This window comes from Empidonax traillii, unplaced genomic scaffold (assembly GCF_003031625.1).
Source record: "Empidonax traillii isolate 1590-97213 ecotype Southwest subspecies unplaced genomic scaffold, ASM303162v1 scaffold666:size787383, whole genome shotgun sequence".
In the NCBI taxonomy this organism is placed as follows: Eukaryota; Metazoa; Chordata; class Aves; order Passeriformes; family Tyrannidae; genus Empidonax; species Empidonax traillii.
In genome coordinates, this window is record NW_020955859.1 from 177578 (window position 1) to 249666 (window position 72089).

The 72089-nt window shown below is 38.9% G+C and overlaps 1 protein-coding gene across 1 annotated transcript; it reads right to left on the reverse strand.

Moving 5' to 3' along the window:
* Window positions 1–25593: 25593 nt before the first annotated feature.
* Window positions 25594–43454, reverse strand: MAP9 (microtubule associated protein 9). The gene is made up of 11 exons (XM_027899426.1): window positions 43346–43454; window positions 42341–42437; window positions 39867–40286; window positions 37816–38072; window positions 36915–36970; window positions 36251–36416; window positions 35067–35156; window positions 34206–34367; window positions 33620–33765; window positions 32757–32889; window positions 25594–26913 (listed from the first exon to the last, which is right to left on the reverse strand). The coding sequence occupies exons 1-11, from the start codon at window positions 43379–43381 to the stop codon at window positions 26791–26793; spliced, it is 1686 nt and encodes a 561-aa protein (XP_027755227.1). The 5' UTR covers window positions 43382–43454; the 3' UTR covers window positions 25594–26790.
* Between the last annotated feature and the right edge of the window lie 28635 nt (window positions 43455–72089).

Below are 72089 nucleotides of genomic sequence, written 5' to 3' on the forward strand. Positions count from 1 at the left end.
AGAAGAAAGCTGCAGCACTTCCCCCTCCTAAAGCTTCAGAGTCATAGTAGTGTTTGTGATTATGTATTTTACTAACATTAGCAATACTGAGAGGAGGCATAGGACAATTTGTTAGTATGATTGGATATCTAAGAATTTTAGAAATACACCTCTACTGGGAAACAAAATTCTTCTGTTAATTTTTAATGCATAGTCAATAAGCCTGCCAACTCCAATGCAATCCGTGAAGATATTTAAATTCAGAGCATCTACTTACATGCTCTTAGTGGCTCTGGAAGATAGCATGGCCATGCCACAATGATCTAACAACCACAGACGTGCCACGTTGCCAACAGTTCAACTGCCCATGCATTTTGATTTTGTAATTCAATCATGTTTCCTAAAAAGAGTCTGTGGCCCAATTTTCCAGCTTTTGGCACCAATAAAATGTTTGAATCATCACTAGATACTGCAATTATCTACACAGAAACAAGGGTTTAAGATTTGGCAGGAAGATACTCAGATTTTAAACCTGTGCTTTTCAGCTGAAGTCCAGCACAGCATTACACTTAGTTACATCAGGTAGGAATCTAACCAGCTCTAGTCTCTAGAAAGCAAATTCCACAGAAATAGTTTTTCCATTCTATCTGCCTGTTTGCTACATGGTTGAAAATATTTTCATCGGCATTCCCTAACAAATGTCTCATTCCTACAGAACTTGCTCATGACAGAACAAGGGTTTGCTTTCTATTGTTTTACACAAGGAATTCAGTACAAACATGTGGGAAAGCATGACAAATAGCACTGAACAGCTAAAACCAATGTTCAAAGAGCAAGAGCAGACAGACCACTGACTCTTAGTGCCCATATAAATACAGTGAGAATACAAAAAGGGTCAGCTACAAATCAAAAGGTTAATATAGCTGCTCATATTTTACTGCATATGCCCATTAAACTGAAGGTTACTCTCAGATTACCTGAGAACAAGTAAACTGTAAATTGATGGAAAAGTGATTGCTCCCAATTTTGTTCTATTCACTCATATATGGAAATCTCAGGCTAGCATGATTGCTTTGATTCCCTACATAGTGCTTTGCCTTGACCTTTATGGTTACCGCTTTTTTTAATGCAAATTTGCATAAAACAGTTGTCTGTGTGGAAAGGTAAAAACTGACACCTTTAAATATATGCATTGAAAAATCTGAGAAGCAATATGGTTCTTGCTCTTCCCCACACTATGTTAAGGGAAAGGGAAATTTTAGCAGCTTGGGATATAATTTAGAGACCATATTCCTAATATTCTCCTGAAGGACTTTATTAGCAGCCTTCAGCACCAGTCAGCTATTAAGTGAATATATGCTATACCACTTGAATGCATGACTGGTGTCGAAGGCTGCCAATGAAGTCCTTCAGTAGAATATTAGGAATATTATCTCTAAATATAATTACTGGTGTCACACTTCACTCAGTAGAAACCTTCCTACAGTTTTGGGCTGTCTGATTTAGGCCTTCCTTACACTCCTTAGAATTTTTTTTCAGTTCCCCTAAAGTGAAAGGCTTAGTATTTGATACAGACAATGATAACTGCAATGAAAACATTAGTAAGTCATGAACTACCTGACCCTCTCTCTCCAAAAGAGCACACCTCTGTGTTTTTGAAGGACTATTTATTACTTTAAAAGTGAGCTGTTACATATTTCTCTGCATTAGACATTGGACACAATGTAGGATGCATGAATGTGTCACCTCTGGGTGAGAATGTATTTAGTTACCTAAAGGGATTTCTTCAGTTTTGCAGAATGACCCAGTTTTTCTACAAAAGTAGAACATACAGATTTAGTATTAGTGAGGACTGAGCAACACAAAGTATTTTATACAATACGTGCATATTTTGAAAGAAAAAGTTTGCTTAAATATTCCAAATGATTCATGTATAACTGCTGGAATTTAAGCTTTCAAGCAGGTATTGCCAGAAACAAGGTGCCACAATTATACCCATTTCCAGCACTAAGTCCCACTTAGTTCTTACAACATTTTACCTACACTTAGGTCCACTGTTTTCAATCTGCTTCAGGTTTGTTTCCATTTTCCCAGGGAACAAATTAGTGTACCTAGTACACAAGCTGTAATCGTAATTAGGTAACATTCCTACATATTTTAGCATGGAAAAAGACTCATGGAAGTGGAAGCTGTAAGAGCAGAAATGGACACCACAATATTAGCAAACCTATCTTCTGGCCCAGAGGAAGAACTGTCATCATCAGTATTTATCACAGAATAATCTGGGTTGGAAAGGACCCACTAGGATCATCAAGGTCCAACTCCCGGCACTGCCAGGACAGTCCCAAGAATCACACAATGTGCCTATTCCTTGAGTCTGTTTTTAAACCAACCCCCCCGACTGAAATACCATAATCTCACCAGTGCCCATCCAGTATCAGTGTTAAAGTACCTTTTCTTACTTTTTCTCATGACTTTCCTAAATCTGCTCGCTATCATTTAAGTCCATTACTACTTGCCCTACCTGCAGCACATGGAGGTGAATTGAATTCTGTTTATTATACTCTTTGATGTAACTGAAGTCTTAGATCTCCTTGGTATTCTCATCATTAAATTTGAATTTACTGTTCCCCCACCACTCTGGATCCTGACATTTAAGGTACATCCTTCCTGATCTGCAGAATTCAGCGCTGAAAAGAGTTTGAGAATCCTATTTCAAGACTCTCTTTCTGATGATGCATCCACTTTGGTGTGTGTCACTCCAACAGCATGACACATTGAGTCATATTTAGCTTGCAATCCTCTATAATGTTTAAAATCCTTTCCTGCAGTTTTGCTGTCCAGGCAGTCTTGTCCCTCTGAAGTTGGCATTCATTTCAAATGAACTGATAGATAATTACTCAAGTCTGAGATCCTGATCCTGTTCTTCCAGTGTGTTTACAGCCTTTTCAATAAATATCACCTGCACAGGTAAAACATTATTCCTTCATCAAAATCACGGATGAGAGTATTGAATAGTACTAGACTTCAGCAAGGTCCTTGAAGAATCATGTTTGATTATAGCCTTTTGATTTGACATTAAAGCACCAATTTTCAATTCTAGAGTAGATTTTTCTTACCAATACAGCATTTCTTAATAGTGTCACCTACTGCATATTTTCCTATTTCTTAGGCATAATTAGGGAGCATAAAAATCTGTAAAAGTCAAATTATTTGACTCCCATTGCTTCTCCCTTATTCACCCTGTCAAAGAAGAAAATTAGATCAGTTTGACATGACTTGCTCCTAGTACACCCATGCTGGTTGTTAATCATCTCCTTATCATTTTTCAGGGTTTTTCAGGCACCTACAAACTGATTTTTTTGGAGAACATTCTGGTATTTTTGGGGGACCTAAGTTGCAACAACACTTGTATAATTCTTTGGCTGTTATTTTTTGCTGTCTTAGCACAAGTCCCACCACACCAGTGCTGGCCACTATACTTCCTCATTGTCTGGCTCTAGACCAAGCCAGGCAGGTCCAGCTGAACAGTTCACCTCAATCACCACAGACACACGCTGCAAGTGATGACTGTCATAGGGCAGGTTTGTGTGCAAGGGAATAGTGCTCCAAAATGGGCTGTGGGGAGAGGCCCTTGGGAGAAGTAAGGGAAAGGAACAAGAGACTAGACACCATGAGGCACAGACCATCTAAGGCAAAGCTCAACTACAAAATAGTTGATCCGATGGATGCTAGCCATGGTCTTGAGGGCAGAACCTGTTACGTTCATCCCCCTTTGTGAGAACTAACAGATAGGTTATCAGACTTATGGAACTCAGCATTGCAACCATTAAGGTGTGATGAAGCAGATGAAGCAACAGATCTGAAGAAAATTAATTCTGTATTTCACCTTTCTCTGAGGCAGGTAAACGTCTGTGATAAGAAAGTAATGAATATGCAGGTAATCATGCTCCAGACATCCTCTCAGCCAGACTTTACTATTGCCCTCCTAGTAGTCACATTCACAATATTCATATTTATTAATGTTGTCAACAACTGGTTTACCTGCATTTTGCTTGCAGAAGACAAACATAAGAGTTTAGTTTAGAGAGGTGCTGCAGTAGAAGATTCTATCACAGAGGTAACAGAGGAACTTTACAGATAACAAACATGAGCTTTCACTGACTCTTCCAACTTTGTTATTTCTGCAGCAAGGATTTTGAAATACCAAATCCAAATTACATAACACTCTGCAGTCTTTCCAAGTCTGCAGAAAAAGAAACCAACTTATCTTTAATACATACTACAAACATCTTCTTGTTACCCTCTTGAAGCAACTGGTCTCAAAAACAACAAACTATCTTACTTCACACAAAGTTCAGCCTTTCTTCTGGATTTCACAGATCCAGACATGCTATTTGCATTTTTATTACTACTTCATGCAGTACAGGAATGAGGCAGAAATGCATATCATCTTTGACTTATTTCCTAACTCTGGTTGAGTGTTGAATGAAAAATCTGGACTGTTCCAAACATCTGACAGTTATGCTGAATCTCCATTTGATGGAACAACAGTCACTGTCTATCTCTAGCGATGAATGCAAAATTGGAATTTTAAATATTTTTCATGCATCAAAAGGCAGCATTATGTCATCTGCTCCATCACAGCTTTAAAAACTCTTTTGGACAAATAAGGAATACATTCTATTTAACTTAATAGCTCCTATGATCAGACAGCTGTGTGATATAATACCACCAAAATAACTTCTCAAGTAATGGAAACACTCCGCATGTTAAAACTTGGGAAGCGGCAATAAATCTTAATGATTCAATTTGCTACATATGCTGGTTATTACAGCAACACAGATAATAGCTCTGCACAGTGTAACAAAAATGCATTTTATAATTTTCTAAGCAGTTCCGATAAGCTTTTTTAAAAAGTTGAAAAAGCTGCATCTGACAGCTTTAGACTTGTGTTTTACTGAATCCTAAATTTTTTCCCTGGTAAGATCCCCCTGGATCTTTTTTCAGATCACACTTCAGCCTTCAATAAACTTTATTGCTATTACAAATGAAGCAAATAATTTGTATGTTATGCTTCAATTTAGCTTTTCATCTTTCTCTATGCCATCAGGTACTAGCCTCTAGTGCAAGTGGAGTACAGGTCCTTAGACTCAATCTACCACAAAAGTTCCTAGGTTTTGCTTAGTATTATTCCTCAAAACTGATCTGAGCAACCAGAAAATACAGCTGCATTCTTGTCACACAACATATGCTTACCAACAGCTAGTGATGCCTCCTCTGCATTATCCTTTTGCATTTAGGAGGTTGGTGTTAAATTTGTGTTTAAATGATCTAGGTGTCAGAGAAGTATAAAGAATTAGTGTAAACAAACAATGGATTGATGACTGAATGCCAATTCAACCATCTAAAGGACAATATTTTCCGAACATTAAGGTGATTACTTGTTTATAAGCTATTAAGTATGAAGGCATAAAGAAGCTTGGTTTTCCATCTTGAAAGAATGTGGTTCTTGTGTCAAATAGCATAACATTACCTAAAGCCATTTTATTCACTGTTTCAGGGATAGATTTAAATCAAAGGTTGTTAAATTATGAAAATTCAGGCCACATGGTAAACAAAAAAAAGCAAAGTAAAAAAAAAAAAAAAGAGTTTAAGAGGGCAGATAACTAACTCAATGTTTTTAAAATATGTTAATAGCAAAAGGCAGACCAGAAAAAACATTAGCCTCTTACTTGATAAGGATGGTCACTCACAAAGCAGAGATGTTTTTTCCTTTGTCTCATCAGTACTTGGTGATTGGTTCTGGGGGTCCTAGTGCAGTAGGACCATGACTGCAAGAATGATAAACTCCCAGTCAACCCTGAACCCTCCAGATGGATCTCTGTAAGTCTATGGGGCCTGACTGAACTCATCCCAGGGTACTCAAATAGCTGGCTGATGTCATCATGAGACCTCCCTCAATGATTTTTGAACAATTTGGGTAACCTGGAGAGGTCCCAGTCAATTGGAAGCTGGCAAACATTGTCCCAGTTTTCAAGAAGAGCAAGAAGGAGGACCATGGTAACTACAGACCTGTCAGTCTCACTTCAGTGCCCTGTAAAATTATGGAGAAGATTATTCTGGGAATAGCAGAAAAATACATGAAGGACAATGCAAATTCCACTCAATGAACCTTATTTCCTTTTATGACCATGTTGCCCATTTACTGAGTTGATCAAGGGAAGCCAGTTGATGTAATCTTTTTGGATTTCAGTAAAGATTTCCATACTGTCTCTCACAGGATCCTTCTGGACAAACTGTCCAGCACAGCTGGATAAGCACATCATGTGGTAGGTGAGCAATCGACTCATGGGTCAAGCACAGAGGATAACAGTGAATGGGGGAACATCAGACTGGTGACCTGTCACTACTGAGGTTCCAAAGGGCTTCATGATAGGGCCAGTGCTCTTCAATATCTTCATAAAGGACTTGGATGCAGGACTCAAGGGCATACTAAGCAAGTTTGCTACCAACACTAACTGGAAGGAACTGCTGTCTCCTTCAAAAGCAGAGAGGCCCTGCAGAGAGACCTTTACAAACTAAAGGGCTGCACATCACCAACTGTATGAAGTTTAACAAGGGCAAGTGCCAGATTCTGCACCTGGGATGGGGCAACCCTGGATATACAGACTGACTGGGGAATGAGAGGCTGGAGAGCAGCACCACAGAAAGGGAACTGAAGGTCATGGTTGATGGAGTATGAGTCAGCAGTGCCCTGGCAGGCAGGAGGGCCAACCGTATCCTAGGGGGCATCCACTAAAGCATCACCAGCCGGTCAAGGGAGGGGATTGTCCTGCTCTGTTCTGCACTGGGGCTGCCTCACCTGGGATATTTTGTGCAGTTTGGGGCACTACAATATAAGCAAGATATTAAGCTCTTAGAGAGTATCCAAAAGAGAGCTGGGAAGATGGTGAAGGGCCTAGAGTGCAAGCCATATGAGGAGCAGCTGCGGTCACTTGGCTTGTTCAGCCTGGAAAAGAGGAGACTGAGGGGAGACCTAATAGCGATCTACGGCTTCCTCATGAAGCGAAGGGTAGACATTTCTCTCAGGTGACCCGTGACAAGACCCAAAGGAGTGGTGTGAAGTTATGTCTGAGGAGGTTTAGGTTGGATATCAGGAAAAGGTTCTTCACCCAGAGTGTGCTCGAGCATTGGAGCAGACTTCCCAGGGAAGTGGTCGCACCACTAAGCCTGCAAGAGCTCAAGAATCATTTGGACAGTGCTCTCAAACCACATGGTGTGATTCTTGGGGTTGTCACGTGCAGAATCAGAAGGTGGACTCTATGATCCTTGTGGGCCCTTCCAAATCAGGATATTCCATGATTCTATGCCTCATCAGATAAAGATTACCCAGCATGGGAGTGTTGCCTAAATATCCAATATTCACCATGATCTCTGTATATATCTGGATAAATGAGAAAAGACGTTTTGGGGAACTAATATGAAATATACACAGACTTAGACATGCTGATATTTGTATATCTTCCTGTAAACCTTGGAAATGTGTTGCTCTACTAGGATTGCTGAAATATGCCTCCTCTGCTTTGCTTCTCTTTTTTCCTGTCTTGTATTTTTGCCTCACCCAGTCCAACCATGCACTCTACTCTTGTTCTGCAAGAGGCAGTGATCAGAAAGCTGGGTGGCCACAGGTACATTTAAGAAGATTCAGTTAAGTTTACAGAACATTTCTATTAAATGAAAGAAGATGTATCTACAAGCTGGATATGCAATTATAATAGATTGTTTTAATATAGATTATGCATGTTATGCAATAATATATGATGCATAATATATTATGCATAATATAGAGTATGCCTAATATTAGCATAATAAAGCAGAACTTGCATACTCTATATTATGCATAATATATAATATAATTTATATACTATGGATAATATAGAGTATGCAAGTTCTGCTTTACCACTAAAAGCCAAATGTAGAACACTCTAGTTTACAGCCAATTAAGCAAAAAATCACCTAACAATGTCTCTAAAGGATGCCTATATTTTTCAGTCCTAATTTCTTGGGAATCAATGTTAGTTTTCCATATTCCTATTTAAAACTTTAAAAAATTGGATATTTTACTCATGGATAATTCAATATTTTTACATTCGTTCCTGTGAAATATGCCACATGTGGCATATGACAAACCAATTTTTTGCCTCACTACAGAAAAGACACAGTAGTATGCATTTAAAACCACTGCTTCTGTTTACTCCAGTTCATATCCCAGAAAAAATCACAGCATTAAGTTTTCCATGAACACAGAATTAAGTAACCCATGTCCAACAATGATAGTAGAGAAGAGAATTTTTCAGGAAGGGAAAAGTTCAGTCTCAGTGCACAGTCAGGGTTTGAACCCTTTACCAAAAACACAGTAAAACAATCAAGCCATGACAACAAACACCCCAAGGAGCACCCGGAAAACTCTCTGCAAGATACAAAACTGAGGAAAACAAAACTGACCTTGCACATATGACTGTGTTTTGCCAATATGAGTAAATATAGGCAGAAAGAATCTAGGCACCTAGGAGGTAATCACTATAATGTTGAATGTTCAGGCTCATAATTAATACAGTGGGGTTTGAAAGCTGTATTAGATGCCTAGGTCCACACACGATGCCCAGTGGTAAGCTGGTGTCTCACCCAGGTATTCTATATAGACATCATGCTGAGAAAATTGTCATCTATATACAAGGAAATCTGCAGGTTATAGAAAACAGAAATTTTGCACCCTCTCTAGCACATCCTAATGTCAACAACAGTGCTGGAAGGTTGTGTCCACTTGTTTAAGAGTAAGTAAACACAGCTGCAGTATGGGAGGCTGTTGGGGAAAACCTGGCCGGTATTCAGCCTACTCCCACCATACTCCCAGCACTCTGAGGGTACACTGCTACCTGTGGTTTCACAGAACTAGCAACTTCAGCATCATCCTCCAGAGTTGCAACTGCCAGTTTTGAGCTCAGCATCCTGCATGCATGTATTATTTTTTCTCTAGAGGCATTACTCTGCTTTAACAGAGTAATCTATATTGTTGACTGTGTGCCTTTTTTTTTTTTTTATTTCCCCACTCAGATCTGTGAGGTCCTTCTGGAGCTGCCTGCCGTTAGCACAGCATTTAACTACCCAAAGGAGCCAAGGGACTCATTAACTAGAAAGAAATTTTAAGGCAGCATAACAGAAAAATATTGATGCTTATTAGTTAGGACACGTACTAGGGTAAGACCTGGTTTGTGTCTGGAATTTGTTTAAAGTCTTTCAGTATCTGGTTGAATGCAATCTGTTTCAATTTCAACAGAATTTCTAATAAAAATGTAGTCTCACTATCAGTGCACTGAGCCATTTACTTACTCCCACACATAAGTCAGATGCATGGCAAATCAGTTTGCAGAGATCATTTAATTAGTCACGAGTGCACCTAGGGCAGTGTATCCTAATTTTCATAGATTATCTATAATTTCAGGTGTTTACTCAGAAGAAAATCATTTCAGAGGGTCAGAAGGGATCACTCATCAGAGGCTTAGAAATTGCTCCTCTGTCCGTTTTACATACAGCGAAAGGATACACAGTAATTTTCACACTTGCTTCAGGTTTTATTATTTTCCTGATAACGAGCTATTTTTTTCCACTAGAAGAATAAATTCTCATTTAAAGGATTTCTGAATTAGTATATTCTTTCATATTGAATCTAGTAGTGAACATCATTTTATGCAATCATCCTAGGACTGTGAATAAAAATATTTTTTTCTTTATTTTCCTTACAAGCAGAATTTGATTGCTTTTGTATGGCTACATTTTATTGCAAGGTACATAAGCTCTCTCTCTCCCCTAAACATGAGAAAGAAGACTAAGCAACATTAAGTTCTGGACACTCCTGAAGTATCACACTATTACTCTGAACATAAAAAGAATCTAATTTTCATTATTTTACTACTATTTACAAGGATAGAGATATTTCCATGGGAATGAGAAAAATGAGGTAGAGATCTTTCCCTTATCTCTTCATCCAGGCATGCTGTGAATGATAAAAAGGCATGTTCTCACATGGTATGCTGGGAGCAGGCACATGACTTGGGGTCCACCAACACAGGGCATCAAGTCACTTCAGTAAAGGTAGATGAGGGGCAGCACCACGGCTACAGCGAGACCTTCTGTGACCTCCTCCTCCCACTTCCTTGCCATGGCTCTGCAAAGCCCCAGGGAACACATGAAGTTCCCAGTCTGCCTAACAGAGAAGAAAGAGGGAAAGGGGGAAGCACCATGGCTGCCCCACGCTCCAGCACTGTCTGCAGGAGAAAATTAGACTCTACTACAGCTTACACATTACAGAGGGTGTGATTTGCCCGTGTAACTGATGGGCATTGATTTTCACATCACGACTCATTTATTGCTTCTTTCTCTATAACTAAAAGATGCAATAGTAATGATTGCGGTCTGCTCAGCAGCCAACTTCAGAGAGGCTGTGTCCTGAAAGGCTGATACAAAGACTCTTTGGCTTGGAACGTGTTTCAAATCTTCCCATCTCCCAGGAAACATTTATGACCCGCTTAACACACACTAGTGCAAATGCAAGTATTTGTAAAGTCAAAAGTATAGATATAGATTGGGTATAACTTGCTATACCTTCACTTCCCTACAAACAGATTGAAATCTTCCTTTCTCAATTAAAAAATGTTATTCTGAAGCCAAAGATAAGCATGAATGTAAGCAGTAAATATAAGCAGTAACTATAAGCAGTAAGCAGAGTCCTGTCATTTCAGTGGCTGAAAACTGGGGGGGAAAAATTGTGAAATATGAACTCTGATAATAAAAAAGTATTTGGAAGAGAGACAATGAAGAGAAACAAAAATTGAAACAAGAGTACCAAAACCAGGACAGAAGCCATTGGGGCTCTTCCCTGAACTCGCTGTCACTTTGCAGGACATCTATCATGACAAAGTCCCAAAGAATGAACAGTGATGCCAAGCCAAACTCTACCCTTATCCCACCTGCAGATATATCACAGTTCTCAGTAAAACCTGACTTTGAACAGAGAACAGAATATACATGGACATGGACCAGAATATAAATTGTTTGAAGTGCACTGTCTCTGCTGAAATATTTTGCGGGACTTATGGCTGAGAGAGCAGGACCTCGGCAAATTTAAACAGGTTGTTCATAGCAAACTGCAACACTAACAACTGTGAGGGCTGTCTGAGTATCCACATAGCTCCCATAATTCTGTGCCTTATGCAAAGTCTGTGAAAACTCCGAGAGGCAGCCTGATCTATTGACTGCTTGTCAGTGCTGATCAGTACTGCTGAGTGTAGAACAGCAGGTGCCAGGGACATCAAATGGCCTCAACCTAAGAGCAATGAGCTCCAATCTCCAAATAAATTTAAAGACCCCAATTCCCTACTGACTTAAAAAGGGATTCAAGAGTCTCTCCAGCTCCAGACTAGACTAGTAAGAAACAGCAAGACAGGAAATATATGAAATATTCCTTGCAGTATAAGCACCAGCTCACCATTACCCTCTATCAGTCTGAAGATCCTTAGCAGCTTTAAACACCTTGTAGCAATTAGACAGACAATTTGTGGTAAAATAGGCATCTGCATTGAAACAAAACATACTTAACCAGCTACACTCCAGTATCTCACTTTCTGATTTATTTCTCTCATCTTCAAACAACCCTAATAATGTAGATACTGTTTTCAAGGGTAAAAAATTTAAAGTTGCCCTCAGAATTTGAAGAGCTTTCCCATTTTTTCATATTCTTACTACCTCCCCTAGACTCAGATTTTTCACTGTTTTGAATTCTGCAGTTTGAACAGCTTTCCATAAAATTAATGGCAAGCCTTTAATCTTGCTTTGTGTGACTGATTAGAAACAAATAGAGCATAAGCTACAAAGGAAGAACTTTTCTTCTTCAGATGATGACAGAAGGCAAGTTACTGTCAAACTCCCAAACATGGACCTGCTGGTTTATAAATAATTTCCAGTCAGTCAGTCAATCAGTCAGTCAGTCAATCAGTCAGTCAGATTTAAGCCTTCCTAAAAGAGAACTGAGGGGAATGGACATGTTTGGACAAAATTCCTGTTCTGGATCATTTAACCATTAAATTGAACCACAAGTTCAATTATTTGGTTACATTGCATAGAAAAACTGGGGCAGATATTTCCCATTGGAAAACAGGACACAATTATCTGTCTTGCATTTTTGTAATCACAGAATCATAGAATGATGATGATACAGCATCCCTTTGCCTGCAAGGGCAGGTATATTTAACTGCATGTGTTCCAATATTGTGGTAATTGTTTTAAAAATACCATTTATACTTGGTTCATTTTATATATTTGTTTTATATTTGTATATTTGACTTGCTAAAGATTCATAATTAAACATTCAGAATTGTAACTAATTTGTATTTTATTCAAAAGAATATAACACACATTGCTATATTCTAGCCGCTTGAAATTTCCTCCTGATGTCCATATTTTCCTAAAGCAGCTTTAAAAAGTAGCTGTTTTCCTAGCTTTGTTGCTATTTTCAAGCATCTTTTTAGAGGTTAACTGTTACAGAAGAACACAGAAAAGTCAAGTGCCCTGAGCTCACCTATGACCTTGTATATTAAATGCCTCCAGTTTGCCCAGATTGAAAACAGCTTTAGTATTTTATTTGCACACTCCTGGTGCCTTTAATATCAAACAACAAGCATAACAAGGAGGAACGTGTCATGAACATATCTTTGTGCCCCTGGAGGGTGACATCACGTATCCACCTGTGCTGCATTGAGAATTGATATTCGTATTAATTTAGTTTCCTGCTGCTTTAACATAGATAATGTACAGACTAAGAAGTTGTTATGCATCCATATTCAAATAGGTACTTGTTATTTTATGCTACACAACAGGGCCAGTGACTAGGAAGTAATTGTGTTTGGCAGAAGGGTGACAGGGAGTGAAGATGATGACAAAGCCAAGAACGACACGAACACAGCTGACTGAAGGTGTTGGCAGAGACTGGCGAAAAATTTACTTGTACTCCTCTAAATTAAAAACATGGCTTAAATCAATACATTTAACATCACAAAGGAATGTGCTCAGGTGCCCTGAATCTTAGTGATTTCCACCTGAAAACCAGCCTGCTCACTTTTTTTTGCCACTGAATAATTCCAATATGTGGAGCGGGAGGGAGAGGGGCACCGGAAAAAGTGCAGATTCTCAGTTTGGATACCCATACCTACACAGCATCATGTCTACTCATGCTCCCATACCAAACTGTCTTTTTGTAGCAAGGCCACATGCATGAAACACATATAGAAACACACAGAAGAAAACTACCCATACAATTATGACTGACATGATTACGCATTTAAAATCAGTGCGCAGCTTCCAAGTTTCTTTGAAGATCTAAAGGAAAACAGAGACCGTAGATACTTGATTCCAAAGGGCTATGCTCAGGCCTCTTCACTGATGTGGCCATTATTGTGGCCCATTTTAAAACTGAGATCCAGGGCATATCTCCAGCAAAGATCCTGAGGCTTCCCGTTTCCTCACAGGATACCCCTGCTTTGTAAGGTACACATTGGAGTAAAAAAATCACTTTGAAAGAGAACACTGTCTCTTGGGTCATGTTTTACAAAGTACTTTACACAGATGCTCACAACTTCCATGGGCTGTGAAGATTTTCTAACCTTTCAGGTTCTAAAGATTTCTATTAAACAACATTTAGGCGAGTGGGAATCCTACTTTCCAATGGCAGTGCCAGTTTCCAGGGTGCCATGTTGTAATTTAATTGTGTCAAGTACTAGCTTAAATTTTAAAGCAAGCTTTTAGCAGTTTGAAGTGCATTTTCCACAAGACTCATTCACTACAGATGCTCCGAGCTTGCTGTTACACAGTCAAAGAACGAGGTTTTGTGAATGTTTAAACATCACGATCAAATCGTGACTGTCTGATATGATCACAGTTGCTGTACCATGTCTAGCAAAAATAGACTATGGAATGTCATAGGATTAGTAGAAATAATCTTACAATAACACTATTTCTGGAGAGCAGACATAAACATTCAGAGCTGCTATCTACAGCTCCTCCAGCAAGCATGAGCAAGCCAAGTTTTCCCTGAGGCATTTTTTTTGTTGAGTGGATAACTCCAGCCAGCCTTTTCTTAGCTGTGTTCATTTTCTCTCACTCACCTTTATAATTATAGCAACATTTTTATCTTAAATTATTTTTCATGCTTTTGTTTAGGTGCCAGAATTCAGCTTTTCTCTTGCTTTCTCTATACTTTCATTTAATTAAATCTTCCTTTATTGTTATATATTTGTTTTTAGCTTTTTCATTTTCGTGGCAAGTACTCCCTCTGGGATGGCTTACTGCAAGAATTACTGCACCATATTTCTTTCCTAGCACTTCCCAGGTTTTTGCCATGGACTGTTTGTCCCCTTCCCATCTTTGTGCTTCCTTTTTGAAATACACGAATCACGCTGAAAGTGCACTGAATAAATAATAAACAACAACCACAACAACAACCACAACCATAATAATAATAATAATAATAATGCTATTCAGGAGAAACATCTCAGGAATCTGAGCCTCATTTCCTTTCTGCAATAATATATAAACAATCACTTCCCCTCAGGAAATCCATGTAGGAATACAAGGCTGTTGCTAATTACAATGGCCAAATATGCAGCCCTAATGCTGGCAAAATTGTCCAACAGAAAGAATATAGCTGGGAACAAATAGAAAGGACTTGTGACTTCCACTCCATTCTTTTCACTGTTGCTGCCTATCCCGCTCTTTAGGGGCCTCTCCTATTAGCCTCCATTTCTCTTCCCCTGTGTGCAGCACTGGCATCATCCATGCTCCCTGGGTATCACCCATTCAGATTTCCTTCTCTCCCTGGGCCTCCCATACCACTCACATGAGGACCTGTGCCCCAAGCCAGCAAGAGACACCCAAAAGAAGACAGCCCAGAACAGGCTAGGAATGATCAGGATCTGCTTCACAACCCCTCAGGCATGAAGAGCAGAACTCACAGTCAGAGTATACCTGAACATACTCCTGAAAGGCTCTTCTTATTCCTCAGTTTCTGCAGCTCAGGGTACTGCTCAGGAAACTGCCACAGGTCCTGTTCCCCATCTTCTGAAATTGCTTTCCAGCAACACTCTCCTTCCCAGGTTCCTCTCCCTCCTTTCCATACATGAATCCTCCAGCTACTACTGAGTGCAAATGACCTCATAAAGCACATCCAGGTGATTGCACTTACCTATTTGTGCTGTTTCCAGGATGTGAGGGTCCTGCAGGTGAGGCAGCTGGTGGAACATGTAAGCTTGGCCAGAGGGATTCACCAGGGTGATGCTGAGCATCAGCCAACATTTTCACCAGGCTTTCTCAGCAGTGCACTCAATTCAGCTTCAGACCTCACACATGCTGCTCTGTAAATCACACATAGGGTTGGGTGATGACCCTTCCATCCCCCTTAGAGAAAGCACTTTTAACCAGTTTTGTGGTTGCTAGCATTTTAGCAAGGATATAGGCCACAATAATACGAGAGATGAGTTATACTACACCACAACCCTGTTAGATGCAGGAGTTAACGTTTTGGACACACATCTAGAATGTTTTCAGTGTACTAATACAAGACCGGTCCTTAGTTTCCCTACTGTTTTCAGCAACTACAGCAACACCCACTTTTCCCATGAATCAATATAAAGCATGAATGAAGTAAAATAAGCAGTTCCTCATGCCCTACACAAACTCATTAGCAAATATATGTGTGCAACTTTGTTCAAGGGTGTTTAGGTTTCCAAGGTCTAGGTGTACCAACACTCCTTTGCTAAAACATTGACACCAACTTCTCTGTGTGGCACTGCTGTCAAGAACAAGAACTGAATATGAGTAAGCAGGGGGTCACTGTGTGATTGTGCCGGTAGAAAGAGACCCTCAGGGCAAAGAGTGATTCTCCACACACCGGGTACAGACATGGATGAGTGGGATCCCTCCTGGCTGCTCTCCAGGGGAGTAGTAATGCACCATCTGTGGCCTGTTGTTCCTAAGTGCCATTTAATGCAGCCTCCTTCATCAGCTGGCAAAGGAAATCTCAGCTAAAAATCAGCTTCCCAAAAGGCAGTGAAAGGGAGGGGAGTGGCATTTATCCCAGGTTGTAAGGCATCAAAAATAACTCAAAAATACACATTTCCAAAGCTTTCCCTCTTAGAAGAAACAAACTAAGCTATTTTAAGAGCTTCAGTCAAAACAGACATTCTCCATCCATAATTGAATACAGGATTGGGGTTTACTGAGCCGCCCAAAGTGCTTTGTTCCTCACCGGCTGAGCACCAGCCAGCAGCAGCACTTAGCCCTGTTTGAGCAGTCGCCTGGGAGAGCTGCCGGCCCTATCTGCCCTGTCAGCCTTGGTCTCTGGTCACGCATGGTTTTCTGTAATGCACCACATGCCATACACGTGAAATATTTATCGTAATCATATTTACAAGGTGCTTGGCTCCCAGGAGAGACTGAAGGTCTGGATACCATACCACAAACTAAATAATGTGTAGCGTAATTTGTTAGGGCTTTTGTTTCTTTTCAATTGCATTCAAAAAGTTTGGAGCCAGACAAAAACCCCAGTTTGCTGGGGTCAGTGGCCAGAAGAAATACTTGAACATTTCTGATGAGAGTCAGAAATAAAAGTAACTGAGCAGAAGCAACACTTTGCAGCAGAAAGCCTTTTGCTTGCAGCAGGCTCCACAAAGCCCCACTGCACCTCTCCCTGCTACCAAACTGTTTGCTCTACCCCCACCCATCCCTGAGGTACAGCCACACTGGCAGCTGCGTGCAGTCGGTTCATTGGAGGCAGCAGGGCATAGCTATAAATGTATAATGGATGTTTTTATGGCTCCCCAGCAGGCAGTGTGTGTGCCACTTATGAGTCTATGCTGTGGTCTCAAGTCTGGGGCAAAATGCTGGTAGGCTAAGGGAGACAAGAAATCACTATGAAGGGTGGGAGTGGGGTGATTTATGGGGTAGGGACACAGCTGTGGCACAATAGTGGCAAGGCACCCAGCAGCCCAAACTGCAAAAGCAGGTGCCTGGAAATTCCTACTCCATCTGGAACTAAAACACTATAGCAAATGTGGAATGATAACTTTTTTTTTTGCTAGAGCTTTTGCTCATGTGCAGCTCCAGAGGCAGGTTGGGTGCTGTCCAGGGGAGGCACTCAGACGTCCAAGCTACAAGTGCGGTGGGGGATTGTGCTTGTCAGCTTCGTGAACCACTCTCTATAAAAGGCAGTATGTTCTTGTGTGTTTAGATGGAGGGAAAATTCGGGCTATGACTCCTTGTCTATAGCTGGTTGCCTCTTCCCCTGAAATACTTTCATACATACTTTACTTAAACACATAGTCAGATGGTTCAACAGATTCCTCTGCTTATGTTCAGATACTTGCCCTTTGAGTCTCAGTATGTGTGTGATAGCCAGCCACACTGGTAATAGTCCACTGAAAGAAACAGTTGTGGGTTTTCCGAACTTGCCCTGTTCGAGGTTTGTCTCCACGCTTCTTCATGAAAACTCGCATGAGATAATGTTGTGAGCCATAGCAGAGCATGATACTGTTAGGGTCACCTTCTTCTCCTCTGATGAACCTGCAGCACACTAAGTGCTAATGTTTAGGCACTGAATTTTCTTCTAGAGGTGGGCCATGTCGCTACTGGCAACACTACCAGAATTTGAGGCTCAGAGCATCTTTCAAGTCGTTGCTGAGCTTTGTTCAATGCCTGTATTGCAGTATAAATATCTGAAACACCAGTTCCCATTCTCTCGAACAGTCAAAGGCTGTGTGTGATGGGTGGGCAGGAGCAACACAGTCTAACGTGGCAGAAGCTGAAGGCTTTACCAGGATCTTTGCACAGCCAAAATTTTGTAAGAAAAAAAGCAACATCTGCAGGGGACAGTGCAGACCAGGCAAATAAGAAGGTGTGTTTTCTGACCTCTAATTTGGTTGTGACTCAGGGTTGAGAAACCACCTTTGCCTAACATGGAGGATCAAATCTAACCTCTTCCCATGGGACATTGGGAGTATCTCTTTAATGATTATCCTGTGCAACAAATGTATCAAATGCTTCAATTTATTCCAGGTATGGCTGGACATGAATACAAGTGAAATCTCTGGGAAGTCCAGATGCTTAACACCTGAAAATCTTACTTTGTTTTACAGAGCTGGAGTTCAGGATTCATAAAGCAAGATAAATCTGTCCTTTAGCTGCTAAGATTTTAAGCGTGGCCAAAACATCACCCCTTTCTTTTTCCCTTAAATATTCTTAATAGTATTCCAGGGCAATCTACGCCTCATACAAGAGCAACAAATATGTGTTTGCTAATTCTTGGCTGCCAGTTCTGTTAAAGATGAGTAAGATTGCCCATCGAGTGTTTTGTTGTGGAAACAGCTTATTCATTTTTCAAAGGAATTAAATGTTTAAAAAGATGAAAACAGAGCCTTGCCAGCTATGACTATAATACAACCTGCTCATAGTAAATCTTCTTCCAGCACATGCGGCCCGCAGCTTGTTCAGAGGTATTTTCCCAAACATGGTCAGGTCAGAAGAGAGACGTTCAGCCTCTAACAAAGAGTCTTATCTGTACAAAACCCCACTGGCCAGTCTTGTCCTTGCTGTTTTACCCCATCAGTGGCGAGGCAGTGGATGAGCTTGGGATGTTGTTGCAGCTCTGTGGCATGGTCCCTTGTACCAAACCTGATGGCAAAGGTGTGAAGAAAATGGCAGCTGCGAACTGGGTCTAGCGGCATCCAGTGCAGAGGCTCTGGGATTGAGCTGCAGGCTGGCAGGCTTCACTTTCTTCCCTTGTGGCAGTACTTCTAAGCAGTACGGTCTTGCCAGTTCAAGTTTGGCATCCGTGCCCATTTTATAATTGTACTTCTACATGTTGCTCAGACAGACAGCAAGAGTTGCATATAGACATAAAACTCTCCCTTCTCTTTCTCTTCTGAGTGCTTTAACCAGTGCACAGGATTATTTAAAAAAATATACCTGTGTGAGAAATGGTGAAAGCAAATCATAAAGAGAATACCGTAAAGGATATTTGAGCTGCAAATCGGTAGAAAGGCTTTGTGAAACACATAATGTGTGCTTGCTATGCTAAGCCTTGAGCCAGTAATACTGTTGTTTCCTCCAGTAATTGCCCTGAATTATTTGCCCATAACCTCTCTTTCTAGTAATACTTTGTGATCCAAAAAACATAGTTTGTCCTTGAAAATTAGGGGTCATTATCAAGAGCCCTCACTTTGGACAGGTTACAAATGCATAGCCGTTCACAAAGAACATTTTTCCAATGCAGCATTCCTATATTTGATCGATTCACATGAGGAATAGAAACTTTAACCAGAATGTCAATTTTGCTGCAGTGAAATTTAACAGCTTGATGCATCACCATCTGTTTAAGGGAAAATACATATCAAGCTGATGTCAGGGTTTAATACTATAATAATACTTTAAATTGTACAGCAATACTGATGGCAGATTCATTCTTTGAGCAGATTGATCTCTTTTGGAGGTACTGTATGACTGCAAGAATGGGGAGAATGATTTGGTCTCTTAATCAGGAAAGACAGGAAATATGGTGCATTAGCAGAAAGGACACCAGAGAGAGGATATTTGACAACACAGTCAGCAGAAGAGTCAAGGGGAAAATCAGCACATTGGATTTTCTGCTGAAAGCAAGATAGCAAGCAAGGACAGTAGCTGGTGGACTGTGAAATCCAATAGCCAAGGAGCAGTTGATACAACTGTACCACAGCTGCTGTTCAGCAGCTGATGCTGCCTTCCTCATTTTCCTTGTGCTTTTGACTAAATCTCCATTGTGTGTTTTCTGGGATGAGGAGCCTTCTGTGGGAAGTCATCTTTACATTTTGCTTGTGCAGTATCCAGCACCATGTTCATAACTGCTAATGTTTCCACAAATGATAAATTTAATACTGTTTGCTTTTATTTTCTCAGGGATATTTATTTTGCTCACTCAACTTTTGCAAAATAAATCTTTCTGACTCCCATTTCAACCGGGCACAATATTCTCCTCCAGTGGTAGATGATCCAAGCAATAGAAAACATATCAACAAGGGTCTACTTAGACAAAAGTCAAATCTGGGAAGTTTGGGAAGCTTTCTGCAGCAGTTACTTATTGGCCAAGTTAACTGCTGTGCATATTTTGCCTGCAGTTCTCGGTGACAGGATCTTTCTCGTATGGGCAGGGGAGAGTGGATACAATCCTGCCTGTGTTAAGAGAGCAAACTTTGCAATCCTCAGGTCTCAAATAAGCCATTTGGGATGTAAGCAGCTATCCTATCCACCTGCAGGGGTTCATGACCAGCATGTTAGGCTAGATAAATTACCTCTGCACATCCTCATTATAATTCAGTACTGGAAGTCCTAATAAGCATAGAGGAAGTTTTTTTCTCAAAATGTCATTTATTTGCCATGATTCTGCAGATGTTTCTTAGAAAAGGGATATAGAAAAACTTCAAACTTCCTTTGCTCTGTTTGTTTATCTTGTTGTTTTTCCTTAATTATTTGGTTATAAATCAGCATACAGGAACAGGTGCTCAGTATATGACACCATATTAAAGGGTACAAAGGAAAACAGAAGTCAACCAGGGCATTATTGTTAATACCGATGTTCCACCTGGGCATTACAACAGTTAAGTGTTGAGTGATAATTATGCTTGTGTAGAATGTTATCCTCCTATTATTTCTTAGCATCAGGGACCAGACTATTCATGAAAAATGATAATATATAATGGGAGTATTTGATGCTTCTTTAAATGAAAAAGTATATGAAAAACTGTCAACTATTCTAGTCCGAATATATCCAGAAATATATCCAGAGAAAGAGTATTCATAAAAGAAGTAGTAGCAAAAGAGAAAAATACCTTCCAATACTAAGGCCTTTTAGTAGCACTTTTCCTCTGTTTGAGTGTAGGTGCTAAAATTATGTGCTATATTGAAAAGAGCTCAACTGCCTGAATGCAATCTGCTAGTAAGAGCAGATTTCTCTGTGCCCCAGGCTGAAATAATCAGATAAGAGTTTTGCAATTACTTTACTATCCATTAGGAGTAAATCTAACCAATGAATGTTATTAAAATCTTAGAAATTGTTCTTTAAAAGCCAATGGTTCAGTAGAAATCTGAGGGTGGAAGTGCTGACGCCCTAAGAGGTGCTGGGAACTTAACCTTAGTTAATGGATGGTTACAGGGATGAACTGCCCAGGGTTGTGAGAGCTGATGGCTGCTTGGCTGCCACAACCCTGAGACAGTGAAACTTTCAATCATGTAAGAAGCAGCGAGGCAAACAGAACCACAACCTTGGCCTTCAGGAGAGAAGATGATGCTCAGGGATCTGTTTGGCAGGATCTCACAGGAAGCTGCCCTGGAAAGCAAAACGACCCAGGAGAGCTGGTTGACCTTCTTTAACATCCCTGCCAAAGCACAGGAAAAGTCCATTCTGATGTGTGGGTAGTCGAGCAAGTGTGGCAGGCAGCCAGTGTGTGTGAACGGGGCTCTCCTGCCTGAGTTCAGACAGTAATGAGGCACAGAGATGGAGCAAAATAGAGACAAAACTGAGTGAGCATGGAAGCATTCACTAAAAACAAAGATCTGCAGGAGTTAAAGCTCATACAAGACTTCAAGGGTAAAAAGAGGGGCTTCTTTAAGTACACTGGCACTAGAATAAATACGTGATCCTGCTGCTCAGGGGGCCAGGTGACTTAGTGACACAGGACATGGAAGAAGCTCATGTGCTTGATGTATTTTGTTTGTTTGCTTGTTTGTTTCTTTGGTTTTTTACTGATGAGGTCAGCCCTCAGGCACTGAAGAGAAAGACAGAATAGGGGAGCACTTCAGTTAAGTGGACATAACTAAGTCCAGGGAGCCAAGTAGTTCCCAAAAGAGTGGGAGAAGTGGGTTGATGGGAAGCTTAAAGGTCAACAAAGGCAAAGTAAGTCCTGTATCTAGGGCCAAATAACCTCAAGGCAATAGTACAGACTGAGCCCCAATGGAAAGAAAACAGCCTTGAAGGAAAATACCTCAGGGTGCCAGAGGAGAAGAGGCAGCCCTGGGCTCTCACAGCAAAGAATGCCAGTAACACTGTGGGTTGTATCACCAACTGTATTCAGTAGCTTGATGGAAGTGATGGTTCCCCTCTATTTGGCATGTGTGGGACTGCAGCTGGAGTGATACTGCATCTCGAGCATCATGTTCAGCTTTGGGCTCCCAAGTGCAAGAAAGAGATGGACAAACTGGAGCAAGTCCAGGTTTTTATGTGCAACCAAGGCTGCCATCAGTGTTCACAGCCCAAGACTTTTATCTCTGTTAGTGAGTCAAGTAACTCAGTTGAACACAGAGTGAACCAAATGAAACATAGCAGTCCATGGCATACAGGCCAGATAAGGTGATATTTTGGGAATCTGAAAGAAAAAAAATACAACAGAGAACAGCATATAATTTTTCTTACCCAGAATGAGAGACCTAAAAATTTTGTATCATCAGCCTGCTCCTTTGGTGCACCGATGTAGCAACTTTATGCCTGAATGAATTAATTCGGAAAAAAGAAAGAGAGATACTGATCATCTTCCCAGTTATGACTTGGAAACTACATTCTTTAAATGAATGTTTGCATTCTGTGGCAGCAAGTAAGAGTGTCAGGGAGGTGGGGGAGACAGCTGTAGTGCTGTAGAAGCTCTGAGTTCAGTGGGATACTGAAGTTCCCTATGTACTTGTCATATTAACAGTGATGAAAGAATAGCTTGTGCTTAGGGACACTGCCTAGTTCACTTCCATGTATTAAAGTTTTAAACAAAGATTTGTATCCTAGGACCTGTTAAAAACATTAAGGCTATTATAATAAAATATACTTTATTAAATACAAAATATTTTTCCTCTGACATCAAAAAACATATAGACAGGATTTACACAGATACATGTACATTTTTATAAATTAATGCACATATGTTCATATTTCTCATCCCTATTTTTTCTGACATTTGCATCATGATGTAACATGTCCAAGTTTTTATAGTGTAAAATTAGACAAAGCTCCAAAAATTTTACCATAAAAGTTAAACACATCAACTGCTTTCCCCCGTCTACAGATCTTCAGCATCTTTTTCTAACTCAGAAGTTGTGAATTTACGTGAGTGCCTTCTCACTTCTCTGAAAGATGTCACCAACATCTTCTCACTTCTATTTTCTGTCAAGAACCTTCCACCCAGTCAACTAAAGGCTTAAACCCAGTAAGAATGCAGTATGCAGCTCAGGCACAGGCACCCAACAAACTTTTTTTAATCTCTGTCACTAACTCTGCCACAGTTTTCACTTGCATCTTCTCAAGTACAGACCTGTACTTCCTGCCTTACTTCCTCCAGCTGGACACTGCGAAAATAAAGATCCAGATGGTTCGTTTGTCACAGACTGTATTCCTTGTCTCAGATTTCCCAGATCTGTTGGACAGCAAACTCTATTGCCTGCTACACATTTCATCCATCCATGATACCACAGCTGGAGTTTCTTAACAAACTAAACCTGAATTCAAGGCTCCAAGAGCTAGAAGCCTAGAGAACCAATGATGCACACCACAGCTCCAGTCTAAAGACCTGAATTCATTCAATATTTTTCTCATAAAATCTGGGTGGGTAACTTTTGAGTTGGCAGTATGTTGCATTCTGCCTATGCTGCGATCCCACTACCTCTCCTGCTGCTATATGTAATTTTTCCCTACCTCTTAGGCTGACCAGTGAAACTGCTCTGGCTGGGCATTTTTTTCAGCTTCTTGAAAGTTTCTTACCCTTTAAAGGCCAATACTGTTGATCTGATGCCACTACTGCTGGAAAAAATGACTGGCTTGCCACGAGGGAATAGCCAGAGCCAGACCTGGAGGTTATGAAAACCAGATATTTGCTTATCTGCAATATCTGGCTTATGCCAGATAAAAATCTGGATTCATTGATCTCTACAAATAGCTAATGTGCAGAATCCCTTAGCTGGGAACTTCTGTAATGCCATGCACTGCAACAGTGCAGTACAGGCAACTCAGCATGAGTACTACTATAGAGTCCACCTGAAAAAAAAAAACACCAAGGGCCTTGGAACACAGCCAGACTCCAGGAGCTTGGCAAGAGTTGACTGCAGAGTTTGGGGTGCTTATGAAAGCTCCAGCCTCTCTCCTGCCCTCTCTCCCTTTTGACCAATGTCTTCCTCTTCCCAAATGACAGAAGATGAGCTTAGCATCAACCTGCAAGAACACTGCCCTACTCAGAAGTTCAGTGTCTGGGTGATGACTCTTGGCACAAATCTGAGTCTCACAGAAGCATCAAAAAGGTCACTATTGTCATTAGGGTTCACTGGAAGACATCAAGAGTGCATTACCTGCAGACTGTATGTAATCAAAGGATGGGTATTATTAAGGTCCCTGGCTTCTCTTCAAACTCTTCAGTGGAAAAACCTGTTCCAGACAAACATTTATGGGAGAACAGCCCAGTGACAAAAGGCTAGAAACAAACAAAAGAACAAAAGCCAGGTCCAGCACAGTTATCTTTTTGAGGAAGAAACAGAACTAAAAGCAAGAGCCAGAACCAGCAGGGTTCTGCTCAAAAATCCCAATATGCAACAGGGCTACCATGAGCAAGGTACATGAAAAGCAACTGGAAGTTGAGCCATTCAAGGTAAAATACCAGGCAATATACTCAGGCCTGATCCTGTAGCAAAATTACTTCCTCATCTAGAAGCCGTATCAAATCTGCAAACACTCCTCACAATGGATCAAATCCAATCTGTCAGATGATGTGGCTGTGCACAAATCCAGCACAACCATTAATGAAAGCTCAACATTATTCTCAAGCAAATACTTCTTGACGTTGTTAGTAGATCATATGCAACAGAAATACTGTACATTTTGCAAGCCTTCCTCTACTTTTGTTTATTGACAGAAATGAGGTTAATGACGGTAACAACCCAGCTACCAAATGTATCTTAGCTTTTCTCTTTCTAGCACCTGCTTCTGCCTGTCATAAACTTTGCAAAAGGGCTGAGTTGGGAGTTCACAAAACCAGTGTTCATACCAGCAATAATGAACAGGACCCTATTGAATACTGAGGCAGAATAGGCACTCTTCTGATTTCATTTGTACATACATACCAGCAATAAATTTCACCCGTTCAGCACTTGGGTAATATAAACCATTATGGCCAAAACAAATGCCTCTAAATCCTCAGTGGCTCTCATAAAAATGTAAAAAAAAAAAAACAACAAGCAAGAAACATCACTAAAAAAAATAATCTGTTTGTCAGTCTTTTCTATTTGTCTTTTTTTTTTTTTTCTGAGGAGATGCCTCAGTTTTACATGAAATGTACACTTAAGGACTATCTCAGAGATTTATGAACAGGAAAAAACTCTAGTGAAAAAGACAAGTCTACTTCTCAAATGCTCCTTTTACTTTCCAAGGAGGCTGCCAGTCTAAACAGGAACAAGATTTTCGTTTGAGAAAATATATCTATAAATTAAAGACTAGGGTGGTTTGGTTTTCTTCTTCTTGGTTGGTGGTACTGGTTTGTTTTTGTTTTAAAGAATACACATTTGAGGAGCATATATGATCTGGAGTGATTATTAAAGTTCAAATAAGAAAACACAAACAAAAGTAACAGCTTGAGTTTAGACAGCAGGCAAACAAGAGATGTGAAGATCTCTAAAGACACGTAGTCTTGGCATTGCTTCCAAAATAGTGAGGCAAATAGCAAAAAAAAAAAAAAAAGAAAAAAGAAAAAAAAAAGTTGTAATTTACTACAGCAACCTGCTCATTAGCAATGATGAAAATGTGTTTGGGGAGGATTTACTCGATCATGTAAAAACAATCACAGAAGCCTTTAAATTAAGTTCCAAAAAAATAATTTTCTGTTCTAAGGTTGCCTCACAAGAGTACCACTGTTCTGCCCTTGCAGTTCTTATGTAAGCCTTTGTGTGAATATGTCTCTAAAACTGTTTTTTTGTGTAGGAAGCAGGACATCTATGGAACGTATATGAAGATCTGAAAGGGAGTTAACAGCTTCAGTCTTACTTAGTCCTATATAATTTTACAGTATATGGATTCTAGTTTAATTCTTCTGCGCCATCACATGGCTCACTGTTTTTGGCCCCATGAAAACCTGCTTCTGCTAGACGCAGTTTTAATTTAGGACCTGTATTTATATTTTATAATGTAACATAGTCTATTTTCTCTGTAGCTTATCTCTTCGTGTATGAAAATGACATCCTCCTACCTTTCTCCTTAGCCTTTTGTCTTCTACTATCACAAGAGAGCCAACATCTCCTTGTCCATCATCTCCACCCTGCTGCCTCCTCAAAGCACTCCTTCAAGACTTAACTTCTCAAGAGTGGGGCTTAGTAACTTAAAAATAACCATTCTGCTACCTATTGGGTGAAAAAAATGCCAGAGTCCATCCTCATTTATCCTGAATATACACTTTCATGAAAAAGGTACCAAAGAGGTATGAAGTGGCATAGAATTTAGCAAAACTACATCAAACATGGAATTAGAAAAATTTGTACATTTTCTAAAGCAATGGAAGGAGACAAGTGATTTATTTAAACTGTAGAGATCAAATAAACTAAAAAGAAAGAATGTAACACCTACAATGGATCCAGTGAAAATCAACTGTTAATGAAATAGTGACTAGCAATTGTCAGAACTTTGTGGACTCTCTTTTCTTCTAGAAGGCAATAGAGTTCTCAGTAATACCCTGAATATTTGACTTTGCCAGGTGGCCTCCAGGGAGGACTCATTTCATTCCCATGGACAGACTGCAACTTCTTTTGCTTCTTCTCAAGCTCCTCTCTCCTCTCTTTGTTTTCCTGAGAATAAAAAGATATGTCAAAAAAAGCTCAAATCAAAAACAAACAAACAAAACCCCCACAAAACCAACTCCACTAATGGAGAAGTTACAATTATTGTTATACCTTTCATGTGTAAAATGAAAAGTAAACATGCAACAGAGATTTGCCTTTTGGAGCTCAGTGCCTCAGTCACAGACATTGCACAGTGCAACACAAGAAGCTGCTCACTGGCTGTCACTTACAATTAAGGTGACTGTGTCCAGGATAGGCTGGTTTTGTGCACCAACAAAACAAAAAGCCCAACAGAAGAAGTAGTGGATCAGGTACTGTACTGCTCTCGTATATAATTAGTCTCATATTAATTACTGTCTTTAAGAGAATATCTAAATCACAATGCTGAGTATGTTGTTCTCATGGAACATTGATGCAACATCGTAACTTTTTGTACTTATTAAATCACACTTACCAGATACTAAAATCAACTGAGAATTAAACAACTTAAACAAAGATTTATCTAACATATATTATAAGCACTGCAAGGTTCTAATTCCGTTTTCTATCATTTCAGACAGCAATGCACAATTAGGATGATGAAGGATAAGCAAGATACTTGTAAAATTCTTTTTGTGTCTATATAACTAATGATTTTCAGGAGACTTGTGATTCGGTATAAAATAAGCATTCTTCTTTGCAAACATGACTGCCATTTCACCACTGTGAGGACCAGTGTCTAAGGGTGCATCTGCATTAGCAATTCAGTACACCAGCGAGCTACCTGTAGGTGCAAATTTTCCTTATAATCACACTTGCAGGTTTGTGGTGCATGCTGATGCACATTTCTGACTGACCTGGAGTAGTAGTTTGACATTACAGATCACAGCATAACTTACTGTGCCCCACCTGCTGGGTGGCTAAGAGGTCCTCGAGCAGTTGGCTTTTGGACACATGAACAGTGTGTTCATTCCTTGGACCAACAACTGGCATGCACATCATAGGTGGTAAACAGGCAGTGTGGATATGCCTGCTTAAAATCATCAATTGTGCCAAATCCAGTCTGGGTCCTTTCATCTGTTGCAGCCTATCAGCCTTTGATATGCTTGCTATGCTTCATTTTGAAGCACCATAAAAGTGCTGTATTAGTTTTGTATTTTCACATGTATGAACTGCACTGCAGTGAAAGTATTGCTCCTTGAAGATAGCTGTAAGATAACTGATGCTCCTACATAACCCATGATCCCATCCCTCTGATGGACACTGTATATTCCCAAATTCTCAAGATGCTAGCACTGTTTGCCTGTTATTCATATGCAAGAAGGGAAACAGTGAGGTGACTGTGGCTGAGGAAGTAGACTGGTAAATGGGTGTAGAAGCATTACTGTAAAAAAAGGAGTCTGAGTGAAAGTTTATTCCTGTTTTACACATATGCAGCAGTCAAACTACTGATGTGTACAAAATATTTAAAAAGGATAACACACACTGAAATATCAACCCTTTGATTTTAATCTGTGCCCTTTAGCGCTCTGTTAATGTAAATCTGAAGATCCAATTCAGTTAGGAACATCCAGTCTAGCTAAACAGACACACAATTATTTCATATTGTTACTAGTAAGGCTGATTAAAACAAGGCAAAATTTGCATGGAAAAGAAATGCCCTTTGCTAAAATAAGTGATTCAGAAGTTCATGACAGTTAGTCTAATAAAAAATATTATCTCTCTGTACAAACTGTATCTTTCCGGATTACATGGAGTAATTGAGACAAACTGCGCTTGTAGCACTGTGAGATTCTGACTTTTCTCACCCTACACTTTTGCTTTCTTTCTCTTTCCATAGAGATCTTCCTCAGATGAGGAAATGGTTTTGAGTCTTTAGAACAAGTTCAAGATGTTCTGACATTCTTGAAGCGAACTGTTTAGTACCCTAAGAGGAAAGCAGTCTGCATTATCAGTGGTATTCTTCAAAAAAAGACAACAAGATATGTCAAGTAGTACAGACAAGCTTGGGAAGAATATGCTCTAATGGAACATATACAAGATACATGCTCCTGTTTTGGAATTTTTGCATATATCCAGTCAATTTAATTTTACAAAATCATAGAATTATAATCTATGAGGCTATGTGTACCATCAGGACATGTAGGTGAAAACTCATTAAAAATAATTGCAGCAGTATTGGCAATTATTTGAGCAATCACATTACAAAAAATGTGCATATTTCATGTTTGTCAAGTACTCTTTACTAAATATATGTGCACAATAGATTCATGTATGAAAAACCAAACGAAAAATAAAGCGAACATCCACCTAGGAAGAGAACAAAAGTTGCTTTGTATTTTTTAATTGAGTCTCAGTGTTGAATGTTTGCGTTTGAAGATCCAGTTTTCCTTAATGAATCCTAGTGCCAAGGAAAGAATCTCGAGCTAATTTAACTGTTTTTAAAAAGATTAAATTTGTGACTTATTGGCTTCTTCCCTGTCTTCAACACACACAAAGCTTTTTATGTGCTCGTCCTAATCACAGTGCACATTCTCACAAGATATAGCTAACATAAATATTCCATAAAATAATAAAGATGTTATTTGCACTAATAGAAGAAGCGTGACAGAAGCAGTGAAAGACTAAATCAATAACTGTAGCTCATCATACAGTAGATCAACTCAACTGTATAGCCTGATTTCTGTGGAAGTTTCCCACTCAATAAACTAGTAAGATGAATATATTTTTCACCCACCAAATTCTGGGAAGAGCACATTCTTTGGCAGAATGACTGCCACATAATAATTGAATTTTAGATATTAGAGAAGACTTACAACATTGAAGAGGAGTGACAATAGCAGCCTTATTTCTAACATACTGCAATACCAGGACATAAAAATTCCAATATAGAAAGTATTTGCAGAGAGATCTTATTAAATCATATGAAACGAACAACCCACATCAGCTGTTTCCAACCCAGAAAAGCGACAAATCCATGAGACTCATCCAGTACATCCTTTCTTGATGTTTTTAAACAGCTTTAGAATGCTAAAAATAGATATTGTACATTCTCAACCTCAAGGTAAAATTTCAAACTTCTTCAAGGGCATTTAACCTTACTATGTTGATCTTTAAGAATTATTTGAAAGCAGCCTTACTTCTCATCAACTCATACTATGTTAATGTATAACACAGAAAATGGACAACATAACATATTTAGGTTACTCACTTTTATGCACAGTAAACAGGAATCAAGATTGATATCTCAGAAATAAATAAAAACTAAACTTTCAGTGTGATTCTTCTCCCCATTTCACTCCTCAGAACAGGTGCATGTCAGTAACAAGTGTCAGACACTGGTATTATGCATTAAGTAAAAAATTATAATTTATCAGGCTAAATTGGCTTGAAGAGGTCTTGGTGAGTAGCAAGAGGCAAATGGGAGGAAAGAAACAAAATAATCAGAAGCTTAAATTTCCCAGGCAATACTAAAGCATCTCAGCTCAAGATTATCCTTTTTATGTTAGTATTGTAAAAGTGTTAATAACCGTTTTTAGGGCATTTATTTTCAGGCTTAAAAAGTAATCTTCTCTATGCAATTTGTGTTATCAAATATTCACACAATGATCTCTAAAAGCAGAAGTAACAGAATTTCCGTTAATATAAAAGCAGAATGTTTCTTCTATTTAAGAAGAACTCCAAAGAGATTTTTATGTCTGTTTTATCCATGCATTATGGTCAACACTTGGTTCAGGAAACCTGAGGATGAATGTAAACACATTTATTTGTGTTGAATGTTAATGAAAACATATTAGAATACTTCCCACTATATTACTTCTATTTTATTTCCCTTCAAAACAAAATCTCCTTAGCTGAAACAATACACTTAAAAGGCCTCCCCAGTTCTGCCTTCAGATCTGATTCCTGTTTATCTACCTGCAGGTAGATATCATCTTAGTTCCCTTGACAACTTTAGTTCCCAATGACATCTTTACAGTGTTTCTTTTCTGCAGTTCAGTAAAGGTGTGTATTTTTTCTATAACTGTACAAAGTGAGACAATATTCTGGCCAAACATGATGACAGAGCTACTGCCCAATATGCTTTCCGAAATAAAGGTGTCTAAGCTGAGAAAAGCCAGCACAAATTCTGAAAGTAAAAATGTGAAAATTGGGCATGAGACACATCAGTCAATACCTGCACATAGACACTGAAAATGAGATCATTTTAGAGGTACCTCTGCCAACCAGTTCCGTATCTATCCCATCCTCCTACACCTCTTATTTTTCAAAGTGCTCCTCTCATGTAGGCACTTGTACATCCAGTTAGATCTGGTCATTCCTCCAACTACTAAAATTCGTATTAATAATCCCACTAAAGTGGTGACCTCAGGAATTTATACACAATTTGAACAGGGGAGCCTGTGCTAGGCAGCATCTTTCATTCTCCAAAAAAAGGATAATTTTTTTACCTTTGTACAGAGTCCAGGACAGCACAGTAACTTTCAGGCTTTGATACTACTACACTTATTAGGATAGTCCCAGTAAGCAGAGCATAGAGGACAGTGCCCTAGTTACTGCTCAAAGTGTAGCATTTCCTTCCTTGGCAACCAGGAATATTGACTAAGCAAGAAATAATCTGAGATTGGACATTAATAATTTGACTAAACTGAGCTGAAAATCACTTGACAAAGAGGACCAGAGAAAATAATTCTCACCAGTCATTACAGAAATCAGAGGTACTCCAACAGGGACCAGGTCAAATACCTTAAAATATCTAAACCTCAGACTAAAACAGTTTGAAAACAGAGAGAAGAGAAAATACGCAGGCTCTTGCTGTTTTATGCAACTGTGTATTTCTGAGTTAGCCAAGTAAATTATGACTGTCCTTTTTAAATCTGTCCCACATCTGTACATCTGCCTGCCTCAGTTCTCATCTCTCTGCCTCCTCATTCCTAAAAAAAAAATTAAAAAAAAACAAACCCAGATTTTATTTAGCCATCGACAGTACAAAGAAGTTCCTGTAAGGACCTTAAGTCAGATGAGTTGCAAGATTACATCTTATAAACGGCAATAGAGACCGTATGTATAGGATGTGTGCAAGAAATCATGGAAGAGAGACAACAGAAGAAACACTCTCAAACTAAGAACACCTTAAGAGTCAGCATGAGGAATGACTGCGTCACAGGGTGAGGAATTAAAACACAGGTTCTTCTTTAAACTAGAAAGTCACATACCTTCAAGAAAACAATATATGCTAAGAATATTAGTGATATCTCTTCTAGTTTGCCTTTCTGTATCAAGGGAAAAAAACCTGCCTAACTGTTGGGATTGGAGTACTAGGTTAGTTTACTGCTTAACTACTGGGACTACGAGACACAGTTGGGGGAAAAATATAATTAGGAGCATCAGAGTTCCACCCTTTCTTGTAATAATAATCTTGAATGTCATTACAAGTGCTTTTACCAGTTGTAAGGTATACCAGTCTCCACTTTCTATGCTTCCTTGAATGGACATGCACTCACTGTTGCAGCTGGGGATGCTGTTTGGCTTTGCAGGTTTTGTGCTGTGGTGAGTTGGCCCTTCAGAGAGGCTGCCCCTGATGTGGAATGGTAAAAAATGAAGAGTAACTACGAAACTGAAAACTCTGTAACATGTACGTAGGGAGAATATATTTTCCATGTCTGCCAAATATCAAGTCCACCGCACTTTACCATCATTTTGCTCATGAATTCTGGAGGACAAGCAATGCAATGTTGCCACCGTCTGGCCTCTCTAATAACAGCACAAAATCGCAGGAGTATCACAATACACAACTGATCACACTCATTACTTACTAGATTAAACTTTTCGGTTTTGACAGTGCAAAAAAAATCCCCAAACAAACATACCAGCCATCTTTCATATTCCTCTATAGCCTTTTCATTTTTTAATTCCTTCTTTGCCCGTTGCATTTCTTGCTTTTTCCTCTCTAGGAATTTTTCTACTTTCTTCTTTTTTATATATTCTTCCTTCTTTTCAATCCTGTATAATGAGAGGGAAGAACAAGAGATCATCATGTAACAGACTAAATTCTGCACCTGTGATTGATTAACTGAGTCAAGAGAGATATTTTATACTTTTAATAAAAGTTTGAAAATATATATTTAAAATCTTCCCAGTCCATTTTGATGTATCACCTAGGTATAAATGAACCTACTACTCTATCTGTTATGGCATCTCCTTTTCTGTACTCCTTTTCCCTTATTTAGTATCATAAAAAGCCCCTTAGATTCTGAACTTCTGTAGGTAACTGTAAGTTGCACAAGGTCTGTGAAAACTCTTGGCCTGTAAAACTAACACAGAATTTCTCCAGCAAATACATCTCAGTTCCTTCCTTCCTGCATATCTCTGCATTCATACATTGTATTCCACAAAAATTAAAGATTTACTCACCTTCCTATGGCTTAGTAATGAAGCATGAAACCTAACCACATAAGACATGATACTCAGTGAATCTTATTTCTCTGCCGCAGTGTCTCTGACTGGGCTTAGTAGCCTTTTGGGGAAGAAAGCAATTAAATTACTAAACTGAAAGGAGCTGTACATCTTGCTTTCACTGTTATACTTATTCTCCATTGGGACTGAAGAGTCTGATCCCAAGTATGCCACTGTCTTACAACTACAAGTACATCAAGCACTCACAGAAGACCTAATACATTTATAAGTAAAGACTTTGGAAGATATGACACAGCAAAACACAGTGGTGGAGTACCATTTTTCAACTGCTGATATGCTGACTCTCCTCTTCTCTGCAATCAGTTCCTCTTCTTTCTCCTTCCTGATTCTTTCAGACTCTTTTTCCTTTCTGCTTTGCTCTCTTAAATATTCCACTTTTCTTTCTTTCCATCTCTTGAATGCCTAAAGAAAAACAAAGATTCGTGAGAAATCTTACCCCTCATCTTTTTGTCAATACTCCCCTTGCCTATTCTGTATTATTATTTTTGTACTTCGATACATGTCAATTTTGGAATATTTGTTTGCAGCATTTCTTAGAAGTGGGTATCACTATGCCTCACAGGAATAAGTTTTCTTGACGGCAAGTACTAGTTAAATGTATTTATATGATGTTTATTTTACATTCAGTTAATAGACTCCAAATATAGAAGTACATTTGTCTATAAATGTAAACATTATGCATTTCTGGCAGAACATAACCTAATATGAACTTACTTCAAAAATTAAGCATGTCTAGACTCAGATTCTAGTTAGTTTCCATCTCTTTCTGGGTTAATCAGAATTCTTTTCTACAATCTCCTGAACCACATTCGATACACGTTTTTGTACATATTTCACATCACCACCTGTGCTGCTTCTATTTTCTCCTTATTCTGTTCTTCTGGGGTTTTTTCCTCAAGTTCCTCAAGCTTCTTTTTTTCACTTAACATCTTTGCTTCTCTTGCTTTCTTTTTTTTCCAGGCTTCAAAACATGCAATTGATTCCTCTCTTCTAAGTGCTTCTTTCTAGATTGTAAATAAAAGTCTACATTTAAATACACTTCAACATAAAATTATAATTGAGATAAAATGCTGTAATCTAATCGTTAATGGAGAAAGAAAGAAATAGAAATTTATTTGAAGACAACATTTCAAGTATTACTCACAACTAAATTTTAAATATATATGGCCGAGTTTTTTCTATGCTCATTTTTAATTTATGTTTATCAACTGAAACAAACTACTTCAGCAAAATATGTGTACAAGAATATGAAACACATGTTAAATGCTTGGCAGTGAAAGGTATTAAATAGTTAAAAGTTAAATTGAAGAATATGTACGGTACTATTCAAAATACAGTCCTCTGTAGATAAGCATCTCTTGAGGGAGGGAGTAAACCCCCTATGTTCTGATAGGCAATATAAAACGTAGCACCTTAAGAGTTGAGCATCCCAAGGTCTTTGTAAACAAACCTGCAAATTAATCTAAAAAGCACACTTTTAACAACACCTTATGTAAATGTGTGTAGAAACATCAGACACACCGTTTTCCAAAACCATAACAAGCAGGACATGCCATTTAGTGTTCCAAATCACCTCGTCCTCTTTGGAGAAGACCAGATGCCTTACAACAGCAGATTGACGCACTCAGGTAAAAAGCACAGGCAAGCACGCTTCAAAGAATTATAGTTAGTCAACTTCTTTTTAAACAAGAATGTAAACAAACCTTTTCAGTATCATTCTTCAGATTTTCAGCTTTCTCCTTTTCAGTTCTCTTTAATTCCATTAGAAAGCGCTTTTTCTTTTCCAACCAATTCTGCAAGAATCATTAAAGACTTTTAAAGTCGTTTTAAGGTATAAGTAAAGAGCAGCACCAATATAATGACCACCAAATTCCTCTTAATTCTTCCATGTGCTACTTAAATAACTACCCCGTGTGGAGGACTAACCTGTTATCACACACACATTGTGATCAAAAAAGCGTCTAAGGTTCTAAAATCAAAAGCTACAAAGTCTAAAAATAGCTTAAATATCTTTTAAAAAATCTTCATGGAAGCACCAAAAAAAAAGTAAACATTAAACAAAATTAAAAAGAAGAGTAAAATAAAGATTCTTATCACTTGGTATACAGGAATATTATTTGCATTTGTTGTCTGTCTAGCAGATTCCTATAATTAAAGAGAATAAAACCCTTCTGGGAAGAGTGAGACTTCACGCAACGACAAAAGGTTATGAGCAATCTGCTCGTAAGAGAGAGACTTAAATCTTCAAGATTTAACTATATTATTTGGTATACAGCTTAGAGATACAAGTGTCCTAAACGAAGACTATTTTACCTTTAAAATTATGGAGACAATATGAATATTCATTTGACATTCAATTTATTCTAGAACCATAATAAGTATTAAAAACACATACCAACATGAACAGCTTCTGTAATTAAAGTTGTTCTCAAATAGATTAGTAGCAAAAATCTGTTGGAACCATAAACTAATCCTTGTGAAATTCTACATGGAATTTACATAGATTTCTCTTCCGGATAGTGTACTAGATCTGTTATTACTTTTCTTGAATGCCAGCTGAATAGAACATAGCAGGAAAAAAAAGAGCAACTTTAAACTACACACTCATGTTAAAGATGAAGTAGAAATAAAGGAAAATATGTGCCTGAAAACAGTCTGACATGATAAATTATGAATCACAGTATGCCCCTTTCATATAGCTTTTGAGTTCATAACTTGAGGAAAAGCAATACCCAACAGAATAAAAGCATTATTACTCCTGTAAGCCTATGCAAGGAATATAGTAAAAAATATCGATTTCAAGAAATATGAGGTGTTGACCCCTAAATCAGGAACTTTCTATGCACAGTTTTGTTTGTTAGTTTGTTTGTTCATTTTTAAGATCTACCTGAAAAACAGCTGCTCTTAAATTATCTGCTTTGTCAAATTCTGTTCTTTTCTTCTGCATGCATTTATCCTCTAACAGGTTTAATGATCCCAGATATTGAGATGAAACAGGTGTAGCTGATGGAACAGCTTTCATCTTCGTCTTTAGGTGCCCAGAAGACGGAGACCTATGAAAATACCAGGACACAAACACATTAATGATCTTTCCATTTATTGTAGCTGATACCAAGCACTGTTCCCTTTATTTCAGTACATACCAAAAGTTATTTTGATTGGTTTTTCATATGCATTTGACTGGGGACTGGGGAAAAGAAAAGGAGGAAGAACCTCTTTTTTTTCTGAGGGCTTTATTATTGCCAAAACAAGCCATTATGCAACACATCCAGGTCAAGAAAGTTTACATATTCCTTACACTTTCACCTAAAAAGCAGCTCAAAACCTGTAAAGACTCCAGTAGCACACACATCACACACACTGTCAAAAGATTTGGGAGTCTGATTGGGTATAAACCTGAGCAAGGGTCATAATAACATGCCTCATCCACTAAAAGGTTTTTCACAGATTGTCAGAGGTTGTCAGCAGTGAATACAATGCTGACAGAAAATAAGGATGAAGCATGCATCTTACACTGTGCAGACTGTGATAACTAAGGGTCTTTCTCTTACCTGTCAGATAAAGCATTTGAGTTTTGTAGAACTCTCTCCTTTGTTTCACTTGGTTTCTAACAAACAGAGGAAAAGTAAAAGTTAGAGTCTCTCAAGCAACAGAACCAGATTAGGATGAAACAGATTTTTACAAGCTAACAGGGATGTTGAGAGTTGGGCTTAACCCTTACAAGTCCCTTCCAACTTGAGATATTCTATAGTTCTATGATGTTACAAAAATAGGCAAGAAAGCCACTCTAATACAAAGGAGGTACAGTGCAGGGTAAGAAAGTAAGGAGAAAAAAACAACCAACCAAACTAATACAAATCAAAACTTTAGGAATGCCTGTATAATTTTCAAATGGCACCATAAATGTTTATTTGCATTACGTAAAAATATAGTCTATAGTTTAGAAATGCAAAGAAATAAAAAGAACCCAGCTTGGCAATGGGTTCCCTTCTCATTTTATCAACTCTCTTTTAACTCTTTTGAATACTTAGCTTTAACAATTACATGTATCTACGTATTTTCTTTCTTATGAAAAAGCATAGAGTGCTTTGCAACTTATCCCTTACTCGGGTCACACCAGGGATTCCATCCTCTGCCAACATACACTGCTCACTGCAATTTGGTTAGCCTCACAACAGAGATTTGCCATTTTCACTACAAGGGTACTTTCTTAAGACTGGAAAACACACGTCTGATTTAAATTATCTGATTTAAACGACTTGTATGAAAGGTATTCCCTACATCTTCTATAAAGCTATATAGAATTTGGTAGAGTCTCAACTCTAGAAGCCAGAGATAAATTCTGAGCTTTACAAACAGCATTTTCACATTTAGGTTACCAACAGTAACTTCACAAAACTTTCCACATTAGGACATTGTTCCATACAATGGCAAGACGCTTATGAGTAATACCTTGACAGTGCTCTTTGATGCATGCTTTGCCTCCCTATGTTCAGACTGACCATTCACTGATACCTCCTGCATTGTACCAGTTATTATTTGCCCTTCTGCTATTTTCATTGTTCCATCTGAACTGTCAGGTGTTGGGTTCTCCAATTCCCTTGTTTTCTCATAGGCTGTGGTCATCATTTGTTCTATCACAGAAGAAGATTTTCTACCATTGTCCTCCAGTTTCAAGTCATTGGTGTTGACAGTCTTCTGATCTTCACCTAATGGGAGGAAAAAAGATTGAAAGGACACATTAGTGAGAATTTCATTGTTCCTAAGTATTTTTATTTCTGTACAAAAAACACCTGTCCATGGAAATTATTACTAAATCTTATACAGTATTTTCTGTATACTTCCTTCTAAGAACTACATACTAAGAAGAGTATTCACCTGTATTTAAATGTAAGACTGGAGTAGCAACTGAAGCTTTAACTAATGTTAGAGAATGTGAGAGCACAACAAAGGCAAAACTTCCAGCTGCCTTACCACCCAAATGTGGTTCTACTGCAGAAACCAAAAGCAACAGTCATTGCAATTACAGTAGGAGATCTTCTGACATCTAGCAAACTACTAGTGAAGTCTGCACAGCCCTTAGGGTAACAAAAACTTTCATTGTGTGATGTCTTTCAGGGGTGTGGGACACATGAGGAAATAACACAAAGATTCTGCAGTGGGGATTTAAAGAAAACTTCACCATTAATGCAGAGATACAAATTTGTAAAACAATTGAGACACAAACCAAAAAAGGCCCTGGAGAAACCAAATTACAGTCTTCTACAATTTTGAGATAGAATTCTTAAAAGAAATAGAATTCTTGGATTAGAAGTTAACTCCAAATTACCTGAAGAAAGGAATATCAATGCTCATAATCTAAGAAATTCAATCTAGATCTACAATGATGAAGGTAAGTTCAAGGTGACAAGTAGAATTCTGAATTGAAAACCCATATGCCAGTATCACTGCACTACTTTGATTCACATGAAGACAAGTAGTTCTACTTCTTTTCTGCCAGTGTAAAACTACACAAGCACAACGGCCAGGACAGAGAAGTGTCTGCACTGCCAACTGCACATTCAAAAATCCAGCACTTTGGTGCCATCACGTGGAAAGATAAAAGGGAGCCGATATCATTAACCATGCTCTAGCAATTCCAAAGCTGTAATCTTCCATCACAGCTAATGACCAGCCATAAATTTATCTCAACATCAAACAGGACAAATTCCCCTCATATTAGGAATTAGATATGAACATGAAGATTAGAATGGAATTAGATAAGAATATGAATGGAATTGGATATGAACGTGAAGTCTTTTGACATTTTATATTTGTAAAAGCACATACAGTTAATTAGCAGAATTCCAGGCTCTGCTTTGCACATTAAAAATGCATGAGCTAGTCTTATAATGAAACATTAAAGTTAGGGAGTTTTATGTGTTTGACTATACATCCAAAGTGTGTCAGCATCCTTAAAGTAAAAGATCGTTTGAAGTTCTAACTTGGCAATGATGAGAATCGACCATTCTAGCATTCTGTTACACTACAGCTTCATGATGCTTCAGTATCACAACTTCAACATTGTATTTGCAAACAGTGTGGTCAAACTTCCCTGGTCACAGAAAAGGGGTGGCTGTTTGATGACCTTCCCCATGGAAAGATACATGGAGGCTATGGACACTATGTGAATATGGCTTTCTGAGCTAGGCACATACTGCAGAGGCAACTCGGTAACCCTCCCACACCATTCATGGACATGCACTGATGAAGAGCTGAACTTCGAGGACCTGAACAGCTGTTTTTCATCTTCTGAAAGGAAAACAGGAACCTCCTGCTATTTGGCCCACAATTTTTCACAGTTTACCCCCCGGCAGTTGGAGGTTATGTATTTTTAGAAGGTCTGGCTGCAAGCCAAAGTAGCTGATCGTTAACACAGAAAATAACCTAAACTAAACCACTTTAAAATACTGTAGCATGGCTAAGCAAGTAGCAGCAACAACATTCAAAGGTTTTCTTTTCACCTGATGATGAAGTATTTCTTTGTTTGTGCAGCCGTGGCTTTACTGTTGGTTGCTTTTCCTCTTGATTTCTTTTTTTATGTAGTTCATGAATAGGCAAGTCATCACTATCACTATTATCACATGGTAAGTCTTCAGCAGCTGAAAGCGCTTCATTATTTTTTCTGTCATTACCCTCATTTCGACCTTCCAAACATTCTTCTTTACCATCTTTTCTGTCATCCGATATATTATCACCTTCTAAAACCATTATTTTCTGAAGCTCCTCTTCATGAAAGGACGAAGTCAAGTCATCAGCAGGTTCATTTTCCAAATCTGCTAGTTTTTGTGAAGCATCATCATTCAGGAGAGAACTCCCAATAGCAACAGATTCACCAATGCTTGCAGCACGTGAATAACCTTCAGTAAATTCTTCCTCAATACCTGTAAAGGGCATATTATCAACTTGCATTCGAGACAAGTGGGGGAAAAAACGCAACACAGAAGCTGTATCTTCTACAACATAAAACTATTTTTTATATAACATCCTCCTGACCTTAGTTTCTGAGCTTCTCTTTCTGTGCCTCTTATGTTTGCAAAGCCACCAGACTACAGCCTTATTTTACTTCCTTTCCTGTCATTTGTTTCCATGGACCCAATCCAAAGAAAAATATTCACTCACTAATTCTTTTCTGCCACGCAATTCAAAACCCTTTTAAAAAACATTGTCTCAATGCCACTGGAAGTGAAAGCAAGTCAACAGCAACAAAGCTAGTCTGTTTGGTATCAGAAGCCTTCCCTTCACTTCTGTTCCATCTACAATCTACTAGAAGACACTCCAAGATGTATCTGGTCCAATGCTAAGGTTCACATGTTTAACAAAAATATTTTTATCTCCCTGTAGTCTGTTATGGCTAACTAGCTTAATTTCAGAGTTCAAATGCTTGAGGAAGGTGGTGAAAGAATGCCATGATAAAGTAATTTATTTACTGCTGGAAGAGCTTTTTTCTAAATCTTGTCAGCAAAGAGAAATCAAAGCATCCCGCAAACTGCAAGAAGATGTTTTAAGTGTGAAAGAAAAACAGGACACAGAGAAAGTCCTTTTAAAATTCCTATTTTCCTTAACACTCAGTGTCATACCAGGAAGAAAAAGAGTCATTTGGCCGATCTTGTTAAACTAAACATAAAGTAGTAGTGGGTTTACACTGGCTGGATGTCAGGTACCCACCAAAGCCCCCCTATCATTCTCCTTCTCAGCTGGACAGGGGAGAAAAAATATAACAAAGGTTCATGAGTTGAGATAAGGACAGGGACAGACTACTCATCAAATAACATGACAGGCAAAACAGACTTAGCTTGAGGATATTAATTGGATTTTTTACCAACAAAATCAGAACAAGATAACGAGAAGTAAAACAAATCTTAAAAACACCTTTCCCCCCACATGCCCCTCCTTCCCCAGTTCTACCTCCTCCCCCCACAGTGACAGAGGAAGATGGGGAATAGGGATTATGGTCAGTTCATCACACGTTGTTCCCGCTGCTGAGCACGGAGAGGAGTGCTTCCCCTGCTCCAGCGTGGGGTCCCTACCATGGGAGATAGTTCTCCACAAACTTCTCCAGAGTGACACCATCCCACAGGCAACAGCTCTCCACAATCTGCTGCAACATGGGTCACTTTTCCTTGGGGTGCAGTCCATCAGGCACAGTCTGCTCCAGTATGGATCCCCCACAGTCCTACCAGCAAATCTGCTGCAGTGTGGTTTCCTCTCTCCATGCAGGTCCCTGCCTGGACCCTGCTCCAGCACGAGTTTCCCACAGGTTCACAGCCCTCTCTCAGGCATTCACCTGCTCTGGTGTGGGTCTCCTCCATAGGCTGCAGGTGGATCTCTGTATCCCCATGGTCCTCCATGAGCTGCAGGGGCAGAGCCTGTTCCCACCATGGTCTTCATCATGGGCTTCAAGGGAATCTCACCTCTGGCACCTGAAGCACTTCCTCCCTCTCCCTCTCCACTGACCTTGGCATCTGCATAGTTGTTCCTCTCACATATTCTCACTCTGCTCTTCTCTGGCCACAATTACATCTGAACAATAACTTTTCTTTCCTTCTTAAACATGTTATCACAGAAGCATTACCACCATTTCTGACTGGCTCAGCCTTGGCCAGTGGCGAGTCTGTCTTGGAGCAGCTTGCATTTGCTCTGCTGGACATGGAGTAACCTTCTGGCAGCTTCTCACAGAAGATGGCTACAGAGGAAAACTGGGCATCACAATGGTAGGAACCAGTACAGACTGCACCTGGTCTAGCAGGTTGGCACCACCACTGATTTCATTGGGAATTCTGCTCCTAACTTAGAAGAGGAGGACTCAGTGATTTAGAAGTTGTTAAAATATGAAATCTTGGAACATTAAACCATACTGACTCACAAAGATTGGCTGGGCTATAGCAATGAGTTAAGAAGAGGAAGAACACAAGGAAAATATTTAATTCTGTCTTACCATTTAACATGCCATCTTCATCACTCTCAAAGTCGTCTGAGTATTCATCCGTTTGCTTGCTTGATGCATGAGCAGAAATTGCTTCCTGTAGCTCGTTCTGAAACAGTTTCACAAATAACTTTTGCATAGATGGAAAGATTTAATTGAAAAAGTTCATCACTAATTCCCCCCTCCCAAACATACGTAAATAAAACTAAGGAACAGAGTTAAGCCTATTTAACTGATAATTATTGTGAAGGATAGTGCTTCCATTCCATCACCATTCCCTCAATATTTCTGTGTTAAAAAACAAACAAACAAACAAATGAACAACAAATCTCCATGTATTAATTTATACTTCTTCTTCATGAGAAATATATATTGCAAATCCCTTTTCCATTTTTGGCAATTATGACATACCACCATGTGACACTTCCCCCCACCCCCCCCCACTTTTGTATGTTTTGATCAGCAAGAGCCCAAGAGAAGGGTCTGGGAGAGCAGGTGAGCACTGACTGTCGAAATGCAAGAGCCTAAAGCAGGTGACACGTTCAAAACAATGGAAGGACTTCACATATTTTGGACTCTCTGCTGCAGGACATCCTGAACACATCACGTTTAAATGGGTTCTGAAAACCACTGGCCTTACTTATAGATGAAAAACACATCAAGAAATGCAGCATCCTCTCCAGATTCAAGGCCCTGAGCCCAAGCCACCGAAAGCTGGGGAGCGGGTGTTTTTACGCGGGTCTGAGGAGCTTCCCGAGGTGCCTGCTGGTGGCCAGCGCTGCCTGGAGCGAGCGGGGCAGCCGGGCTGCTCCCGCCTCGGAGCCGCCGCTTCCCAGCCTGGGCACGGGGAGCCCCCTCCTGGCGTCCCCGCGGAGAGAAGCCTGCTTCCTCGCTTTCATTTTGACGGCACAGCGCATCGTCTTGGCTGTGCCGGCTCTAACAGCGAGTTACTTTATTCCCGGCGACAGAGACCCGCCCGCAGGCCCCGCAGCCCGTGCCGCCGCCACCGCCACTCACCTGCGCCGCCCGGCCGGCCGCGCCTCCACCCGCCATGGCGGCGGCGTCTCGCTGCCAGCAAGCAGTGCCCGAGGCCGCCGTCCTGCCCTCCGAGAGCCCCGGAGAGAGCTCCGGGGAGAGCTCCGGGCCCGGCCCCGCCGCGGTCCCGCCCGTCGCCCGGCAACGGCCGCGCCGGCGAGTGCCTTTATTAGCGGGTCACAGCCGTGCGTGGCCGCAGCGCCACTTCCTTAGCCGGGCCGCGGCCACGCTGCACCCGCGCCGGGCACACACCGGCTGGCTGACGCTGACAGGGTTTACTGTCGATGCCCACGCCCTGCATGTGGCCCTGTTCCATAAGGTGCACATCCACACGTGCGTGCCGCTCGCAGCAGGGCTGGCACAGGTTCACCGGCTCCGCTCTTGCAGTCAGGCCACTGTCCAAAAACTTCCCGCTTGCGATTTGAGTGCTCTCCACGAGAAACATAGTCGTTTCAGTGCTTTCTGGAATAAAGATCTCCTGGCACCCGAGTGTTATTTTAAAGACATTTCAAAGAGGAAGGAATTACAATGGCATAAATCACCTGGTGCTTGCACCTCATAGAATAGAATAGAATTAACTGGGTTGGAAGAGACCTCCGAGATCATCAAGTCCAACCCTTGATGCAGCCCCACTGTGATTACCAGATCATGGCACTCAGTGCCACATCCAGCCTCATCATAAAAACCTCCAGGGACGGTGAATCCACCACCTCTCTGGGCAGGCCATTCCAATGCCCGATCACTCTCTCTGTAAAGAACTTCTAATATCCAGCCTCCTAATACTCCGACTTTTATTTCCCCAAAGGGTGGTTGTGCAGTACACCTGGCAAGCCCCAGCCCCCAGGTGACCAGACACACTGCCAAGCAGCACACCTCCCTGCAAAGCTGGCTGTCCTGGAGGTCACCTGTCCCCTGCACGAGCCATGATGGAGGCATCTGAATCCCAGGCCTCTCCGGGAATCTCTTGCATCACAGGAAAGCTGTCGACTTCATGACTGTTTACAGATCTGGACATTTCTATTCTTTCTCCAGGTTAAATACTTCTGATCACTCCTTTTCTAAAATAAGACTAGTGCTCCAGTTGTCTTAGTGATAATAAAGAACTTCTGACATGTTCTCTGTACTGGTGGTATATTTGCATGTATTAATATCTTCCCCAAAATGCATTGCATTTTTGTAAATTGTACAGAAGAAAATCTCTCTGACAGAAACAGAGAGAGAAAATGTAGGGCAGAGCCTAGAGCCTTAGGACTTGTTTTCCTCTTGTTTATTTATATACAGTTATATTTTAAAAGCAGTGCTGTTATGCAAAGGCCACAACACACCTGGGGGAAAGAGGCCCTGAATTCTAATAAGTAACCTTGGATTTAAACTAACAATTACCTGTCAGTAATTAGTTGATGCTTAGGTATCAATTTAGCTATCTGTGAGCAGCTCCTTGCTTTGTTTACCTATATTTGTTTATAACCAAATATTGCTAGATCTGCTGATTATTCATGGTATTTGTTGAGAATTATGCTTGATGCATGGGTTTTTTTCTTCTATTTTATTCACATATGAAAGGCTTAAAATTGAATCTGTGCTATTCCATCTCTCTGTGAAAGGTGAAACCAGACATACTTGTTAAGAATTTAAAAAGGAATAAAGAAGAAATTAATATACTCTTTCTCTGTAATCATGTTAGTGTTTGCTGTTGAAGGCTAAATTGTGTCCCTTTTACAAACCACTGAGATGCACATTTTATTCAATTCCAAAAGGTGGCAGCAAAATATTTTAAAATTGAAAAATTGGTTCTTTTTTTTCCAAATGCCCATTTTATTATAGCTTCTTTTACATTTTCACTGATGTATATGGGATTTTTAAAATTCATTTAGCCTTGCATACACTGTAGAAAAGGAAGATTTGTCTTCAATTATTGTGTTATTTATATGTCAGACAATGGGTCCTTATATCACCTGTATTATTAAATATTCAATGCACTGAGTTGATTGTATGTAGGGGGAAAAAAGATCAATACTGTCAGCACTGAAGAACTCAAAATGTGTGAAGATGTTTTTGTCAGAACACATGAACATCAGGTTTGCATCTTCTAGTCTTACCTCAGGCAAAAATCCCATCGAGACTCACTGAGGTGAATGGAACTTATGCCTAAATATGAATCTAGTGCTTTGAGTATAGACTTACTTAACAAAAAAGGCAAAACAAAAATCTTCCCAAACTGAAAAACAAACCAACAAAACCCAACCCCAAAACAACCCCCCCCCCCACAAACATGGAGGTTTATTGAGGACAAAGAGCAGAAAATTTAAGGCGATGTATGTCTGAATGCGAAGTTGCTCTTTCTCTCTTGAGTAGACATGAAGCATAGAGAAAAAGAATCTAAATGATCCCAGCAGTTATATTAATTTGGCTAAAATAAGCTTAGAAGTAACATTCAATTCTGCTGAGCAAATGTGTGTGAGTCTCTGCCATGCTCGGAGTCTTAAAAAAAGAAGCTTTTTAAAACAAGCATCAGGATGCAGTGTGATTACAGTCTGTAGGAACCATGTTATATTCAGAAAGCAGTCAAGTATGAGTTTTTTGGATGGCTAGCTCATATGCTATAAACAACTTCCAAAAGTGGTTTATTTTATTAATATGGCTAGAGTTTGCAAGACAGGATTGGGCATTTCTTCTGAACAAATGACATATAGATTAAAAATTCTGAAGTCATACAGCATAATTTACCTTAAGTCGAAATGTATAAAAAAACCTTACCGGAGAGAAATGTTGTTCTGCTTGCTTTGGTACTCCTTCCCATACTCAAAAGTTGCACTTGAAAGGAGATTTAATGTCATGAGAAAAACCTCTGAGTTGGTGTACATTTGTGTAAAAGGTGATTTTATTGTTGGTTGCCAGGGTCTCCACTCATAAATGACTATTCCTGTTCTTGATATCAGTGGGAATTAGTTGTCTAGCTACAAGTGCATCTTGCTCTTGGATCTTGCATACATATTGGATCAGGAGACTAATAAGTAGCTTTGATTTTAAACAACAAGCTCTTTTCTCTATGGGCCACCATCATAGACATTTTTAAGCACAAACATTAAAAATTAATCTTCTCACATTTTCCTCCCAGTTCATATGAAACAGTCTGTTATAATGTGCCATGTTTTGCAGGGTTATGCCTGTCCTGCCAAAATATACTATTCTTTTTATGCTTGTATGGAAATAAAACCAGAAATTTAATCAGCTTCGTGCCTTTAGGGTTAGATGTGCCAGGGAAGTTACGTTCCTTCTCTGCAAGTCATCCTGTATAGACATGTCTGAGCTGGGCTTGACCTCTGCCATCTCAGATGGTAAGAGCAGCATTGCTGTGTTAGGAAAACATTCAGAGAGCAGAAGAAGCTGGGTGGGTTCCTCAATGAGCTTTTAGCCTACCATGGATATTGTCCCACCTCAATTACTGGGAAGCCCAAAGGTGCCCAAACTAGTTTAAAATCCCTCTGGATTAACTGCGAAAAGAGTCACCCACCACCACAGAGAAAGGCACAATAGGACTTCAGCTATCTCCTCACCTATGTAATTTTGAGTAAATTACATTCTTTCTCAGAGAACAATCTATTCAAACTATGACATTGTCCCTCTAACTGGGAAGGATTTGACAATTCACCCTAATTAACTTAATTCATATGGGCGGTCCATTGCCAGTATCCTGGGATTATTCCACAGCTGCTCCTGCAAGAGCTGAAGAACTTGGCTTGCTCCTTCTAAAAATGTCTTTGTATCTCTCAGTCACTCCTGGAGAGACAGATTTAGGTATATTTGTTTACCATCTGATTTGATTTATCTTTTAAACAAAAAACAAGAGTTAAACTAATGCTCAGTTTGAACAGCTAAGCAGGTAAGAGTTGGGAAATACCAAAACCAAGGATATTAATGTATACTTCTCTCATTTTCGTTTTGCATTTGGACTATTACACAATGTTTAATTGAACAAATGAATTTAAATATTTATTAACTTTATTTTATTTAAAACATCTTTTTCAAGATAAAAAGATACATTTCTTTCTTTATTTGTCTTAAAATAAACTGTCATTATTCAGTGGTTAACGTAGCAGCTTGGTCCCCAGTACATAAAGGGGTTATATTCCAATGGGTTACAAAATAACTATGTTCCTAATCAAAATAACGATTTATTTAACCACATCTGGGATCACAGACTATCAGATTGAAACATCAGCTTAAAATTTAGCTTGACATTTTCTTGATCATTCCTACAGGAAGCCTCATGATATAAGAAACAAATATTTCTTGTTTAACTGGAACTATATTCAGTGTTTTCCTACCATGTTCCCAGTAGAGAGCAGCTAAGTTTGTTATAATGCATTCTTAATGCACTGAACATAATATTATCTATAAAATGTGATGCCATGAATATTAGATGGAAGTCCTTGGTGTAATCAAATTCATCCTCTTCCTTTTGCATCTTGATGATGATTTTTAAGTAGTTAGAAAAGGTGCTGTCAGGGTAAGGAGGTATGCAAACTTCACTTAGTGGATTGTTGTTCTCAGTCATATTATCAGGAAAGTTGAATTCGATAAAATTAATACCTACAGAAGTAAACACAGATAATTGTAGGAATAAACTACAAAACTGGGGCAAAAGAAGGGAGAAATAATAAGATGAATAAATTCACAACTACCTCATTTATATGGCAGCTTATGAAGAATACATCTATTCTTAACTGATTAATTTATTCCTGCGCATTAGACTTAGAAGCAGCAGATAGAGGCAGATATTAAAAAAAAAAAAAAAAAAAAAAAAAAAAAAAAAAAAAAAAAAAAAAAAAAAAAAAAAAAAAAAAAAAAAAGAAAGGGAAAAAAGTATCATAGACTTTTTTAAGCTTTTTTTTTAAGCTACCTTTTTTTTTTTTTTTTTTAATAGTACTTGAAGTGATTTTAAGGAAAAGTATTGGAACACAGAGGAATGAGACACAGCTGTCTCAGTGTTGTGCTTGGTCATAGAAACAGGCAACAAACTTTTAAAACAGACGAAGTTTGTATTTGTTGGTGACAGCAGATTAGACTTCCTGTATGGGCAGTCAGAAAATGCAAACCTTTTCATGTCAAGGGGTGTCATTTTGTGTGCTCATGATTCAAGTTACTACTGTCCTTTGTATGTGTATAAATTCTTCTTTTAAAGTCTTGCAGATGTGAGCTCCGGGTGAGTAAATGTCTTTGAGAGAAATCTCACAGACCTGCAATTGAATTAAACATCTCTCACTCTTGAAATATCTCTTATGTCTAATCTTGTATTAATGCTGTCTGGGAAAGCCAACAGCTGCCAAGTGCTGAGCAGTAACTCAGGCCTTTAATACTTTGGCACATTTCACAGAGAGGGGAACAAGGCTTGTCAAATTATCACCTAGTTTGAGAAGTGTCAGGACTCCAGCTGCTTCCACCTGCAGGATCACCAGAGAGGTGGAGGAAGGTTCTTGGGTTAAAGGCTTGAACAATGCCCCGAAGACTTCCAGCCCCGAGGGACAATCATTAAAATTAATCAGAGAAAATGGATGCAGTAAAAGGCCAAATTAAATTGCTTTGTGGTCAGAAATATTGACTTGCTAATTCTCACTGACAATAATAATGTCTCCTCCTGCTCTTTACATCTATATTCCTCCCTTGTCTCCTTTTAATTTTTAGTGCTGTTCTAGTTACACTAGGTTAGGAAGATTTGAAAGAGAGTAGTGCTGCCAGGTCTGATTTTGCTGCCATTCTCCTAAAGAAGACAGACCTTTACTGGGCCAGTAGCTTCAACAAGTAAGAGATGTACGATTACCTTACTTTAGTGTAGCAAGAGAAAGGCCCACTGGTAGCAAACTGAATGTATCTTTTTAAATTTAAAACTGACTATGTAAGATATTATCTTTTTATACCTTTTGAATGTATGGATTTGTCTATCCATATATCTGTATCTTCCATATCTGAGCACTTCCTAGTCTTCAAGGGAGTTATCAGCTTTCCCTGCTACACTGCTGAGAGAGAGAATTATTATTCCCATTTTGTATATGTAGAGATAAGGAGCTATGCTAGTGACACAAAGGCATGCAAGAATTCTGTGGTGTTGTAACTGTGGAGGATTTCTAACATACCTGTTATTCACTAACTTATGTCCTTAATCAGTGAAGAAAATTCAGACATCAAATGAGAACTTTTACCCATTAGAGGCAGTGCTGCAGAAGAAGGATTAACAAAAGATTTAAGCACTTGCTAACAGCTGCCCTTTGTGGTTCTCTTTTTTTTTTAGAAAAAGAGCTGCTGAAGAACATTTTTTTCTGCATACACTAGAGCACAAGGTATGTTCCTAAAATAACATAGCAGAGAAAGCTACAACGTCTGACCCACTCCTGAAGAAATCCATAGATGAGCGTAGCATCTAGTTGGGCATTTCCTATTTTCTATTTAGCACATAGTGGATAGATCCCTGATTATGTTGTAGATTGGAGTCCTGGTTCCTTTGCTTCAGATGCACTGTACTCAACCACTCCTTTAAAAGGGAGCGGTGTTAAGGGAGGACACTTAAATACTCTTTTCCACTTTCTGGGCCAATCAACACGAGGTCCACTGGTCATGGCCAGGGCTGCAGGCTAAGCTCTGCAATGGTAACACCAGAGAGACCTGCAAAATACAAGCTCCAGATTTTATGCAGTTCCTATGGAGACCATGATACGTTAGGATATTTTCATTGTGGGTTAAAGACTATATTGACTTTCCCATTATTAATATTGTTGTGTACTTTTATGTCATCTCTGCAAGGGCCATGGAAAGAACATTTCATTCAGACTTGCTCAGAGAAAGCGTTGATTAATCCCAGCACTTGGAAACAAATAATCCAAGTTAGTAATCTGAAACATTAAATCAAACTCTGTATTTGCAAAGGAAGCTTAACAGTTCATCTTTTCTTGTTCTTCATGTTTCCTTCCTTCCATCTTGTGAGTTTATGGCCCCTGGAACTGATTTGAAATTCTGCAGCTGCTAAGATGACTTGGCTTCAGTTTAACAGGAAATGTCATCAGCCCAAATCTGGGCTTCCAGTGTTCTTTCTTTCCATTTCCTATTTCTTCTTCAACTAAATCACTCGCAATTTTAGGGGATTATCTAAAGCTACCCTAAGACTCGTTCTCTGTGCCAGGCAGGGCTCTTCAGCCTGTTTTGTCAGGGGAAAATCCTGAACGAAAGCTAATGGGCATGCCAGAAACACGTGATGGGTGGGAGAGGGTCTGAGTGTCAAACCTCTCTCAAGAGGGACTCTTGCAGAGTGCAGCAGTGCAGAGGGGCATCAAAGAGAAAGAAGGATTAGTGCAGAAGGCAGCTGAGCTGGACATGGTGGGGAGGGGACAGTGCAGAGGGGTGGAAGGGGGTAACTGACCTCTTTGTATCAGAGTATTTTTGACTGTGTACTCTTCAGGAATGGGATACTGCCTACTTCATTTTCGTGCATGCATAGATTCAGATTAGCTGGTGTAAATTGCATTTTCAGACTGTTTGGTGAAGTGGGAATGAGAGCTATTTGGCTCCAGGACTGTAGGATCATGCTAACAGCTGTGCTGTTTTCATTTCTGCACATTTCTGTTTTCATTTCTGGCCAGCAATACTTCATACCATGAAGATATGTTCTAAATGTGTGAGGTGCATGCAAACATTTTTGGGCACAAATCCACTGAAGTGTTGCAGTCAAAGATTAATACTTGAAAATGGTATTTTAAAAACGAATCTGGAAAACCATTTGTATCAAGAACTTTCATCACCTATTTGAATTTCTTTCTTAGTTTCAATACTTGTACCTTTAAAGGGACAGTGGCTGATGCTTAATCATAGAATCATAGAATGATTTGGGTTGGAAGTGACCTTAAAGTTATCATCTGCTTCCAACTCCCCTGCTGTGGACAAAAACACCTTCGACTAGACCAGGCTACTCAGGGCCCCATCCAATCTGGCCTTGAACATTTCTGGGCATGGGGCATCTGCAACTTCTCTGGGCAACCCTTTCATGAAGTTAAAACTTACTATTTAAAACAAATGGTTTATAAACTACTTGCAGCCTTACAAGTAGCCCATACATATATGTGCACACATTTATGCTATAGTTATCTCTCTAAGCACCTGGCTGCCTACCTATCTGCTGACTCTGTGTTGAATACAAGAATACTTCATGAGAGGAGCCAGCATGAACCTTTTCATCTGTTGCCTATGAATTATCCATGGTGTAGCAACAGCACTTCCCACCAATGGCATTTTCTGAAGCTTCATAGTTCTATAACGTTTGCAAGCTTTAGATGCAAAATTGACAGGTAGCATGAACAAAGCAGAATGTATTTAACCTGCTGCTGAGAATTTTTTCCTGATAGTAGAGCTGTGAGCTATGAAAGCCATTTCATGACAAAATACAGCTGGGAACTGCATTTTGTCTTGTATCAGAACATTTTTTTTGTGTAGATGAATAATGGAAAGCAGATAAAACAGGGTAGTTGTGATAAGTAAAGGAACAGGTTTTATTCCAAGCAAATTAAAATAAACAGAGCGTACTAACAAAAGAACTATTTCTGTATATTTACTAACTTATAGGCGCACTGTGGAAGCTGTAAGGTGAAGGGTCCTGTCTGGACCTAACACCAGGGAATCTTTTGTGGCTGGGAACAGGGAACAAATTATAAATAAAAATGTATTCCTCTGTGCCATGTGGATACAAAGAGAAACCCTCCATGCCTTGCAATGTGAGAATGATGCAAGACCCCCCTGTACGAGCCCAGGGGAGATACCTTACAACCAGCCAAAAGGTAACACCCACCTCCAAAGCAGGGAAATTACCTTTTAAGGCAACAAACGGACAATGAATGAATATTCAACAGCTGATATCGAAGAGTACAAAAAAAGCGCCGTTTTCAAACAACGATGTGTGCTCTTTGTATGATTAAGAGGTGCACCCAGTGCTGAAAATAGGTACCCAGCACTGTAATAAAAAAACTCTTGCTATATTTCTTTGTCCTGCAGGTATTTTTTGCCGTCTTCAAAATTCAAGAGAAGAAGTAACTTATAGCAGTAGTGATCACATGCTGATCTTTTCATGCCATGTTTCGAAGTTGAAATGTTTCATAAAACCTCTTTTTGCTAATGATGGGAGAGACCCATTTGTGTTGCAGCAAATTGATAAATGGATTTTGCAGTGCCTTTCTTAGACAAAATTGTTACCTCATTTTCTCTTCCTCTGTTTGTTTTTGGGGGGGGTTGTTTTGTTTTGTTTTGTTTTGTTTTATGAACACAGAGCTATTTACCTCATAATTCAAGCAAAATATGCCAACTGTATATTTAAATCATCTAGGGAAACACCGTGCAACTCAGGCACTACTAACAAGCTGATTTCACTTCACACTGGCAGATGCTGAAGGCTTAATGCAGAAGAGTACCTAGTACACATCTAATGGGATTATCTCTAGCGCTACCTACTTAGTTTCCGTTTCTCATTTTCACCCCAAAATCACCAAGGGATCCTTCAAAATCAATGGGGATCTACCCCAACCAGTATATATTATTCTTGTTCTAATGTATGTGGCCAGCTGCTGAAATAATGCCCTATAAAAATCCTGGGATTTTTCATCTTTTTCATAAAATCCAGCCAGTGTCCGGCTCATTGAAAAAAAAAAAAAAAAAGGAGGAAAATCTCCAGCAGTATGGTGTCCATTATACACGCTTAAGCAATGGCTTTCATATGTGCTAATCCGTGCACTCGAATACTGTAAGTATTCAGTGGTGGCCTAATTCTGCACTACTGGTATTAGCAGCAGGACTACAATGATCTGTGAAGGGTCAATACTGAAGGTTTTTCTAATTCTGTGCTGTTGTATTATCTCAGTGAGAACACACTCTTCAGGTATTGAGTTCCTGTCTTTTATCTCTTCCTTAGTGGTGTGTAGTGAATGGCTTTAGCCAAGGCTGGATTTAGCATAGCAAAGTTGTTAAGTGAGCACAGAAAGGTGCTAAGGGAGCCTCCAGAAAGTCAAATGATGACCTTCCGCAATTCAGCACCTCCTCTGCTAGCTGTTGTAACTGGCTTTAATCTTACCTAATACGGATAGAAACACTGATGGAATCTGGATTGCAGAGACTTCCCTACTTGTTGTACAAATCCTGTTGATAACTCTGCATTTATATGTATTTAGAAGCTGACCTTTGCTAAACTAGAAGCTAGCTGCCTAGAGAAATCTATTCTGTGTTGCAGTCAAACGCCACATGTAGGGAAAAAAAAATCCAGAAAGGTATTTAAACATTTAAATCAATGAAGTATGATACCTAAGTATGATTGCCAGTGGGGTGGTTGTGTTTTGTCCTTCTGACTTGGGGCTGGATGCATCAGTTTGAAAAAAGCTGGGCTTATCCTGCAATGCCTTTTATGAGAATCCTCCCTTAAGGTTATGATGCCACTCTACTTATTCTGGATAGATAATACCCAAGTAGCCAGAAAAAAAGCTAAAGAACAAAATAGATGTGACCTCCCATTCTTCAAAGTGGGGAAAGAAAAACTAACTGGCCCTGGTTTTATTTTCAGTTGGTGCCTTTCCATCACCGTAATATTAGTGCTGGTATCATTATAGAGGATTTCACTTATTCAAAGTGTGATGTTGCCATTAATGAATGACTCTTACAAACCACCAAGTGAATTAGCAGCAAGTGAAAATTAACTGCCTTTTAAGTTAGGGAAAATGAGACTTACAGCAGAGTCCTGTGATGAACATTTAAATACAGATTGTGTAGTACAGTACTTAGCCTCAGGAACACTCTCCACACGGATTTGGATTTTTCTGTTGTAGTGTTTTTTCATTTCTGCCTGAAAATACTTACTGATGACCAACAGAAAAAAAATGCAGTTTGATATCCATTTTTCCAAGTGGATGAACCATGCAAGCTAGTGACCATGTGATTGTTTAATCTTTCAATTTGAATGTTCAATCAACCTGGCTTACACATGTGGAGGTGACTGTACCATTTCTATGCCACAGGTTCTTGAGTGTGCAGTGGATGTACAGGTTTTTGTCACAGTTTTGGTACATGGAAATTTTAATCTTATCTTCTGGGGAGGTTTTTATTTGGAAAAATACTAGCACGTTTTTCCCTCTGTTTCTCTCTCTCATACACACACGCACACACATAATCTTGTGTATACTTGTATATTTTTTCCATAATCCCTATGTATACAGGTTACCAGATAACCATTATATTACATGTATAATATACAGGATATAATAAATACACCAGCCTCTGTATTTGAGATTATATTTTCAGTGCTAAAATCCTATGCTGGGCTTTTGCAGTTTTATCTACTGAGCTAATGGTCTCCTTCTGATGCATACTTCTATGTGTGGTGATTTAGCCCCATGGCTATGAATTCTTGTGAAGTGGACATTTGTTTTGGATTACATCTTCTTATCCTAAGGTAAGCAACTATTCCATTTGGTATCGTTTTGTTGTCACAGAAGAGTCTACACTAACATAGTTGTTAATGTGCAGATGTGAGAATTCAGCACTGCAAAGCTTGATTTATTTGCTTGCCTAGTGCTATGATCTGTAATTAACTTTGGCTTCCTTTCACATGGGACAAAAAACATGTTCCATTGGGAATCATCCAAGAGTGTTGAACTTGGATGTAGTATTTAAATCCCTTTTAATTTAATTTTTCTCCACTACCATTTATTACTTCATAACACTCACTTATTTAGAAAGATTTAAAATGGCAGAATATATTTTTGAAGTGTAGAGATTTGTACTTAGAAACCAGGTGTCAGATATCCAGATTCTTTCTCCTTTCTTTTAATGGAGTGAGAAAAGATATAATGATGTGCTACAGGTTCTTGTGATGTCTACAGTCTCTAAAGTTATACTGAGGCAATTATGAAATGTACATCTTATTAAGGAGGACTGGTGAAATATACACATAGTTCAAATATTCAAAATTTTGGCAGACATAAATTCTGTCCTAGGCTGAGGATAATCAAGTCTAAATTATTTCGGCCCTACTGTCCTTACTTTTACAGCAAATGCCTACCTAAACATTCTGTCAGAATCCAGAATGAAGTCTTTGAATAAAGTATAATACTTTTGGTTTTCTAGGTTAGAGGTGGTAATCAGTTAAAGAAAGGAAGAAAACTATAAAAACTCCGCCCCGCACACAAAAGGGACAACTTAGGTTTACTTATCTGCTATGAAAACATACCCAGGGTCTAAGCAGACATTCTTTTCTTCTTTAACCTTGATAACAGTGTTTCTCAAGTTACCCCCAGAAAGCAGAGATTTAAGTTACTGGAGAAAACATCTAAGCATTGTTGTGTCATTTTTCTGTGAGATTTAGAAAAGGCTTTGTTAAAAAAAATTAAGTTTCAGAAGTGATAAGCACTTTAAACAAAATGGAGGGATCATTTTATCAATTTCTCAAATAATCTGCAATTAAAGGAAGATATTGGCAAATTCATCCTCTCTGATGACTGTCACATTACTGGTAATGGGCTGTGGTTCACAGAGAAACCATGTTTATGTGAGTCATAATTGCTTCAGTGTTTTCTGTTCTAAACTGAAACAGTGGATCAAAACTGCATTGCTTCTCGAAAACAAGGTGCAGCTGATGCACAGGAACTCTACCTGCATTGAATAAGACTATTCTTACTAACTGGCATAGTCCGAAATTGTGTTGTCTTATTGCTTTTTGACAAGTTTAGATATCTGCCCCTACCGAACAGGATGTCAGAGCATATTACTTAGATTAGTGAACCTAAAAACAGATCATTTGCCTTTACAGACAGATCTTTCCACTGTTGCCTTCTTCTTCCATGCAGGGTCTTTTGGCCAGCCATGTCCTTCCCAAGACCTTTTTCTTACTAAGCTTTGCTTTTCTTCTGGGAACAAAACTTCAGACAGATTAAAGAGGTCACGGCACTTTAGAATTAATCAGAGACATTTGACTAGATGCTGCTGCCTTTCCAAATTCATGAAAAGTTTTTAACTTGCATGTTGCTTTAAAAATCAAATCCCTGAACGCATTCTACAGGTCTTCCATTAATGAAACACACACACATACACACAAACACACACAGACACACAGACAGACATGCACACACACAAACACCTTCTCAAACCTTAAAGGTAAATTTTTGGTGACTCACTTTTTGATGAAGGTCACTGTGCAGTATATTCATAACTTATATTTCTCTCCAGAAAGGCCTTCTTAAGAAATACATGCTGGACTTGAAAGGATGGAACACATCACTCTAAAAACCTCCTTAGAGGCAAAACAATTTTCTTTCTGGATTTAGAGTGCAAGAAATGAAACCACTTATTCCAGCCTTTTAACAATAAAAGTTTTCTTTCATTCTATTCTATTTATACTGGCAAAACTGAATATTGGATCTCAGACTGATTTTCCAGTTTGATCTTTACAGTGGACTCATGTGGGTTGTAAGGGACTACAGATGTAAGTTGTGATCCAGGTATTCTTGCAAATTCTAGTATTTCACTAGTTGCACATTCTTCAGCATTGTCCATGTCATATAGTGCAGTTGAGGTAATAAAATTTTATGTTTCTCAGGCTATATCAAAGGTCCATCTACTTCAACATCCAATCTGTCACTGGTTGCACCAAAAGAACATGGCAAGCCTGTAGTGGTATTTCCTCTGAAAGTTTTCTCACCCTGTGTCTCCATGTTGCTCAGAAGGTTCCCAAGTTATGAGTAACAGCTTTCTATTTATATTAAATAGCCTGCAGTGGATTCTTCTGCTAATGATCTCTGTGTAGAGTGACTCTTGCCCCACACCTCCACACTGATCTTTTGAATGTTGCTATATACAATGAGTCTGCATTAGAAGTGGAGCAAGCCACGATGACAGGTTTAGGAGAACAGAAACACTTCTTACTGACTACCTACAGAAAACAAGGGTAAGTTTAGTCCTTAAAATTATCATTAAACACACTGTGATTTAAGCACATTTCCCATTAATTCTCTGATATGTCTGGAATTTAATTTTAATATTTCAATGTTAAAAATACGTAGTTGAATTTCATCAGCTCTCCAGCAAACTAGTTGCAAACAGAAGGATCCCACACAGAACTGAAAACTCGGGACACTAAAGTCAATCCCTTTGTTTTTAAAATCTGTTTGAGACTTTTCCTATAAAGGGTTTTTATTTCAATGTGACCACAAACCACAAACAGAATTGAAACGTAAGACTGCATATGAACATGAAAAACAGAAATGTTTTTCTTTCCAGACATAAATTCCTCTATTTACTCCAGATAAAGGCAACTCCATGTTTCACTTTCTCCATGGTGATCCATCCTTACATATTTTGCTTTAATCCAAGAATAATAACATGTAAACCTTCTCACATGGAATGCAGAGAGACAAACCTCTAATAGCTGTGAGAGCCTTACTGTACATTTTTAATCCCTGATCAGGGGCAAATCACTAAATCACAGTAGTGTCAAATGCTGATTTTTTTTTTTTTACCCACTAGAAATTTTTACCTTTTTTTTTTTTTTTCTTTTGCATGTTGTAAACATCAAAACATTTTGTATGCTCTGAACACTAAAGAGTTAGAGAGGCATGACTCAGCTTTCCTCTCATTCATTCTGGCAAAACAATATTTGAAATTTCATGTGAACAACAAGCTTATCATCTGCCCTCAAGTCCTTCTCTAAGAGCTAAATACAATCACTTACACCAGTCACCCAAACCACTATTCATCAATTTGCAAATAAGCAATAGAAATCAGTAACTTGTTACTGTTCTATCCTGAGGGCAGCTAGAGAGGACTATGCCTAAGAGCAGCTAGACTATTCCTGCTTTCCATCTGCCTGCTGGGCTGTACCTCTCCTGGGAGTTATTTCCCTACCTCAGAGGAACTGCTGTGAAGAAAATACTACCTTGCACTGTCTCAAACTCTGTCACCTCCTCCTGTCCATCTGTGCTGGGGATCTGCAGCAACTCTGCAGAGCCCTTTTCCACAAAGCACAGCAAACAATCACATAAGGGTCAGGTAAGGCAGGAATCCCTTTGTGGCCTAATCTGTTAATTAGAGTAGCTAATACTGATTAACTAACTTGGAGGGATCTAGCCCAGGAAAATTCAGTCTCCAGCTTAAATTTTATGGCAGAGATTCTAATTTATGAAATTAAAATAGTCGCACAATTCACAAAGCATCAATTCTCACAGTTAATAAAATAGAGATAAACTGAGATTATCAATGCAAATATAAAGTACCTGGTGTCTATACTGCCATCTTTAAAATGTTGGATCAGAAAGGTTTTCATGTTAGCTGTTTCACGAGCAATCATTCTGGGTCATTCATATTAATGTTATTATCACTTCTTTGTTAGCTGATGTGTTTTACTGTAATTCATCAATTTCCAGAGTTGCATTTTGTAAGCTATACACAAAATATAGCTCTAATCAGCACTGGTATCAGACTGCTGCTACTATTATGATGCTACATTTGCACAGGGAAGATCTCTGTTTATTTTTATTTTCATTCTACTCCTAGATTTTAGTTTTATTTTACTCTTTAAATACTTTAAACTCTTTAGGATTTTTAAAGAACGTGGACCCCAAAAGCTCAGTGTTAAGAGTCCCAGACATTACATTAAGTTTTTAGACCTTGTATTACATGATGCTTTTGTTAAGATGCTTGGCCTTGTGTCTCCTTGAACACATTCAGCAGTCTAAACTTGGTGATCTTTAAGTGTTAAAAGTTGAGAACAAATATTAAATATCATTTCTCCTCTGTGAGGAGGGACAGTGGTTAATCGGTCTTGACAAAGGTGATAAAAGCAAGCTGCTAAACTTAGAATCATTCAAGTAAACACTCTCATGTGCTTTAAATGGTATTTGGAAGAGTGTTTAGTAAATGATATAACTTTTAATTTTCAAAGAACAATCACGATTTTGGTCACCAGGTTATTTTCTATTTTGACCTGATCTAACATCAACCTGGCCTAACGTGGAAGCTGGATCCTATTTTGAGCAGGTGTTTGGACTATAGAACCTCTGCAAGTACCTTCTAATCTTAATTGTTGCATTATACTACCCATTTTGATTTTGTGTTAATATGATGACATAAATTCCATTAAATCTTTTCAAGATGCAGAGTTTTCTGAACTTGAAGTCAGAAGCAAATATTATTGCTAAAATAAAAGAGGACTCTTTTTTCTCCACTGACTCTTTTGTTCTGCTAAAAAATAGGGACATATCTCTTACCTGTTCACTTTGAAGGTGATCCCGTGAATGTGAGCAGAAAATCTGTGAAGAAATTAACACTGACATGAACAAGGATGATAGGGGAATCTGGCCTGACATATTTTTGAAATTGTAGTTCTTTTTTTGTCAATAAGTATGTGCAAACCCACTCTGTTTTTGACATGTTCAGTAAGTATTCATTGAATAATTTTTTCAGAGAAAATCAGATTGTAGATGGTTAACAACTTATTCATATTGAATGCTCATTATTTATAGCATAAGAATGGTCACTCAAGTAAGGGGGGAGAGATTCTGCTCACCAGAAGAGTGCATCTGTATTTTCTCTGTGCTATAGCTAATGGTGGAAGTTAGGCATTAACAAGTAACTAAATACTTCCAGAATTAACATTATCCTGATAATTCATGTAAAATCTGAGGGAGTGTGTAACATTTTCAGAAATATTTCACCAACTGACAACAAATAATAGCATTCTCTCAAATAATGGCCAACTGAAATCTTTGCTTGCATTTAAAGAGTATTTCCTGATTACTTTTTTATTTATTCGACCAGCTCTTCAGGCATTCCTAATAGCATTTCACAGAAAATATTATCAACATTTCTTTGTGCATTTAAGCTCAGCCCTATGAGCTCAACATCTGCAGCTCTTTATAGTAAAACTATTTAATACCGTTGTCCTCCAAAGAGATACACAGTTTATGTCATGGCTGCAACGGGTGTCTGTACTTTAATCTTGTTGGCTTTATGGTTCACGTAGAGTAAGTGAAGGACAAACATAAGCTTGTCAGACAAGAACAGTTTATGAGAAACACAAAACCTTTAAGAACATTGCACTCACTCAAGAGAACCTTGTAAAAGAAAAAAAATCCAGTATATAGAATACTGTTGATATAATTGCAAGCAGAAATGTTTTAAGCACATTTCAGTGCCAGTTTCCAAGAAGATCTCTTCATATCAACATTATCCAGTCCTTTTTCTGACTGGTATTTGACTTGATTCTTCTTTACAGATTTTGCTGCTTGCCGCAGATTACACTAAGGCAGCAATGAGGGTCAAAGTTTAAAAACTTTCTCATCTGCTTTTCTCTACCCCTAATGTTTTGCACACAATATAATTGTGAAGTTTGGTGTTGCCTTTGTACTTGAACCAATAGACTCCACGTTTTTTTACCCAAGGCCTTAGTTTTTAGAGTCCTGCTACAGTTTTATTTCTTTTTTTTTTTTTTTTTTTTTTTCCCCAGGCTACTATTTATAATTCTTCTTTTTGTGAAGAAAATATAGGAGTAGAGGTGTGACTTTCTGAGTATAGAAGTAATATGGAAGGGAAGCCTGTCCTTCCTCCAAAGCCTAAGGATGAACCAAATTCTCAAACTGTGAATGAGTCTATGTCTGTGCAGGTTTTGGAGAAGAGGAGAATTTCAGGGAGGGGATCAGGACTGGAGATGGTAAAGTGACTTTTTTTTCTCACAACAAAGTAAGAATGCAGAAAGGATATATACCTAGTTGCATGGAAGTGCTCTTTGCTCCCACACTCAGCATAGGAGAGAAATCTATTGAAAGCTCAGATCTGTGACTCAATGGACAAATAACATGCTATGATATTTATTTTTTTGAATGCTGAGCTGCTGATGAATATGCTTGTTAATATTTTTGAGTGTATCTAAGACCCATGTGTGTAGGACATAATCCAAGGAAACACAAACCCATTTTTTGGAGAGCTCATTGCAGTCTGATGTGTACACAAGGTATAAAATCTACTTAGCTATTTGCATTAATAAATAAAAAGTGTGCTTGATTTTTAATAGCTGCATGATAAATTAAATAGCATTATCTGATCTGGAATTGCTCCTGGTCTGTGACAGGTGGCATTAGTGTACAGATGCTTGAGTGTTTTTTAATATTGGTTTGGGTTTTTTTCCTGAAGGACATTAAAAAAAAGAAAAAAGAATAAAAGAAAATCGATTTATTTCCAGTAAAAAAATTGGGAGCACAGGTGTGGAATGACTGGTTTAATGGCAAAAGTATCAGTTTCATAGCATCTGTATCAACTTATATGAAAATGGACCAGCTGGAAAAGTTATATCAGCATGAATCATACACCCAAAAGGTCACTGATCTAAAAATATACATCCCAAGAAAAAGATAAAAAATATGTATGCAATCTAAAATTGCCAAGTAAAAATTAAAATCCTTCTAAACAATCTAAACTTAGGACATTAATTAATTTGAAAGTAATGCGGGAAAAGGCAAAAAGCCACCCTGTGATGTCACTTTCATTATATGGAACACAGCTAAGGAGATAAAAGAAGATCATGCAGAGCCCAGGAGGAGATTAAGCCTCTTAGCTCTCTGTGGGAGGGGGGAGAGCATAAATACAGGTAGTTTTTTGTGTACAGAGAAGAGGCAGGAACCCTGAATGACTGAGTTTTAATGTGCACTTCTATCACTTAAGTGTACTTACACATAACAGGAGATATGGATACAAGTGCTGAGGGTCACAAAGTCCTGTGGTAAAATCTCATTACAACATCAAGCACTGGCAGAAGCATGTTTGCAAAGATTAACATGCCACTTGCTGCCCAAATAAAGATTGAACACAGACACATGCATTGTCCCATAAGACTTTTCCTAGCAAATGTGGCTCATTTAATTTTGTCAGTAAACAACCCTCTTATTCTTTTCTCAACCATCCAATTACAGCAAACAGGGCAGATGGGCTCACACTAAGCTGTTGTCAATAATATAGTGCCATTAAATTCAAGGGAATAAGACTGATTTGCCCTAATACCTATAGCAGGCCCAGAATATTTACAGAAGGCTTTGGTTTTTCTCGTGCCTGACAGTTGCCTTGCTTCTGTTTTAAAACCTCATGTGCGTGCATCTCCCTCTCTTCACCTCTCTTTTCTTTGAATCTCGTCATATCGCATTGTGGGGGCACCTTTTTTGTAACACCACTTCTTAATTGTGAAGTTTGTAATGGGCTTAATGAGTTCTTCTTATTTCTTGGAGTGTCCAGTTCTGCTTGATGTCAGATGGTAACCTTCTTTTTCTGGTGAGTTTATTGACTTTGTTATTTTGCTTGAATTTATTTCTACAACTGTTTTCAAAGAGAGGTAGTAGGACACATAGAAGGAAGAACTATTGCCATAAAAATTCTCTGGGGTGAGAGAGATTAAGGGACTTTGCACCGTTTTCTAAAGATGGATAAATTCCAAGTGTGTTAATTTCCCGTGGCAGTCCTTTTCACTGCCTCATCTCCTTGACTGTGGGCTATCAACACAGTTGTAAATCCAAGATTAGACTGCTTGGTGAGTCACTGCATCAGCAAGCAGGAAGCAAAATAGAAGCAGAAGGTCAAGCAGAGGACTGTTGCCTTAAAAAGAGGGCGGAAGGTGATGGGAGTATACCGTGACACTGAATGGATGAGCTGTAGGAGAGGAGAAGTTGAAAACTTAGCATTATTTTGAGATTATCAAAGGCTCAATTTAGCAGCAACTTCAGTGAGGTTGTGGTAGACATTTACATATTTTGTGGAGACTGAGAAGATACATTCAGATAAACAAGTTTGAGTAATATAAGGTAACACAAATATTTGCCCTGTCAGTTAATCCATAGGAACAAAACTGTGTTTTAAGAAATAAAGAGAATTATCCTAATTATGTACAAGCATATGTGTTATTGTTGCTGCCTTTTGATACAGCTATCATTGGCAGGATTCCTCCCTCAAGTGACTTTCTGAGCAATGTTTCCAAACTGGCACATTTTGTTGTGGGCATTATCATGTAAAACAAATAAAAATGTTGATTTCCTAATTGCTTACAGTATTTACTGCACAGTTTCAAAAGCATGGGAGACCAGTGTGATTTGATTGTTTTTCTATCATATTTAGTGTTCTCAAAAATAAACACTTGAATTATTCATGTCTTCATGACACAAAATGTCTTTCCAATACAAAGCATAGCAATAGATCAGTCGAGCTCTGCAGCATGGTAAATAATTCCTTTTTCCGCTTGTACATTAGGACTTCAGGTTTTGTTGTTGTTGTTGTTTTGCAGTAATTTTTATAACAATTTCTCAAACTTATCTTGCACTGCAAAGTTTTTGGCCAAAGTTCTTGCTGGTTAAACCAGCTTTCTGTCTCCTAAGTGAAATTGCCTCTTCAAGTGACATAATTCTTCATCCAACAAGAAACATCAGCACTTCCAGATGAAGATGTTAGAAGAAGGAAAGCAAAGGATAATCTAGTACTTCTCTCCAAAACTAAGTTTTGGCTACCAAAAAAGTTCCACTCATCTTTGGATCATCACTGCCAAAAATGAGAAAAGACACTGTCTCTGATCAAAAAGAAGGATTCCTGGCAGCATCCAGTAATTATGAATTTATTCAGGAGAGGGATATTTACCCTTCAGATACCTAGGAGGACTCCAAAACGTCTAGATCTGGGCTGGTGGACAAAATCCATGATGAGAACCAACACTCAAGTGATGAACAAAGTAATTACAGTCAACAGTCAGTGCTCATCTCCACCTACTTCCTTTTAGTAGTCTGCTGCCACTGTGTCTCCAGTGACCTTGGCAGTCCTTTCTCTTGTCACAAACACCTCTCACAAAGGCTCTCAGGAGCGATGTTTGTGATGTCTCAAATTGTGGAACAGTCCCAAAGCAAGTGTAGCCGTTTTCAAATTTTCACCAAGGTGGTTTTATTTTGTTCTCACTTGTTATTTTATTCAATGTACATTTTTGCCTTTTTCAAAGTCAGAGTCCCCTGCTAATCAACCTTGATTAGAAAATCAGAAGTGGGGCAGCTTACATCCCCAGTACTTCTCAGGTGTAATTAGTAGGGAGTGGGAGCATATGATACAAGGTCTGAATTTGCTTGAGTCCAAGGAGAAGCACAAAGGGTTAATGTGTAACATGGCTAAAGAAAAGCAGAAGGTACAAGACAAATATTAGAAGAATGGTGAAAGCTGTAGGAGGTCTAGGAAGTCAGGACTTCCATGAATAAGACAAATAACTGGAAGGAAACACACTAGTCTGTGGGAAAAAGTACAGGATGTGTCAGAAAACACTTCACACACATATTAGTGTAAAAAAAAAGTGTTAATGTTCAAGTTCATAAGCTCTGAAGTGTATTGCTATTTGCACGTTGTTTATCACAATTTAACTGTGTTTTCACATCATGAACTAGCTAATGAGTATGACATTCCTATTTGTACATATTTGCAGGCTCTTACCATCCCCTCAACCCTGTTTATAACAGGCATTTATGAGTTATGAAAAATCCAAAGCCAAGCCAATTATGCAAACAACCAGAAATAAGCAGCACACTGTGCAATTATGGCTGACTGTTAAAGGGAACTTTACAGACTTGATGAGCTGTTCTAATTGTGCCAGGTTATTCAAATCAGCAGTCCTTACTGCTGAGGATCAGGCCTAGCCAGCATGGGTTTATGAAAGGCAGGTCCTCCTGCTTAACCAGCTTGATCTTTTCTATGACAATTTGACCCACTTGGTGGATGAGGGAAAGGCTGTGGATATTGTCTACTCAGATTTTAGTAAAGCCTTTGACACCATTTCCAGCAGAATTCTCCTGGAGAAACTAGCTGCTCATGGCTTGGACAAGCTCACTGTTCCCTGGGCAAAAAAATGGATGGATGGTGGGCCTAGAGAGTGGTGGTGCATGGAGTTACACCTGGTTGTTGGCTGGTCACAAGTGGTGTTCTCTGGGGCTCAGTCTTGGGAACAGTCCTGTTTAATATCCTTATGAATGACCTAGGCAAAGGGATTGAGTGCCGTCTCAGTCAGTTCACAGGCAACAGACATGCAAGTTGGGCGGGAGTGTTGATCTGCTGGAGGGCAGGAGGGCTCTGCGGAGGGATCTGGAGAGGCTGGATCAATGGGCCAAGGCTAATTGTATGAGCTGCCACAAGGCCAAGTGCCAGGTCCTGCCTTTGGGTCACAACAACCCCATGCGGTGCTGCAGGCTTGGAAATTGGAGTGGCTGGAAAGCTGCCTGCTGGAAAAGGACCTGGGGATACTGGTTGACAGGCAGCTGAACATGAACCAGCAGTGTGCCCAGGTGGCCAAGAAGTCCAATGGATTCTGGCTTGTATCAGCAATAGTGTGGCCAGCAGGACCAGGGCAGGGATTGTCCCTTTGTACTCAGCACTGGTGAGGCCACACTTCAAATCCTGTGTCCAGTTTTGGGTTCCTCACTACAAGAAAGATATTGAGGTGCTGGAGTGTGTCTAGAGAATGCAATGGAGTTGGTGAAAGGTCTGGAGCACAAGTTTTATAAAGAGCAGCTGAGGGAGCAGGGGTTGTTTAGCCTGGAGAAAAGGAGGCTCAAGGTTTATCTTTTCACTCTCTGCAACTGTCTGAAAGGAGATTGCAGCCATGTGGGGATTGGTCTCTTCTCCCACGTAACAATTGATAGAACAAGAGAAAATGGCCTGAAGGTGGTCAGAGGTGATTTAGATTGAATATTAGGAAACATAGAAACCACCGAAAGGTTGGTCAGACACTGGAATAGGCTGTTCAGGGAAGTGGTGGAAGTGTTCAAAAGGTGTGTGGCTGGGGCACTTGGGGACATGGTTTAGTGGTTAACATGATGGTGCTAAGTTAATGGTTGGCCTTGATGATCTTAGAGGTCTTTTACAACATAAAAAATTCTATGATTCTGTGATTCTAAGACTATGGGGTCCCACATGGACATGAAACAGTAAATAGTGAGCAATTTCCTGCTGTCTCCTTCAGTATAAAATACAAAGCATCTGATTGAATTAACTGTTCAAGGAAAACTCATTAATTCAGTTCCATAGGCAATGTTCCAAAAATTTCTTCTTACCACAGCTTGTTGTGGATACTAAAATTTTACAGCGTTTAAAAATGCAACAGCAAAATTACTGGAAATGCAGTTAACCAAAGACAATGAAATACAGCGTGAAAGCCTCTGACCTGAAGTCCAGAAGCTGGGAGGGTGTTATGGAGAAGTGCCACCACTTGTCTGATCTCCTTTTTGTTGTTCTTCTCTCAGCATCTGTTGCTGACCACTGTCAGGGAAGTATGAGCTAGTTACTCCTCTTGTCTGGGACAGAGTAGCTACTCTTCTGTCCCTGTGTTCTCAGAGGCACAGTGTGGTGAGCTGAACTGACTTACGTAACACACTTTTGCCTCTTCTGAATTTATTTCAGATCTGCCTGTATTTCCTGTTCCACAGCCCTGGAACACCTGACCGACGACAATCTGTCCCCATGCTGGGCTTTCCAGCCCCAACCTCTTTAACCTTTGGTAACTATCTTGGACAGACAAAGCCAAACTTTGGATATGAAAACAGTGGAAGGCTGTGCCTCCATATGGTTGTGAGGATATTGTGGTATGCTAGAGCAGACTGAGGCCATGGAGCAGTGCTATGGGAGGGATTATAGCCGCGACACACTTCCTGGCCTTTCTTGTCCCCAGTGAATCAACATCTGAGCTGAGGGTTGGAAAATGAACAATCTCCATCTGCTGTAGCCAGTGTCTCTGTGCCAGAGGGCATTTCAACCTTCATAAAGTTTGGGATCACTGGTGATTTTTCTGGATTTGTACTTCAGTATAACATGGCACATACTTTAACACTAGCTTGCTGCTGCTCTGGTTTTTCTGTGCTGATCATCACATGTCTACGATATCTTGCCCTTTTCATGCACTGGCATCATCGGTTACTCCACCTTGTGTCCATCACAGCTCGACTGGCTACCCTGAGAGTAAAGTCTGCAGGAGGTTTTGTATGTGAACAGAAACATGAAAAGGTATAATGAAAAACTACAACAGATATGTGAATGACAAAGAATGCAAAAAACATAGCGGACTAGAAGAAAGAGAATTATGAGAATTTGAACCTGAGCTCCTTGTTAACATCTGACAACATGCCTCATGATGTCCCTGAGGAACTGTGCTCAGCAGAATGGCTAGGGTCAATAGAAAGCCTGTATATGCTTTGCCCAAATGGACTTTTAAGGGGGGAACACTTGGCACTGGCAAAGGCGGTTCAGCAAGTATGCATCTGTCCTTTCATTGCAACGCGTACAAATTGTAATCAGCACAAAGTTTTGCCAGAAGAACTTTCTGGTGTAGACATGACCTCAGTCCTCTACAGCAAGGAACACAGGCTAATATTTGCGCAACAGAACTATGTGTGCAAAAATCTCTCTTGCAACCATACAGGAATGTGCAGCTGAATAACCAGTTAGATGGTGAGCTGACTGTTCATACAATCCTAAGAATTATGCATATGCAGAAACTATAACCCAGTTATAAATCATGCTTTCTAGCACATAACATTATGAAATTTTGGAGGAAGTTTCATTTAGTTTTTTATTTCTATTTTAATTTTCCTCCTCAAGAAAGGGATAGTTTTTCTCCACCTTCAGTATCACTCTAGTCATTTAATACAAAGGTATCACCTGTTCACACTGCTTTTAGTATTTATGATAAAAAGCTATGATACTATTTCATTAAGCAGTTTATTACGAGGATTTCTGTTTTTCAAGGAACGGTGTAGTTACAAACATAATTTCCTCCTTTTTGTGCGAGAAGAACTGTATTCTGCATTCATTCCATTGGGAGGCAGTTTCCCATGAGTCATAGGTACTGCCTCATGCACATGGTACGAAGTCTTTTTATCTGATTAAATAAGATTTAAGTGGAAAACCTTTTAATCAACATGAGTACTAAATTTAAATGGAGAAAGTACTTTGTGATCAGCAGAGATATCATGTCCCCCCCTCCCATGATTAGAAGAAGTGACACGTCTTTGCCACTAGCTGACTTGTGTGTATGTGTCACTTGTGTTGCCAGCAGCAGTAGTTTCATGTACTGATCCTAATGAATTGCGACATCTATTGTTAATTGTTCTGACATGAACTTTTCTTTTGCACAGACGTTGTGTGTAGCATTAATAAAGTACCAGCCAAATACATCACCGTATCACTGTTTTCAAGGAAGTTGTTCCATAGAAAATATATTGAAAAGCAGCTTCATATTAGGAATGTAGTTTCAGCTCTATATTAGGATGAGCACCTCATCAAAATTATTTTGGTGTAGCTTTGGAATGTGCAATAGGGTAACATACATGGAAATGACACACTGAAAATCAATTTATGAAAACAGAGGACTGGTATCAGGGTGATATAAATACATACCAGACAAATGACTTTGTTTTTTGTTACATAAAGCTAGAGATGAAGTCAAAACAGTGAAGACATGCATTTCAGAAAGTGAGGGAGCAGTTCAAACGGGCAGTAGGAGGCTTTCAGTCTGCTACTGTATGTTCAAACAATTTTAATCAGAAACCCATCTCCTCTGGCATGTAGAATTGAAACTCCACTTCAAAAAAATACTGAAAAAAATATAATCAGTAAGGCTATTTAAGGAGTTGTATATAAAATGATAGCTTTCCATTTTCCCACTGAAAGGAACACATAGTGTCTTAAGATAGTGTTGGGTCTTACTTTCTTACTGCAGTCTTAGAGTGGTGCTCGGAGGTGGTTTTCTTGACTGGAAGAACTTTCTCTCAAAATTCAGAAGCCACTATTATGCTTTCAGTATGCCTGCTTGATACCCATACAATATGTGGCCATCCTGGCTAGCTAAAAGAATGGAAAGCAAGGACATTTTTCCTCTATGTAAGCTGTAACATCAGAGAATACCCTCTCCAGCACATACTATTACCTTGTGGGTAGACAGTGTACATCTCTGAAGAAAAATAAAAGAATTTAAAGTATTACAATACTTATTCAAATTACACTTTATAAAGTGTACTCTTTTTTTTTTTTTTTTTTTTTTTTTTTTTTTTTTTTTTTTTTTTTTTTTTTTTTTTTTTTTTTTTTTTTTTTTTTTTTTTTTTTTTTTTTTTTTTTTTTTTTAAACACATACCCTCTCCTTTCTTTCTGTAGACCTAGAAATAATTGACCTGGATTTCAATCTTGGGTTACATATGAATGCAAAAAATAAAATAGTCTTCCTTTATCCAACTACCATTTTTGCTGTAATTGCTGCTGGTTTTCATAGTTGCTCTACATTGATTTCTGCACTTTAAAGGTTTCTTCTTGCTGTCCTGTGCAATAACATAAGGAATTACAGCCTCACAGAAAACACTGAGCAAGGAATGATGCTATGAATATAAATCCCAACATTCTGATTTCTGCACAGATGGAAATCTGGCTTTGTATATCTTATTTAGACCCAGGATGCTGAGATGCTATTCATGTCATGGACAGCTAATACATGAATAATAAATTCAAAATAATAGTATAAATAACTTTCCTCCCTAAGCAGACATAAAGATAAACACAAAGCTGGAATATGCCTGAATAAAATCTCTTTTCTAAATCCTTTTCGAAATCCTCTAAATACACCAGCTATTTGCAAGACATGCCTTCTTAGAGATTCATGAGTTTATAAGTCAACTGTTGGTATCACATGGTAACAAAGAGGTATTCCTTTTTCTTCTTCTCCATTGCATACTGTAGTCCATAATCTTTTAGAGAAACACAGCAAATATCATCAGGAGGGAAATAAACACTAGACACAACTAATCCCAAACATGCAGGAACATCCTATTGTTCCCTGCTATAATTATTGGTGGTTTTATTCTCCCTTAAACATTTTTACATCAAATTAGTGGAAACACTGAACACCAGTTTACATTTAATCTAGCAGTTTGCTCATGGTACTCAAGCTTACTTACAACAGCAGTTGGGTCATTTAGGAAATATCAATTTGATAATGGAAAAAAATCTGATTTTTTAAAATTTTGGGGCCAGCTCCATTTGGAGGATATGGAGGAACAGAGGAGAGCCCCAAAGCACTGTAACCAAGAGATAACTACGTCAGTCAGCTGAGAAATGACACAGTCTCAAACCACTCCTCTGCCTGACACAAATAAAAAATTTGAACTTCATAGAATTTCTTAATAACATGAACTAAGTCTAAGGACTAGAATACACTCTTGCCAAAATTTGAACCTAGACGTGATAAAGTGTATAAATGAAATTATTTTATAGACCAATAGGCTTCCACAAAATGCTTTGAGATTGACAGAACAGGAATTTTGACATAGATTTTTTTTTTTTTCTCCCACGATTTGTTGTTTTCTATTGTTTGGCTTTGTTTGAGTTTTGTCTTGCTGAGTTTTGCTTTGTTTTGTTTGTTTGTTTTTAAAGAGAGCCTTTAGCTTATTTAAAATGTCGGTAATATGTCTTGGCTTGACTTTTGTCTTTGTTGCTATTAGGTTTATAGCATTAGACAAAATGAATTAGATTATTTCTCACAGCTCTGTACCTCTCTATAAAGGTCAGTGTTTAGCTATTGAAAATGTTGGAAAGAAGATACATGTGGCATTTGGTGGTATTGATCTGTTTATAATGTATCATACTGGCCTCCAGTTCTTCAGTTTCCTTACTAGCCCACTTTCAGGGCTGCTGTCAAGGTGGGGAAGAATGTTTTATATCTTTTGTGACTTTCTCTGTCCTTACCTTCTGCCTGCATTTCAACACTTCACAAAGCCTTTTTATCTTTGGACTCAGGTTTTCTGTATTCAGGAGAGTAGTTAGTTAGTCTGTAGCCCTTTTTATTTCTTCTCTTATGCCTCAAAGAATTTAGCAACATATCAAATACGTTATTATCCAGTACACACTTACTGTGAATAGATGAGATGCTGAAAATAAGGTAAAAATTAAATATTCATTGACTTGAAGGTTAATTTGATGAGGAGTGCATGTGTGTAGGAGAAGTATGCTTGCAAGCTCTAAAGTAAGTAAGTTTTCAAATTATATAAGTGGCAGGCTGGTTCCAGAGCTATAACATCTCATCTGATTGACAATGGAAATGGAAACGAATATATGAAAAAAAAATTCTTGCAAATATACTGTCTCACTTATGCTAGTGGAGCACGCCCATACAATCCATGGAGCAAATCCATAACAACGGAGTTAATCCATATTTAGATAATATATCTGGGATCAGGGTGAGGGTTCTACTGATTTAGTCCTTAGCAGCCACACTTGGTGTTCCTAAATACCTGGGATAAAAGGATGAATTTTTGGTTGTTTAACTTCCATGGTAAAGCTGAGAGTGCTGGCTCTAAGAAAGTATTCAAAAGTTATTCATATTGCCTCCCATTTGGAACTTGCTCTATGGAGTAGAAAGATGCTTTTATTGGAAATGTAGAACAATATTATGAACATGAATTAAAAATAATAAACTTAGAGTTTTGCAATACGTGGAGACTCCAGACGCAGGAATGGGAGTGAAAAGCAGAAACACAGTAGCATGTGTTGACAGATGGATAAAAAGAGAAGCGGCTTCCAAGGCAAAAAGCCCTGAAAGCCCTAAGATCCAGGAGGATTAAGTCAGCCTTTAAATTTTGGTCGTAATTCCACTGGAGACCCTAGCGAGTTAGAAATTAAG

Coding starts and splice junctions, on each gene's coding strand:
- MAP9 (XM_027899426.1), bottom strand. CDS start 43,381: ATGGCGGGTGGAGGCGCGGCCGGCCGGGCGGCGCAG. Junction 38,073..39,866: donor AAGAAATACTTCATCATCAG/GTGAAAAGAAAA, acceptor TCCTCCCATTAG/GTGAAGATCAGAAGACTGTC. Junction 36,417..36,914: donor TCAAATGCTTTATCTGACAG/GTAAGAGAAAGA, acceptor GTATTTTCATAG/GTCTCCGTCTTCTGGGCACC.